The 72,089-nt window shown below is 35.1% G+C and overlaps 2 protein-coding genes across 3 annotated transcripts; both read left to right on the top strand.

Moving 5' to 3' along the window:
- Positions 1 to 44,790: 44,790 nt before the first annotated feature.
- NRT2.5 (nitrate transporter2.5) lies at positions 44,791 to 47,890 on the top strand. Its single transcript, XM_068606768.1, has 2 exons — positions 44,791 to 46,386; positions 47,259 to 47,890. Exons 1-2 carry the CDS (start codon positions 45,233 to 45,235, stop codon positions 47,629 to 47,631), a joined length of 1,527 nt encoding a protein of 508 aa, XP_068462869.1. The 5' UTR covers positions 44,791 to 45,232; the 3' UTR covers positions 47,632 to 47,890.
- A 16,264-nt stretch (positions 47,891 to 64,154) lies between these two features.
- Positions 64,155 to 68,209, top strand: LOC137806568 (cysteine-rich receptor-like protein kinase 3). 2 transcript variants are annotated; one of them, XM_068606767.2, is made up of 7 exons: positions 64,155 to 65,112; positions 65,834 to 65,947; positions 66,025 to 66,164; positions 66,256 to 66,466; positions 66,562 to 66,796; positions 67,274 to 67,418; positions 67,511 to 68,209. In XM_068606767.2, exons 1-7 carry the CDS (start codon positions 64,317 to 64,319, stop codon positions 67,835 to 67,837), a joined length of 1,968 nt encoding a protein of 655 aa, XP_068462868.1. In that variant the 5' UTR covers positions 64,155 to 64,316; the 3' UTR covers positions 67,838 to 68,209. The 2 variants fall into 2 exon arrangements, with proteins under 2 accessions (XP_068462868.1, XP_090156757.1); XM_090300631.1 differs by lacking the exons at positions 67,274 to 67,418; positions 67,511 to 68,209 and having other exon boundaries at positions 64,178 to 65,112; positions 66,562 to 66,800.
- Positions 68,210 to 72,089: the final 3,880 nt, after the last annotated feature.

The following is a 72,089-nucleotide window of genomic DNA, read 5'->3' as shown; positions in this document are numbered from 1 at the left end:
CGGGAAGTTCCTGTTTTATCCTGGGAGACTTGCGCAATACACTGCGGATAAGTCCTTACGGACAGTGATTATTCACGCCTCGGGAAACCAATTTTGTTCGTTTTAAAGCCTCAAATACTACAAATGTAAGGACATATGGCTGGAAATACAGACAAAAACAACAACACTGCTCTGGGAACGTCAAATGTTGTTTCTGCAACGCAAACCATTTTTGTGAAACTATTTCTGGATGTCTCGAAAATTGAAGTCTTCACCAGTCAGAATTTCCGACGTTGGTAAGAACGTGTGTCCACCCTATTGGACATGTACGGAGCTACTCTTGCACTTACAACTTCCAAGCCCGACTCAACAACGGTTGTGAAACAAGTTGATGATTGGATCTATGCAAATAAGGTATGTCGTCACACCTTACTCAGTGTGTTATCTAACGATTTGTTCGATGTCTATGCTTTTTATAAAAATGCAAAAGGTATTTGGGATTCTCTTATCCTCAAATATACTGTCGAAGACATCGTCAGACAAAGGGGTTCGTAATTGCAAAATACTACCGTTGGGAGATGATCGAAGGCAAAGACATCAAAATCCAGATAAATGAATATCACAAGCTGATTGAAGATATCATAATTGAAAGCATAACCTTGCCGGATGAATTCGTGTTCGAACTCTTGATCGAAAAGCTTCCGCAATCTTGGACGGATAACAAACAACAACTGAAGCACATACACAAATAGATGTCACTATCAGATCTGATCACCCACATCATCATCGAAGACACAAACATGAAGGAGTGCGCTGCTGCAAAGGCCAAAACTTTGTCTGCCAAAGCAAACGTGGTAGAAGACAAATTAGCTCCAAAAAGGCACGAGAAAAAATTTGATCATAAAAAGAAATATAATAAATTCTCTCGTCCCAGTGGAACTAACCCCATTTTCAAGAAAAAGACTAATTGCTTTGTCTGTGGAAAGTCAGGTCATCATGCACCTCAGTGTAGACATAGGGCAAAAAACGACTATCCTCATAAGGCAAATCTAGCCGAAGGGGAAGATACTATTGTGGCAGCGTTTCACAAGTAAATCTTGTGACAAATGTGAACAAAAGGGTGGTAGACTTTAGGGCTACCAAACACATTTGTACAAACAGAAATGTGTTTTCCTCCTACACAAGTGTGGGGGATGGAGAATAACAAGTATATCTCAGTGACTCCATGACAACTTCTGTCCTAGGAAAAGGAAAAGTTCTTCTGAAGCTCACATCTGGTAAAACTCTGGTTTTGAGTGATGTGTTACATGTGCCATCAATTAGAGTTAATTTGATCTTTGTGGCATTGCTAAGAAAAGTTGGAGTTAAAGTGTCATTTGAATCTGACAAGATTGTTATGACAAAAAATAATGTTTTTTTTTTGGGAAACGGATATTGTGATCAAGGCCTTTTTGTATTGAACATTTCTAAAGTTATGAAATTTCAACGACTAGGATTAATCAACATGCATGACAAATAAAATAGTAAATGTGATGTATGTGTAGAATCTAAAATAACGAAGAAAACATGTCACTATGTAGAACGTCAAACTGAAATTCTTGGTGTAATTCATATTGACCTTGTTAATTTAAAACAAACCATGTCTAGAGGTGGTAAAAATTATTTTGTAACTTTTATAGATGATTTTTCTAGATACACCAAAGTGTATTTAATTAAACATAAGGATGAAGTTTTTGACATGTTTTTAACTTATAAAGCGGAAGTAGAAAATCAACTGAATAAGAAAATTAAAAGAATTAGATTAGATAGAGGTGGTGAATATGTTTTATTTAATGATTATTGTGTAAAAGAAGGTATTATTCATGAAGTAACCCCACCGTATTCACCTGAGTCTAATGGAGTAGCTGAAAGGAAAAATATGACTCTTAAAGAAATGATGAATGTCATGCTTATTAGTTCTAATACTCTTGATAATTTATGGGGTGAATCTCTGCTTACTGCGTGTTTTTTGCAAAATAGGATACCACATAGGAAAACTGGTAAAACACCCTATGAGTTGTGGAAAGGTTATCTACCTAATTTGAAATACCTAAGAGTGTGGGGGTGTTTAGCTAAAGTGATGTTACCTGATCCCAAGAAAAGGAAAATAGGCTCTAAAATATCTGATTGTATGTTCTTAAGATATACAGAACATAGTGATGCCTATAGGTTTTTAGTTCTTAATAGTGATATAATCGAACGTAACACTATAGTAGAGACGAAAAACGATGAGTTCTTTGAACACATCTTTCCTCTAAAGAGTAGTGGTACATTTGAACAACCTATAGATAGTGTTAGTGATGCCATGAGTGAGGATGTTAGGAAAAGTAAAAGACAGAGAAAGGAAACCTCATTTGGAGATGACTTTTACACTTATCTAGTTGAAAATGATCCAATAAGTTTTTTAGAAGCTACTAGTGCTCCTGATGCTAAACATTGGGATAAGGCCATTAAAACTGAGCTTGATTCAATTAAGAAAAATAATATGTGGACCTTGGTAGATCTGCCTAAAGGAGCAAAACCCATTGGTTGTAAGTGGATCTTTAAGAAGAAGTATTATCCTGATGGATCCATAGAGAAATACAAGACAAGGTTAGTAGCTAAAGGTTTTACTAAAATACATAACATAGATTACTTTGATACTTTTGCACCTGTTACTAGGATTTCCTCTATCTGTGTGTTGCTAGCCTTAGCATCTATCCATAAGTTAGTAATTCATCAAATGGATGTTAAAACAGCTTTTTTGAATGGTGAATTAGAAAAGGAAATTTATAAGACTCAACCTGAAGGATGTGTAGTTCCAGGTCAAAAGGAAAAAGTATGCAAACTTTTAAAATCTTTGTATGGTTTGAAACAAGCACCAAAACAATGGCATGAAAAATTTGATAATGTTTTACTTTGTGAAGGTTTTTCTACCAATGATGTTGATAAATGTGTGTATTCTAGATTTGAAAATGGTGAATATGTCATTATATGTTTGTATGTGGTTGACATGCTAATTTTTGCTACATGCAATTATATAGTTTTTAAAACAAAATTGTTTCTTGGATCTGAGTTTGAGATGAAAGACATGGGTGAAACAAGTGTGATTCTAGGAGTTAAAATAAGGAAGGCAGATAGTATATTACTATCCCAAGAAAAATACACTGAGAAAATTCTTAAGAAGTTTGGTTACTATGACTTTAAGTCAGTGAGTACCCCTTATGATGCTAACTCTAAATTAAAGAAGAATAGAGGATAATCTATTTCTCAAACTCAGTATCCCAGATAATTGGGAGCTTATTACATTTAATGAGCTTTTCTAGACCAGATATTGCTTATGCAGTAGGTAGATTGAGTAGATACACTCAACGTCCTAGTCAGGATCATTGGGATGCACTTGCGAGACTCATGAAATATTTGAGAGGTTCAATGAATTATGCCATTGAAATATAGTGGATTTCCCGCTGTGTTAGAAGGGTACAGTTATGCTAACTGGATCTCTGATTCAGATGAGACAAAGTCCACTAGTGGTTATGTATTTACACTGTGGTGCAGTTACATGGAGATTAGCCAGGCAAACTATTATTGCAAGATCAACAATGGAATCTGAGTTTGTTACTCTAGAAATTGTTGGTAGTGAAGCTGAGTGGTTGAAAAACTTCTTAGCAAACATTCCTTTAAGAATGAAACCAACCCCATCTGTATCAATGCATTGGGATTGCCAATCGGCAATAGCTATAGCTAAAAATAAAAGCTACAATGAAAAGAATAGACATATACAATTGAGACATAATTTGGTGAAACAGCTGTTAAAGAGTGGAACGATTTCTATTGACTATGTCAAGTCAGAACAGAATTTGGCAAATCCTCTAACAAAACCCCTAGGAAGAAAAATGATTTTAGAAACATCGAGGGGAATGAGACTTAAGCCACTTTCAAACAAACAAGTGATGGAAACCCAACCTTTATGATTGGAGATCCCATGAATAAGGTTCATATGGGTAAAAACAACTCACTTGTTAGTTCTGCTAGCACTAATATTGATTCAAAATCAATTTTGTCCATTCCTATGGTGTGTGTGAAAGTGTTAGATACTGCATTATCGAGAGGATAAACTTTGTGGTTAAAATTCTGAGGTAAAAGAGTTTTAACTATTTACAAAGTTTTAATGATTTTCATATCCCTTATGGGTGGTATATGATTTGCAGCATATACTTGATTAAATCACCTATATGAGTGTCAAGTGGGGTCGCTTGCATGAGATCTTGGCAAGATCTTGGCAGGCGCATGGCCTAGTAGCGTAACACAACGATAACAACAAGTAATGTGGGGGTATATTGTGATTGATAAACATCTAACACATACTAAGTGTCTTGGTTCATATAGCTTGCTATACCAACTACACTATGTGTTAAATTCATCAATTTAAGATTGGTTCATATAGCTTGCTATACCAGCTCTGATGCATTACATCTTAGATGAACCCAAAATTATTTTCCTTTCTTTATCTCTATGTTTTATTTTTTGCAATATGTGGGGGATTGTTACAAAATAGATCTATGATATTGCAAAATAGAAAACATAAAAAACAAAGTATGTGTAGATTTTTCAAAGGTAGTGGAAGATATTACCGTTGCAGAGATTCTCGAAGGTAGTAGAAGGGAGGTTGTGGAAGAGGTTGCGAAAATGCAACAACTCTGCAAAATATCCACGAAATCCTTTACCGTTGCGAGATAGGGTTTCTCTTTGGTTTGTTTGCAAGATTGGGTCTTCCACGTTCGTTGCACGTCTTCCTCCTCTTTAGATTGACTCCCACCTTTACTGGCACGTCTCCGGCGTCACCTCCACCTGAACCACACTCTCCTCTTCTAGTGGGTTGTTGAGCTTCTCACCTTGCCTATAAATAAGAGGCACGAGAATGCTCCATAACACACCTTATCTGCCTCTCATATTCAACAACTCAACGCTGCAACCTTTCTTCTTCCTCCCACTTATTCACAATTTTCTCTTTCTCTCTCTACATTCATTATTTTAATTTATTATATTTATTTTTCTGAGTACATTGGGTTCTTACTCTATCAAGAGTAACTTGTTAGTTCTGGTTCTCGAAAATTACCGAGAAGCTCCTATTGTATCCTGGGGGACTTGCGCAATACACCGCGGATAAGTCCTTACGGACAGTGATTACTCACGCCTCGGGAAACCAATTTTGTTCATTTTAAAGCCTCAAATACTACAAAAGATTGGTGATGAATTATGCAACAAACTTATTTCCCGTACAAAAATTACGCTTAAAGACGAAGTCTTCTGGGTTTATGTTCACTATGTTATTTTTTTTTATGTTAATGAGATTATTATTACTAGAAACACATTTGTTACTATTTAAGATTTTATTACTCAGCTTTGATAAAAGTTCTCCTTAAAACATTTGGGATATCTTGATTATTTTTTGGGTATAGAGGTGTCTTCTCTTCTTTATGACAGTCTTCATTTGTCTCGAGCTACGTACGTCAAAGATATCCTTCAACGTCTTAATAGGACAACACCACTATAGTAGAAGATCACACACATTATTGGTCTATTAATGGGGCCTTGCAATATATTATCATTACTTGTCCTGAAATCTCTTTTTCGGTGAACAATTTTTTTCAATACATGCACAATCGTCAAGATCACCGTTGAAAAGTTGTTAAAAGAATCATTTGATATCTTGATGGAACCATGAACCATGGCCTCTTGCTTCGACCATGTAATGATCTCTCTGTAATTGGATTTAGTGATGTGGATTGGGGCTCCGAATTAAATGGTAGACTATCAACAATGGCATATTGCATCTATCTGGGTACAGACCTTGTTTCATGGATCTCTCAAAAATAGAAGGTTGTTTCTTAAAGTAGCATGGAAGCATAATATAGGAGCATCGTTGTTGTTCTTGCGATTCAATCTCTTCTCACTAAGCTTGGTATTACCTCGGTCATTCCAAAAATCTTCTTTGACAATCAAGCGACTATTCTTATGGTTGTTGACCCCATACTTCACTCATGCTCCCAGAATTTTGCGTTGGATCTACATTTGGTTCGTGAATGTGTTCAACAACGTCTTCTTTAAGTGTTCAACTTCCTTCTTATTTTTAAGTTGTTGATCTCTTAAAGCAAATCGGTTTCTAGAATATCTTTTGTTAGGTTAAAAAATAAACTTATGGTTTTTTTTAATATTACCATAAATTTAAAAGGGGATGTTACATTATGTGTGTTTTAGCATTAGACAGTCTTTATATTCTAGTGTTAGATGATCCGTGTTTTACAGAGTGTTGGATGGTTTATATATATTGTGGTAGATGGTCTATCTGGTGTGTATTCATCATACTTTGTTTTTGTGTTCCTAAAGAATTAAGTATTCTTCCTCTTGCTTCTCCTTTTTTTTTAAGGAAAGACAAAAGTAAAGACTAAAACATATGTTGTCGCATTTCTAAAGTAGACAACGAACAAAGTAAGGAAAGATTGGGTGTTGTTTGTGTACTGGTCAAGGTCGAATGGTTCTGAGATGTCTCGGTACCCGACCGACCGACCGACTAACATGTTTAAAATGCATTAAGATTAAAGGATGATTAACAAGGTTAAGCCATACGAAAAATTAGGTAATATGCCCCATGAATGGTGGACTGAAGTAATCTTAGAGTCCCCATGAACCACCGGTACTACATCTTGGATGCTCTGGTCTTCCTATGGTTATCGTAAAAATATCCTCTCAACAATAGGAAACAAAAGAGCCATGTGTTTATTGATCATCTATTGAATCTTCAACATATGAACAATAATAAATGATAATGATATTAAATGTGTTTATACTTACAATTTTTTGAGCAATGATCTAGACAAGTTATGAAGTCATTTACCCAACTAATTTCATGTGAGCACCCTTCCACGTCTCATAGCGTGGAGATGGAGATACAAGGTCAACATATTAGCCATGTTGCCTCTACTCAAGCCTTCATGAGGAGTTGTTGCAACAATGCGTAACACCCCACCCACCCCCTCCCCCCCCCACCCCGTGACAGTAGATGGGAGGCGATAACTTTTTACAGCAAGTGCACCTCGTTGTCAGAAGTAATAATGTGTCCCTAAGGACGGATATCAAACCCACAAGGAACAGTTGAATAATCAAGTAAAATATTCGCTAAATATAAAACAGAATAATAAAAGTGTGTTGGGATGGCAATGATTAATCATAAAACAAGTCAAATAATTTGTTGCTTCAAGTTGAAAAATAGGGATTGGGTTTCATCTTTCTCACTCTTTTGTATTTTGATTAGCATGATAGTATTATGTCCTTTGACTGATATTGATGCTCGTATAAAAATCATTTATATTGATTCCTCGCATATAAAATTATTAAGGTAATTCCTAAATATCGATTTCTCGCATATTTATAAAAACAACTTATCATTACGATTAGACTTTGATAACAATTAACATTTCAAGTGTATTCCTAACACTCAAATATGTTAAGTATTATTGATTAGGTCAAAACTCTAAAAATAATTTCCAGTCAAATTTAAGATTCTAGATCAAGAATTAGAAGCAAAACAATAATATCAATAATCAATCAAGAACATAATATTATGTTCAGATATCACCTCAATACATAAGAGTTTGAACATATTACTCTCAATCCCAAAAGGTAGAATTAGCCACTCATGATGAGTATTACACGCAAGGAAAGCATGAAAATAAGATCCAAGATGTTTCTCCTTGACGACTGCCTCCTCTAATGTTTCACACACCACCTATACTCCCAATTGGGTTACAAGTCATTCAATGGTCTTTCCCTTTCAATCTTGCACACTAGGGTTGTGCCTCAAGCCCCCCTATTTAACCTAATTTGCTTGGGCTTAAGTGGCTTCTCGCTTGGGCTTAAGTGACTTCTCGCTTGGGCGCTAATGGGCTCGCTTGGGCAAGTAAAACATAAAAAGGCCCAACGCTACTAGAGCAATATCGTTCAAGCGAGAATGAGCTTGCTTGACCGAGATCCACTGGTGGTATCTTGGCTTTTTGCGAGTTTGGGGCAGCTTTGGTGATGTTGATGCATTCCAACTTTCCTTTTTTAGCTTTGTATATTCTTCTTTTGCCCAGTTATCTCCATTCTTCCCTAGAATCCTAAAATTAACACAAATTTGGAAATAAATCGTTCTTATTTAAGTTAAAATCACAAAATATGTAAAAAGCTATAATTTCATAAATTATGGGTTATTTTATACTTATTTTATCAATTAATATCCATAAGTGACTATATTTTAATATGAAATATTACTAAAATTTGTCACTTATCAAGAGGAATCATTTAGCTTATGTCGCTCTTGGGTGGTATTCTTTTTTCCTGCAATGTAAATAAAAATATGAGACAACCACAAATTGTAAGTAAAATTTTTATAAGTATAAAAATTGTAAAATACTAACCTGCCAAGACACAACCAAACATAAATATGCCTTTAGTCCTCCTCAGTTATTTGGTACTTGACACAGGAACTGTCATCTTTATGCTTTTCAAACACATACTCACGTGTCAAAAAAGTCTTGTAGTCCCTCTAGTGGCAATGATTGATAAGACTTTCCTTCTGATCACCTCCGTTGATGGAAGAGGGCCAAGCACAACCTCATATAAAAAGACAAGAGCCAAGACATGAGCATCCAAAGCCAAACCAAGAGCGTCTAGGCCAAAGGAATGAGCGTCTAGGCCAAAGTGAAGAGCGTCTAGCACAAGGTGGAGAGCGTCTAAAGGGAGAGCGTCTAGAAGGAAGGGTAGAGTGTCTAGGACCTATTACTAGGTCCATGACCAAGCTACGGATGTGAGACTTGGGCCAAGCTATGGATGGGAGAGAAAACAACTTGTATATGCTACATGAAGGCCCATTAAGGATAGCTTAGTATTAGTTGTGGTGTAAATAGCATAAACTTGATTCCATGAGACTTGACCTAGATTTGCTAAAGATTTGGTCACTTTCTATAAGGATTCTCCACATGGCCATGTGCTCCATGTGATGTAAATTTGCATTTCATTTTGATTAGCATTAGGGTTGCATTATGGTCTTCCTTAGCCTATAAAAGGAGGAGCCTACACCTTGTATTTTAAAGATTGAATAGAGTATTGTTATGCTGCCAATTTAGTGTCATACATTACTCCTTGCCTAGCTTCTAGGTTTTAATCTTCATTTCAGCACCTTCAAAGGGGCTGGTCGAACCTCCCCATTTCCACACTCTTCATGCACCTTCAAGGTCACCACACCTCTTAGGAGGACCTTGTTCATCTCTTCCATTAAGCTTCTGCACCATCTTCCACAAACATCCAAGAAAAGCTCATAGGAAATCCATCATCCGTGTTTGGAATGTCATATTTTTGTTGTAAGAAAAAGCATATAAAACATTAATCAATTAAGAATCAGATAATAACAAAATTAAATAATAATGTGTTAACATAAAATGGTGTCATACTTCAATATCCTGCCACACGAGGTTTTTCTATGTCTCTTCAACCTCATGCCATGATGGAATGACAATAGATACATGTTGTCAAATTATCAGTCCCTAATAGTTCTTAAACCCAACAAGATTTGAAACTAACGACTTACCCGAAAGAGAATCCATGTCCACCTACAACCTCTCCTTATCAATCCATCCCACAGTGACCTGACTTAATTGGGTCATAGATCTCCCTAGTCCCATTTCCACTTCCAGATTTAGAGTCCAGCATAATCCTAAAAAATAGCAATCTTATTAAGTCATTTTACAAAATAATTAAAAAAACTATAAAAATAAAGATTTAATGCGACAAATATTTAAAAACACTATAAAATATTAATTAATTATTTGATAATCAATATCACATTTTTAACAAGTTTCAAATGTTAAACTTCAACTACCTAAAACATAATTTTCAAGTAAGTCATTTCTAGCAAGATCAAGTTCTTAATAAGTCTCAAATGTTAAATTTCCACTATCTAAAACAAAATTTTCAAGTTAGTAAGTTATTTCACAAAATTTTAATTGAAAAATATTTAAAAATACTAGAAACTTTCAATTAATAATTTTCTAGTCAAAATCAAATTCCTAACAAGTTTCATACATTAAACTTTGACTATCTAAAATATAATTTTCAAGTTCCCACCATTCTAACCAAAATTGATCAAAACTAACTCAAATATACAAATCTAAACCAAATATCAAGTATAATAATTCTTTAGGTTTAGATTGCTAACATTAATGGAGAACGAGAACTCAACCCAATTAAACATGAATGACCAATACAAAAAACCAGTTGTAAGAAACCAATAGAACCATTATTTGGGTCACCAATGAATTCTCCACGAAGTCATCACAATCGCTGCCAGAGAGAAAATGAAAATCGCAATGAAAATCACTATTCGCGAGAGAGAAAGTCAGGGAGAAGAAGAGACACATGATTTTAAAAGCTTTTTACATCGAACCACCTTAAATCAAATATAAAATTCAAAATTTAAATCGAATCTTGTAAGTGGTCTGACGTAAACAAGATAGATTTAATTATAAAAATGTCACTACATATTTTTCATTAATTATTTTATGGTTCAACGTAAATTAATTGATGTGGAAGCTCAAATTTACAATAATAAAAAGAAATTATATATTATTATTTATAAATATTTCAATGATCATTAACTTATTAATCATTAACTTATTAACTTGTTGATTATTAAATAGGTTAGAAAAAATTAACTTTTTGATAAAGTTTTATAACCCAATAGTTTTTGAAGAAAAATGGTTATAATGTGTTATTATAATCCAAAGTGGAAGACAAAGGACTATAACACTTAGAAGCAGAGAAGACTGTAAATTGAACGAGAAAAATTCACTCTTAAATAAATTTGACCTTATAAAATCATATAAAATTAATTTTAAAAGTTAATATAAAAAATTACTAAAAGTTAAAACCATATGAAAAATTACTAAAAGTTACACCAGTTAATTTAAAAAAATTTAATATTACTATCTCTTATTAAAAATTGTATAAATGAAAGTTATATTCAAATAAAGTATAGTGATAAGGGTAATTTTTTTTTGAAACACAACATTTTTTATAAATTAAAATGATACAATGTTTATGTGAATATAAAATTATTTATATTGTTATTTACAATTATATATTTAAACGAGTATAGAAATACATATTTACTAATAACTATTTTTATAACATTAAATTTATTATTACACTGTGAAATTTATAAAATAATCTTCGTGTTTTCTATATTTTATTGTAATTATATGGCGTTCTTACATATGTACATTCGTATTTTTTTTATTTTTATAATTATTACATATATATATATATAAATTAATTATAAATTTATGATAATAACATAATTTAATAATAAATTAAATATTATAAAATAGATAATTTACTGATTTTTTTCTTGAAATTAAAAAAAAAAATTGTTTTATCTATGACCCTCTATCAACTACTCTATAATTATTTTATTTAAATTTAAAAAATTGTTTAATAACTATTTATTAACTGTTTTTCTAATTATTTTATTTAAATTTAAAAAAATTGTTTAGTGTAACTATTTTATCAATATTTTTTATAATTATTTTATTTAAATCTAAAAAATTAATAACTACTTTATTAATTAAAAATAAAAAAATAATTAAATAAAAAAAAATATTAATAAAAAAAAATTATAATTAAAAAAATCTATTTATATATAGGTATAGATGATTTTATTATTATTATTATTTTTATCCATCGCATCAGATCACGTGTACAGACAGTATCATTTTCGTAGTTTGATTCACGTAACTAACCCATTTTGGTAATTCTAAAATTTGCTTTTTCTAGATTCTGGAATGATTCATGTATCAAAGATACACACCTCGCATCACCATATTTATCGTGTATGATTAACACATCAACGGTTTCCAATGACAGCACCACTTAAATATCTTATCCTTGGACGCGATATGTATAAACAACTTTTATTTAATATTTACTGATATCTTCATATATCATTCATTTTTTCACTTTTATATTAATTAACAGAATATCATATTCATTTTGTAATTTTTTTATCAATTATGTAAATCAATTAACTTTATTTTAATTTAAAAAATCAGAAAAAGAAAATAGTATATGAGCAGATCTCGTCAATTACTAACGCTCACGGACAATTTGTTCAAACAAATAGATTTAGGTGTTTGAAAGAGGAAAAAGTGTGCACAACTTTCACAATCAAAGGAGCTGTAAAACAAAGTAAAGTTAATTAAAGAAAATAAAAACGGAAAGCGCAAAAATCTTTACAAAACTCTTAAATGAAAGCTTTATTATTAATCAAACTTTATTAAAATTACAAAATTATAAATTTATTAAATTCTCAAATATATTTTTTATATTTTATCTTATTATGAAAATTTATTATACTTTTATATCCTTTAAAACATATTTTTCTTTCAGTTATAAATTTCAGTCAATGTTGCTATTTTGGAACTGTACCGGTCGGCACCGGACGATCGCAGGATACTCATAGTAAAATCATCACAAAACCCTGCGTCTTATACGACTCTTCGTCCTTACATGACCTCGAGCCTGGGGGGCAAGTGTACCGGTCGGCACCGGACGACCGCAGGATACTCATAGTAAAATCATCACAAAACCCTGCGTCTTATACGACTCTTCGTCCTTCCATGACCTCTAGCCGGACGACCGAATGGTTTATGTCGAATAAATCTAATTTAATCCAGAACGTGGTTACACGTGTAGAAAAGAGCAGTTATAACAACCATTGACGAAGTAAAAACACGTTCTCTAGACCACTCCCCTGGTTTTCAGGAAACCACCAGGCACGACCCAAAGACCACTAAGCACGTCTCTAACCATCAACTGATTGGCCCACATGGCCAAGGCCCAGGTCAACCTACTAAAGGGACTTCTGAAAAGGGGAAAAATGTACGTTTTCCATACTATCAGAGAATTCTCACTTGAGCACCATCACTGACTTGAGCGTCGGAGTGCAATCGCAGGTACCCCCGCCGGCCGACCGAAGCACGCGAAGAGAAAGAAGACTTGAAGAATAGGACAACCAAGAGTGAAGGAGACACCTTGTATCGACGTGGATCAACATTACTCAGTCCCCAATATCCATACAGGTACAATTGGCGCCCACCGTGGGGCCCGAGTAATCATTATTCCCAGACCCAAGGATCCCAACGCTTGAAGATGGGCTCAACGGCAAACAACAACAACAATGATATCTCTGAAGAGCATAGGACCATACTACAAACCCTCCAGATTCAGATGCAGGAGTTACTCCAAAAAGGAGTCATCGATCAACTTCGCCAGGATGAAGAAAGGAAAAGACGAGAAGAAGAGCGTCAACAACACGCAGAGGAGATAGCACAATTGAAAGAACAGAACAAGAGATTGTTGGATAGACTTGAGCAATCTGAACGCGAAGGGCATTCACGTGCACCTTCTCCATCACCGTTCCAATCAGGAACAAGAACAATAGCCCAGGCTATACCTCACACGTCACTCGTTCAACACACCCGTCAGAGTGTAAAGCCAGTAACCCCAACCGAGGTAGCGAACCCAAAAGGCCATCCGTTCACTGATGACATCATAGCCGCTCCTCTCCCTGACAAGTGGAGGGGCCTAACGATAAACCTTTATGACGGTTCCACAGACCCAGACGAACACCTGAATATATTTAGAACTCAAATGACCCTTTACACAACCGACCGAACGGTATGGTGTAAAGTCTTCCCCACCTCTCTCAGGGAAGGCCCCCTTGGATGGTTTTCGGACCTTCCACCCAATTCCATTGCAAGCTTCGACGCTTTGGAATTGAAGTTCACCACGCAATACGCCACAAGTAGACCTCATCGGACATCCTCCATGTCTCTTCTAAATGTCAAACAAGAAAGGGGAGAATCATTGAGAACATTCATGAACAGATTTAGCAAAGTGTGTATGAACATTCGTAATCTTAATCCGGAAATAGCCATGCATCATTTGGTCTCGGCCATACTACCAGGAAGGTTCACTGAAAGCCTTATCAAACGACCTCCGTGCAATATGGATGAATTAAGAACAAGAGCAACAAAGTTCATGCAGATAGAAGAACATATTGACTATCATCGAAAAACTTATGCTGAGAACACGGACAAGAGCAAAGGAATTCGTCCCCCCACAATACCAACCGACCGAGAACGACATCGCCCCAATAGGGGACCCCGTTTCCACAACTACACTCCCTTGATTGTACCAAGGGGTAAGGTTCTCGACGAAGCACTGCAGATTGAATTGATTCCGACATTGAGGCTACCCTAGAAACATTACTCCAACAGTATTTTCATTTCGTAAAAAATCTTCTAAACAGGTTCAAAGAAGTCTCCTTCCAACACGTACGGAGGGAAAATAATACTAGGGCGGACGCTCTATCGAGATTGGCTACCCTAAAAAAGAAAGGCGTCCACCGGTCGGCCATACACGTGACCCTGGCTAAACCAAGTGTTGGTACCGAAGAATGCATGGCGACTAACACCCAACCTAACTGGATGACTCCCATAAAACAATATCTTACCGATGGTGTATGCGATCCACATTTGGAGAAAACGATGAAGTTACAAGCCGCCCGATACATACTGATTGGCGAAGATCTTTACAGGAGAGGGTATTCCCGTCCCCTCCTAAAATGCCTTGGTCCAGAACAAGTCACTTATGTAATGACCGAGTTACACGAAGGGATATGCGGAACCCATTCAGGAGCGCGGACTATGTCCGCCAAAATTCTAAGAGCAGGATACTACTGGCTGACCTTACAGGGAGACTGCACTGAATACGTTCAAAAGTGCGTGAAATGTCAAGAGTTCGGCACCCTATTGCACCAAAAACCAGAGCACTTGCACTACATCCTATCCCCTTGGCCGTTCGTGAAATGGGGAATGGATATTATCGGCCCTTTCACACCCGGAAAAGGGCAATGCAAGTTCCTACTGGTGGGTATAGATTACTTTACCAAATGGATTGAAGCTGAACCACTAACAGCCATCACCGCCCGGAACGTACAAAGCTTTGTGTGGAAAAACATTGTCTGCAGGTTTGGCCTACCTCAGATCATTATCACAGACAACGGTCGACAGTTCACCGACCGTGGGCTAGCTGAATTCTATGAGAAACTTCACATCAAACATATAACGAGTTCGGTCGAACACCCTCAAATCAACGGTCAGGCGGAAGCCGCCAACAAAGTTATTCTCAATGAGTTAAAGAAGAGACTTGGCCCGTCCAAGGGAAATTGGACTGAAGAATTGTTAGAGGTTCTGTGGGCCCGTTGTACTCCCCAGTCAACAACTCAAGAAACACCTTATAGCCTGACGTACGGCACAGAAGCCATGATTCCGGTCGAAATCGGCGAGCCTTCACTACGCCGACAGACGTTAGACCTAGACTTAAACAAGGAAAGTCTACTAGTCGGCCTCGACCTCATCAATGAATTAAGGGACAAATGCAAGATAAGGGAAGAAGCATGCAAGATACGAGCAGCACGAAGGTACAACTCCAAAGTGAAGCCACGAAGCTATCAGAAAGGAGATCTAGTTTGGCGCATGCGCAGCGACGCCCGGAAGGACGGAGGAAAGTTTTTCAAGCAATTGGGAAGGTCCGTTCCGCATCTCCGACACAGCAACAGGAGGAGCTTATCACTTAGAATATTTGTCAGGAAAATCTGTACTGAGAACGTGGAATGCCACGCATCTCAAATTCTATTACAGTTGATGAATAAACTTAGTGCACTCTTTCCTCGCTCGGTAGTTTTATCCCTAAGGAGGGTTTTCTACCGAGAAGGTTTTAACGAGGCACTTCAAATCACCAATCTTGGTCAGAAATTCAATTAATTCACCGTTCATTCGGTCGGAATACATAACGAAAGTTATCCGAATTATAACTTAAACGTTATTCACCAATCTTGGTCAGAAATTCAAATAATTCACCGTTCATTCGGTCGGAATACATAACGAAAGTTATCCGAATTATAACTTAAACGTTATTCACCAATCTTGGTCAGAAATTCAAATAATTCACCGTTCATTCGGTCGGAATACATAACGAAAGTTATCCGAATTATAACTTAAACGTTATTCACCAATCTTGGTCAGAAATTCAATTAATTCACCGTTCATTCGGTCGGAATACATAACGAAAGTTATCCGAATTATAACTTAAACGTTATTCACCAATCTCGGTCAGAAATCCAATTAATTCACCGTTCATTCGGTCGGAATACATAACGAAAGTTATCCGAATCATAACTTAAACGTTATTCACCAATCTTGGTCAGAAATTCAATTAAATTAACTAACCGTTCATTCGGTCGGAAATTCATCAAATTCTTCATCAAAGCACCGTCGTCCGGTATTAAATTGCGTGGTAGTAGCAACATCAAATTCTTCATCAAAGCACCGTCGTCCGGTATTAAATTGCGTGGTAGTAGCAACATGAAAATAAATTCGATAGCAAAAAGTAAAATAGGTCAAAACACACCACAAAGCAATAAAATTGTCTTTAGCCCACACCCCGGGCCCAGGTAATGAAAATATTAAACAATATCAAGGTTGTCATCCGGTTGCATCGACTCCTCCGGCGGTACAGTATCATCTGCACGTGGCATATCTTCGGCCTCCTCGTCCCCAGAGGCATCAGACGGCCACCCACAACATCCATGTTCGAGTCGTATCGCTCATCGTCGTCCAGCACCCCATGGAAAAAGGCGACCCGCCGGACTCCCTGCCTGAATGACTCTTCGTTGATGCGCAACATGAACCCTTGCAGCTGTTCAACTTGAGCACTCAACAATTTCTGCACCACAAACACGAAGGTAAGGTACAAATACGCTATCAGCCGAACGACCGCAAGAAGAAGGTGCTCACCATTTAGGTCCACCCACTGCTTGGACGACCCGTAAAGGGCTATCAGTTCCCGCGTAGGGAGCCTACACGGTAGTTAATTCACGACCATCCATGCGTCACATCTCTGCCACATATTAATGATGCCAGCTATCACGCATTGTTTCAATAACCCCCTGAGCCTTATACGACTCTTCGTCCTTACATGACCTCGAGCCTGGGGGGCAAGTGTACCGGTCGGCACCGGACGACCGCAGGATACTCATAGTAAAATCATCACAAAACCCTGCGTCTTATACGACTCTTCGTCCTTACATGACCTCGAGCCTGGGGGGCAAGTGTACCGGTCGGCACCGGACGACCGCAGGATACTCATAGTAAAATCATCACAAAACCCTGCGTCTTATACGACTCTTCGTCCTTCCATGACCTCTAGCCGGACGACCGAATGGTTTATGTCGAATAAATCTAATTTAATCCAGAATGTGGTTACACGTGTAGAAAAGAGCAGTTATAACAACCATTGACGAAGTAAAAACACGTTCTCTAGACCACTCCCCTGGTTTTCAGGAAACCACCAGGCACGACCCAAAGACCACTAAGCACGTCTCTAACCATCAACTGATTGGCCCACATGGCCAAGGCCCAGGTCAACCTACTAAAGGGACTTCTGAAAAGGGGAAAAAGGTACGTTTTCCATACTATCAGAGAATTCTCACTTGAGCACCATCACTGACTTGAGCGTCGGAGTGCAATCGCAGGTACCCCCGCCGGCCGACCGAAGCACGCGAAGAGAAAGAAGACTTGAAGAATAGGACAACCAAGAGTGAAGGAGACACCTTGTATCGACGTGGATCAACATTACTCAGTCCCCAATATCCATACAGGTACAGGAACAAATGTATTATTTATTTATTTATTTTGGGAATACGTTAGAGTTAATTAGTTAGATTTACCTTATAAAACTCTATTGATATTCGAGTAAAATATCAAACATTATGAAGGTCATGCGAAGCCTGAATTTGATGAGCAATCAATACATCGAAATCGAATCTGTTTTTTTATGAGACTTTCATATATTTTTTATGTTTATGGATTTTTATGATTCAAATACTGGTTAAATTTTGTGATTTTTATGAGTGGATCTAAAGATATTTATGAAATTAATAAAAATAAAAGTATGCTTAAAATAAATAAATAAATGGACTCTATTTTAAAAGAATGACATCAACTCAAATTTAAACATTGATTAATCAAAATAGATTTTTGTAACGAAGAAAAGAACGATTTTTTTATAATAAAGAGAAACTCAAATTAAAATATATTTTTAGCTTGTATTATAAAACAAGTAGAAACTCAAATTTTTTTTTAATATCGGTTACATATCTCCAATTAGATCAATAACGGTTCATTTAATATAAAATTTAAGATACACAAATCAAAAATAATTGTTTATTTAATATTATATTTAAGATACATAAACTATACCATAAATTAGTTATAAATTACTAACGGTTATAGATTACTGTATTAAAATTTATTTATATTTTATGATAATCATTCAATAAATATTTTTCTTAATAGTCTGAGTCTAACAAGACTTATAAATAGGTGATGACTCTCTCAATAAGGGAACACTAAACTCTATCATATACTCCTCCTCTTAACTCTTAACTAAAAATTTGTCATCATCTTTATGTTTCTACTTAACCATCAGAGAGTCTAATGCTCCTATTTTTTTGGTTGGAAGAATATCTAATGAAATTTAAATTGAAGAAAAATGCTAAAAATGTGTTGTAATATTTGTGGAAAAGCAAAATGATTCTAAGATGATTTGGCATGAAAAGGAAAGGTAAATATGAAAGGCGAGAGACACTTGCCAAAACGCGCAAGCAAAGCCACACCTCATTTGCTTTACATTTGTCATGACATGGCTCACCTCATCATAATATCATATGGATCACTATGCTCAATAAGTCACCAAAGATATCATTGCCGCTTAGATTTACCCACTCACTCTAATGGCTCATCCCTTTCCATTTCAATACCATCTCCTCTAAAACAATCATATAGAAGGCTACAAGTACAAGGAACCCTTCAAAATTTTCATTCCTCATTTAGAGCAGTCAAGAAATTATTCTTATTGAATATTTTCATTGAATACTTTTAAATATCATTTCTTAGTTTTAATTATCTTTAAATTTAAAATTTTGCAATATCATCAAACCACTTTATTATTGGTAGATTTAGAAAAGGTAAATACGCCAATCCAAATAACTGAAATCAGTAGTGGATTAAAATAGAGACCATATAATCTTTTACCACCAGAAAATCCTAATCCAACTTATGTAGACACAATAATTGAATTATCGACAATAGCGATAGAGAATAATCTTTGCCATTCTTAGAAATAGTCATTACTTAGGAATTCTGAATTTAGCTTGGCCAAATCTGCAACTGAAAGGCGAAGCTTGTCTATTTTCGGAGGATTAGCTTTCAAAGGAATATGACAAGATAAAATTTTGGGCCAGTGGAAGGAGCCCAGGCTTTAAAAACTTATGGTGCATGTGTAAAAAGCGTGCTGCAAATGATAAAAGTGCTGGTGGTGGAAATAAGAACAAAGTTGTTTTTCCTGCACCTTAAAAAATGTTTTCTTGCACTTCATCATTTTCGAAGAAAACTGTTTTACCCCTTTTAAAAATGACTTCGGAATATTTTTGGAACATATTTTTTAAAACATATTTTATTAATTTTGGATTCACTAATCTGAAAATAAATAAAAAATATGTTCTGAAAAAGATATTCTGAAATAATTTTTTGTCTTCCAGATTTCTTATTCCAGAAACACCCTTTACTTATGAAACCCCTATTCTGAAAACAATTTTTGCTTATGGAATTCCTATTCCAGAATTATCCAAAACTGTAAAAGAGTAATTTCGGTATTCTAATGAATCTAGGAGTGCAGGGTGCAGGAAGAAAAATGTAGGGGTGTAGGAAGAAACTTCCTAAGAACAAAATAAAAGGGCCTAGAAACAAAGGGCCAAAATTTGGAGCAAACCTATGATTAAAAAAAAACAAAGAGGTACCCATTAGCATATAAACGTGGTAGGTAAATTGGTAGAGAAAACGTAAATTTAATCCATTATATTTAAAATTAATCAATTATTTAAAATTAATCCATAATTTTGTTCTATCTTATTTATGGGAACAATACAAGGACCATTTATTTGACTAATTGTTCGAGCTAAAACATGAAATAATCGATTATTTGAAGGATAGATAATTAATTATTCATGTTGTGATTGAAACAACTTTGAACTAATCACTCATTTTAAGTGATTATTTGATCGAAGTATTCTTACATATTTTAAAAAATTTCAAAAACATTTTAACAAAAATAAGGATATTGATGATTATGCTACTTATTGTAAGATAAAACATCTTTCTACCACCCGTGAGTCACACACATTTAGCCTTTGTTTGTTTCCGAGCACATAAAAGCGAATGTTGCCAATGAATAAAGAAGAAAGACACGTAATAAAAACAAAATAACACAGTAATCGAAAAAATGTTTCTGCGCAAAACTTTCTTCGCAATGGAAGAAAGTTATATTATATATATATATATATATATATATATATTAATTAATTTTCATTTACTTTTTTACCCTTTTATTTTAAACTTAAATTTTTATTATTTTTATTTAAAATATAATTAAAATATAAAAAATATAAACATTATAAAAAAATAATTAATCATATTATATATAATAAATTATAAATATAAATATAAATATAAATAATTATATTTTTAATAATTAAAAAATAAAATTATATAATAATTATATTAATTAAAAAAAGTAAAGATAAAAATAATAATTTTATTTAATATAAAAATATTTTTTTATCAAATATTTATAATTATAAATATTTAAATAATATTTTAATTAAAAATAATTATAATTTATTAATAAATATATAAAATTAATTTTTAATCATTTCTAAATATAAGGATAAATTTGTAAACTTACATTTTTATTAATTAAAAAATATATAATTTCAATCACATCCATCATATCATTCACAAACTTTTATAAACTTTCCCCACACTTTCCACTCTATTTACCTTAATCCAAACACCCTAACTTTCTTTACACTTTCCCTTAAAATCATCACAAATCCACTCCTTCATTTCCACTCCCTAATCCAAACAAAGCCTTAGGGTGTGTTTGGATTGGGGGGAGGATTTGAGGGAGTGGATTTGTGAGGAAAGTTTATTGAAGTTTGTGTGTGATAGGATGATTGTAAGGAGATTTTTATATTTTTAAAATGTATAAAATGTAAGTTTACAAATTTACCCTTTTCTTAAAAAATTATTTTTACAAAATTAAATCAAAATCAAAATTAACTTTTATTTTGTTAATATTATTATTTAATAAATTTATTTTAATTATTATTAAATATGTAATTTATATTTATTTATTTTTATTGTTTGTAATTTATTTTTATTTTAATATAAATATTTATAAATTTATTTCTTTTATTATTAAAAAATATATTTATTTTATTGTTATTTATATTTATAATTTATTATATATAATATGATTAATTATGTTATTTTATAATAATTATTTTTTCATAATTTTGATTATATTTTTAATATTTAAATTATAATTTTATTTAAAATACAAATAATAATAATTTAAGTTTAAGATAAAAAGGGTAAAAAAGTAAATTAAAACTAATTAATTAAATAAATATATATTTATTTAGTTAATTTTAACTTTCTTTGCTTTCCATCGAAGAAAGTTCGGAGAGAATTTTTTTTTTTCGAATTTCGTGTAATTTTAACTTTTAGTGTATTGGAAACAATGAATGCATTCTTTTCTTCGTCTTGAAACAAACATGACTTAAGGAAACAAACAGGGCTTAAAGATGAAAGTTATAAACACAATGTTGTGGTTACATCATCAAAACAAATCCAAAAAACAACCAAAATTTATCTTATCAACTTAGTCAACAAAACAAAGAAGCTAACAACTTACTTAAAAAACAATGAGATATTATGTAACATGGGGAAAAGTATAACATGATTTAGTAATTTAAAATCTGGTGGTAGGTTTTAAAGATATGGTAATAAGTGCTCGAATTGTTGTAGTATTTTCTTTACATTTAAAAAATATTATATTCAAGTATTTATGTAAACTAACTATTAAAAGTAGTATTTATTTAGTATATCATATGTACTATCGACATAAAAGCAAATTATCACCTCTATTCAATGTATAATATTTTCTTTATTTTTTAATCTTCAATCACTAAATGGATTAAAGAATTAGAAATTTGTGCATTATTCGTGTAGATTTTAGTTAATTAGAAATTTGTGCATTATTTTTATTATTGTTGAATAATTATTTCTAAACAAGTTATTTAACATCGTTGAAAGAAGTCATAAAAATATTTTTTTTCATTAAAATAAAATTTTAATATTGAAAATTGTAAAAAATGTTTGAAAAATAATTAGCAATCCATGTTTTATGGGATAGGGTTAGGTTGTAGACTTTATGCTTAGGATTATGATTACGGATATCGTTATAATTACGGTTACCATTATAACTAATTATAATACACAAAAACATATTCATATAAATATAATTATAATACACTAAAACATAATTATAAACACAACCAACTTCAAACCACAAAAACCAGCCCATCTAGTGACAAAATGGAATAACATAACAAATCAAAGTTAAAGATAGTCAATTACAAAATTCACAACTAACAAAATTGATTGTGGGATGAAAAATAAGTAATAATTGATTATGTACTTAAAAAAAAATTATTGATTAGGAGTTCAAAATTAGTTGATAATCGATTATGGATTCAAAATTAGTTGATAACCGATTATGCACTTAAAACCAAGTTCTTTATAGTTGATTATGGATTCAAAAATTAGTTAATAATCAATTATACATCTAAACACAAAGCTCTTCATCATTGATTATGCAACTAAAATCAGTATAATCAATGTTTCTTGTATTAGATAATCAATTATCTACGTGTTCATCTCCGAAACTGAATGAATTATGATTCAATCTCCTACTATTCATCACATGCAAATGGAAAAGAGAAAATATTGTGTGTGTAACGTGGTGCGAATGAAAGAGCGCAAATGAGTTGTGTTTGAAACAATCAAATATTTGTATGGAGTATTTAAACCACGTAAAAACAATGACATAACCTATTTAGAAGGAGACATGTTGTTTCTCAAGTATATCCTATACTTTTGGGAATGAAAAAGTTATCATGTATAGTAGAGGTAAGAATTATGGATTTAATATGCATATTTTAGTGTAGTAAGTACAAATAGTGTATATTGACGTCATTTATAATGAATAAAACTAATATAATGTGAGGAACTATCTAATGGACAAAATATATTTTAAATAAGCTATAATTGTAATAATTATCCCAATATAAGTAAAAAAAAAATAAGAGATAATTATTTTTCAAATTATTAAATCGAATATTAAGTAACTTTAAAGTGTTTTAGTAGCAGTTAATAATTATGATCATACGAACAGTGATATATCATTTTAATAACTAATTAATATTATAATAATTAAAAGATATTAAAAAAAGCATATATACAAAAAAACAAATTTATCAACGCTCAAGTGAATTTGTAAAATATATTTAATCATGATAAATAATTATTAAAACTAATTTTAACTATTTTATGTTATGTATATTTTTTTAATATTTATCATCGCATGCTGTTATTTTCTATTTGTTGTGTACTAAAGATTAATAGAATATATTTCATTTATTTTTAGTTTATTAAATGTTAAAATTTCAATGAATTTAAAATAATAAATATGTGATATTAAAATGCAACGGAAATTGTTCAACGTTTTTTAATTACATAAAAAGTCAGATACAGTATGTAAGATTGACGTAACAGTTTCAGGAAGTGCCAGCACAGTGCACATGAATCGAGGCTGCACCACCAGCACACGACTTGATGGACAGACTCAGTGTTTAATTTCTGAATATATAAAAGTTTGGTTCCCTATCTTTATGAATAAAGTTTGTTTTACATTTAAAAAATAATAATTATTCTATAATTATTTTTAGGATAAAATAATAATTATTCTATAATTATTTTTAGGATAAAATAATAATTTTTTTTAGTATCAGAACCATGTTAAATGTAAATTTGGAAATTAATAGGAGAAATTATTTGACAAAAATGGTGTGTCAAAAACTGTTTCTGGTTCAATTTTGATAAATGTGACAGCTGTTGCTTGTAATAGACACTGCCGGGTATTCTTGTTACTTTGCTTGTTATATTTTTTGTTTGAATCTTCATTTTTTTTAGAGAAAATGGTCTTGCGTGTTTTGGTGTTTGTGAACTAGGATTAATAGTACACTGTTTTTTTCATGCACTTTCATTTTCATACGTTCTCCTGATATCACATATAAAACACCGGAAAGTACATTTTTATCTTTTTTTACTACTTGGATTATATAATTCGGACACGTATTTGAAAAAGGCTTTTGGATTAGATAATTTGGAAGTTAAAAAAAACTTATGGATTATGTAATCTGAAAACTAATCATGTATCTGAAAAATGCTTTTGGATTATGTAATTCGGAAGCTAATTTTGAGTTTAAAAAAAACTTCTCAATTACGTAATTTGGAATATTACAGAGGAATATTTTTGGAAATATGAAAATTTATAGAGGTGAAATAAGAACATATGGAGGTGCAGGAAGAACATGTGGAGGTGCAGGAAGAAACAGTCCTAGTAGTCTCCTACTTGAGGCTGATTCTCCCTGCATCCGATCATTTCAAACCGGCACCCGATTGTAAATAGAAAAAGACTAAATTGCCCTTAATGAATTTGACATTAGGTTAAGTGAGTTATGTGCACCCAATGCAATGAGAGATCTGCACCCAACCCACAACCACAATGAAAGCTATGCACCCAACCCGCAGTCGTAGTGAGTGATCTGCAACCAACCTTCATCTTCGTTTTCGTAGTGAATCTCAGTGCTGCCGTCAACCACCTTCGTCCCATTCGATTTCGGCGGCAGAGCAGCAACCTCCACGACCAAGGACTTCACACTTTTCCTATGAAGGAGCCCTTGATCAGAGAGGAACCTCAGAGCGAACGTCGGAGAAGAAACCATCGTTGGAGAAGACAAGGTAAGTGGCTTCTGGATAATTTTATTCAAAATTATAGTTTGTGTGTTCCGGATAAATTTATGCGTAATGATAGTTTGTGGCTTCCGAATATTTTTGTGCGGAAGTCATATTTGACTTGCGGATATTTTTATCTGGTATTTGTTATTGTTGTGCGGATGGCTTCGTCCGGAAGTTGTGTGAATTAATTCCGGATATTAATATCCCTATTTGTGTTAGGTAGTTAGCGCAGTTCGCAATATGTTATTTTTGGTTTGTTCTTTTATACTATCTGTGTTCCATTGTAATTTTGGATTGAATGTTATTTTTATGAAAAGTAAGATGGTGAGGACTAGAGGTGGAGGAAGTTCTAATTTGGACCATGTGCGACCAACTGCATCAGTGAGAAGAAGACGGGGAAGTCCTAGTACTTCGGTTCCAAATGAACACTTTGAAGATTATATTGAAGAAGGAGAACTTGAAATTGATGATGAAGGCTATCCAGGAGGGCCAGTGGATAAGTCGTTACTAATTAATTATGAACATCATGTAGCCAGACAGTTATGGGATGGTTTGGTAAGTAATGAAAATTAGTTTATTGTATTTGTTATGTATGTATTTATTGATGATATATGTTGATTATTGTAGGATCGTGGTAAGCTGAAGGTCGTTTCACATTTGAGGAAAATAAATAAGTTAGGAGCACCTCATGGGCGCATAGAGGCTGCTGTAGAAATGTGTGGCTTAGGGGGTCTGCTTCATGCTAATTATGAGGTTTTAGACCAAGGACTGTTGTGTGGTTTTGTAGAGAGGTGACATGCAGAGACTAACAACTTTCATTTACCGGTTGAGGAGATGACCATCACTCTTGATGATGTGTCAAATTTGTTGCATTTACCCATTGTCGGTCAATTTTACACACATGAAACCTTAGATGCAGATTCAACGATTGATTTATTGGTACAAGCTCTCCGTGTTGACCGTGGAAATGCATATGAAGAAACAACATATTGTCGGGGAGCTCATGTGCGCCTGAGTTGGTTAAGAGATGTGTACAAAGACGCATGCTCAAGGAGGCAGTGGACTGTGGCTGCCAGAGCTTACTTACTTCACCTTGTCGGTTGCACTATATTCGCCAACAAGAATGCTCCACCAGTTATTGTGTTTTATCTTGGATTTTTTGTTGATTTGAGGTTGACAGGGGGATATTCTTGGGTGTGAGCTGCATTAACTCACATGTATGAGAAACTAGGAGATTGTAGTTATGCAAACACTAAGCAACTAGCTGGTTATGCAACATTGTTGCAGGGGTGGATTTATGAGCACTTCCCGTCTACAGGGATGAGATGTATGCAACCACTGTATTCTGAAGACCAACCTCGATGTAGGATGTATGATGTATGATGCAGGAAAAGGTACTTCTGATGGAGGAGGGCCCAAGCTCACCACACTATGAAAGCCAAGCTTCCAAGACTAAGACCGTCTAGCCATGATGAGGAGCGTCTAGCCTATGATGAGGAGCGTCTAGGCCATGATGAGGAGCAGCTACATAAGGAGCATCTAGGAGGAATCCTACACCGTCTAGCTTCACATACATATGGGTCAAGCTACGGTTTTGGGAAGAGAAGACCTTGTAATTGTTACATGGAGGCCCATTAAGGGTGCCTTAGTAATTAGAGTAGTGTAGAAAGCATAAATGGGTGAACATTCTAGAATCTAGCTTGCTTGGCCGGTCATGAGCACATGTACCATGTGCTTTGTGAATTACATTTCATTTGGCTTCCATTTCATTAGGAGTTAGCTTATAAATAGGAAGGCCTACACCTTGTATTTGCAAGTTTATTGTGAGTAAAGTTATGTTGCCATTTTGTGCCAAACTTTGCTTCTCCCTAGAACTCTAGGCTCTAAACTTCACATCCTTCACCTCTCCTTGGGCTGGCCGAACCTACCAATATTCATACATACCATGCACCTTCAAGATCAACATCACTCTTAGGAGGGTCTTGCACACACACATCCATAGCTTCCGCACCATCTCTTACATGATTCAAGAAGAACTTCATGAATTTTTGCCATCATTTGGTATCATGAGCTTAGGTTCTTCAAGATGAGTTGCTTTTGGTCTTTTCATTATTAGTTCTTCTTTATTTCATGTTGTTCATCTTATTTCCATAATTGTCTTGCTGTTTTTTACATTTTAAATTGTTTTGGTGTGCTATTTGGAAGATCCAACCGGAGCACTTTGTTCAATTGATCTTGAACAATTCTTGTGCAAATTGTGATAGGATTCCATACACCTTTGAGTTGTTGTTTTCTTTTAGGCTTTTGAGTCTTTATTGCACTTTTAATTTGGTTCATATTATGCTTTTGAGTCTTTAATTTTTGAATCCGTATATGTTTTGTCAAGTCATGTTCATCCACAATGTCAACAATTCTTAGTAGTCCTTTATTTGGCTTGATTGTTTCTTGATTTTGGGTATCTTTAATTGCTTTGAATCTGCTGTTCTTTGATCTTTTGGTGCCTTTTTAATCTTAGTTTGAGTTCCTATTTGTGTTTAGATCTACACAAATTCTATTTTACAAATTCCATTGTGTTTAAATTTTGGTATCTTGCTGTTTTTTGTTTCCAGTTTCCAGAATCCCTTGTTTCACATTTTCTGTGCTGGCTGTTTTGTTCCAGAAAAATATTTTCACTCATAGGAAAATTTTGATTCTCTGGAATATGCAAGTTTGAAGTGTTATAGAAAGGACAAAAAAAATTAGTTCAAAAGAATCAACAGAAAAAAAAATGATAAATCTTTTAAAATCAGTGTGCAAATCTGAGGCGCTACAGCTGGCGTAACTGAACACCAAAATTGCAAAATTTATTAAAAAAAATGGTGCATGCGTTTTGAGTGATTCCAAAGCCATATCTTAGCTAAGATCTTGAATATCTTGCATATCAAATTTCAGAATCATATCTTAAAAACACAGCTCAACATAAATTGGGGAAAAACACGTTTCTGGCCCACAACAAATTTTTCCAGTGGTGCTGTTTTTTATTTTGTAATCTAATTCTAGTGCCATTCTTAGGAATTCTTTTTGTGTGCCTACCTTTAATTGAGTACCTTTTATTTGCTTGCTTAACATTTCTTGGACCTCTTTCTAGTTGTCATAATCTAACTCCTTTTGGTGGTACTGTTTTATTCAATTAAATTGTTTCTTACCTTTGTTCTTTGACCTCTAATTTGGTGCTGGAATTTATTTCTCCTTTGGTGCTTAATTGAATGGAAACTTGACTTGGGTAAGGTCTAGTCTTTTGATAGGTGCTGGAATTGGAGAATTAAAACCTTCATTCTAAGGGGAAACAAAGCCAAGGCCGAAACAAGCTTTCTTGAAAAAACACTACAAACACTTGGAGGGCCAACAAGCAAAGACAACAAGGAAGTGCATTTAGCAAAAAGAGGATCAACAAAGGGAGTTTTCTTAATTTCCTTGCAACTTAATTTGTGTTAATTACTTCTTAATTACGTATTAGACGGTGAATGTGTCTTCAAGGGCTCCAAGTGTCCAAGAAGCCTCACCTAGGGCCGACTAGTATAGAACTCTTTAATTAGCAATTGTTAATTGTTTTTTTTAGTTGTTTCTATATTGCTTAATTAGTAACGTTTTGTATGTGTGGTTGTTTTAAGCTTTGTTAAAAAAAAACCTTCTAGCTTTGTTAATTAGTTAGCATACATTGTTTTTCTTGCATTGAAAAAAAAAAAGTTTTGATTTCTCAACTTAATTGTGTTCTGAGTAGTTTACTAAGAGGAAGTTTTGTGTGAAGACATTGAGGGATAGTTTTTGGCTAAGGCAAAGGCTTGGTACTTAAGTAGTCCTTTGTGACTCACCTCCCTTACCTGGAAAACTACCTTCTTTGACTTTCCTAAATTTCCTCAAGGTAAAACACTTATATACACAAAAACTTTAGCCATGTCTTCTCCTCCTCACTCTCCAAAGTCTATTGAAAGTGAAGTCAAATCTATAAAATCTCTTTTAAAAGAAGTTTCACAAGCTGTACAAATGATTTCTTTTAGACAATAGGAGAATGAGAATAAAATTAATGAATTGGCTAAAGCCCAAGAAGAGAAATCCCAAAAATAAAAAAAAACTCATACTCATGCATCCCATTCTAAAAGTAATGAGTTTCTAGGGGAGGGAAGCCTTAGAATCAATGACTATTACCAACCACCCCCTAGAAGAACTAGACAAAGGGAGCAAGAGAGCCCAAGGGAAGTAAGGGTAGACCTCCCCCATTTCTATGGCAAGGAAGATGTAGAGACCTACCTAGATTGGGAGATGAAAGTTGAGCAACTCTTTGCTTGCCATGGGGTGAGTGAAGATAGGAAGGTACCCTTAGCAACCCTTAGTTTCCAAAGCAATGCCATGTATTGGTGGACCTCTCTAGAGAGAGACCGACGTCTTCATAGGGAGCCTCCCATAGAATATTGGAATGACCTTAGGGGAGCCCTAAGACGTCGCCACATACCTTCCTACTACCATAGGGAGTTGATGGACAAGCTCCAAAGACTCCAACAAAAGAACTTGAGTGTGGAAGAGTATAGGCAGAAAATGGAGCTCTACATGATGAGAGCATCCATTAGAGAGGAAGAAACCACCACCATATCTAGGTTTCTAAGTGGGCTCAACCTTGAGATAAGGGATAGAGTAGAACTATTACCCTACCAAGACTTGAATGATTTGGTTCAACTTTGCATTAAAGTTGAACAACAAAATTTGCGCAAAACTTCAAGTCAAAGGGTGGGTTCTTACTCCAACTCTTATCCCAAAAAAGACTTTAAAAGGGAGGGTAGTACACCTAGAGACGAACCCAAAGAAACTACCAAACCCTTAGTGAAATATGCCTCCACCCCATACATCCGTGCTAGGGACACCAAGTGTTTTAAATGTTTTGGAAGAGGACATGTGCAAGCACAATGTCCAAACCAAAGGATTTTGTTCTTAAAAGGAAAAGATGAGTACACAAGTGGTGAGGATGAACCTAGTACACAAGAAAAGGGGGAAGGAGAGAGGATAAATCCTTTGGAGGGGGACTTATTGATGATTCAAAGAATCCTCCACAATCAACCTAGTGCATCCATTGAGACACAACGAGAGAACATTTTTCATACTAGATGCAATGTTTTAGAAAATATATGCTCTCTTATTGTGGATGGTGGATCATGCTGCAATTGTTGTAGCACTAGATTGATTGAAAAACTAAAACTACAAGTAGTTCCTCATCCAAAACCGTACAATTTACAATGGATCAATGAGGATGGAGAACTACGTGTAGACAAACAAGTGGAAATCGAGTTTTCTATAGGTAACTACAAAGACAATGTTTTATGTGATGTAGTACCTATGGCAATTTGATAAGAAAACCTCGCATAATGGTCTAACTAACGAGATTTCTTTCATCCACAAGCACAAAAAGTTTTACTTAGCCCTTTACCACATTCCCAAGTGGTAAAAGACCAAATACAAATGAAACACAAAAGGGATGAAGAAAAAATAGAAAAAGAGAAAAAATTTGGGAAACAAAAGGCCTGGGAGAATAGTGTTCCTTCCCACAAGGTCATTCAACAAGTCAAACACATTGAAAATACCTTTACAAACATGCTTCTTGTTGAACAACCTAGCCTTTCCTATTGTAAAGGAACACTTGCAAGCATAAGCACAAAAGAAGAGTCTTTAAAAGAAGCTTGCATAGATCAAGACTATTTCTCAAATGTGTTAAGATATCCCCAAAAGAATGACAAGTTATCTATAAGCACCTACCAATTTTTGTATGAAGTAGTGCCTAGAACAACTTGCCATGTCTTATTGAGACAACCATTGCAAAATGTACAAATTTGAAACGTGACAAGCCTCCATGATTTATTTTCAAATGATAGAGCTTCAAAATTTGAAAACATAACTCTTCCTTCTATGCTTCACGAAATCATGAAGGACACTCACAAATCTTGGGATAAGAATCCTTTTCCTTATAAGCATGCATACCATGGAGTAGTCCACAAGATTACTCATATTTCTCCATTTGAAGTTGTATGTGCCCAATGTCCTCTTGCCTTTTTAAAGTTGTTACCATTTCTTAAAGGGATTATGCCTAAGGGAAAAGTAACTACTTTTGGAAATTTTAGAAAACATAAGAGGATTAGAGGGCACCTACAACCCTCAAAAGGGAGGTATTGTGAGAAGTTGGCCAAAACAAGATTCACATAGATTGATATTTGATCCGGGAGGACACATCTTGACGAAGCAAGAGGCTGCTATCCGAGATCAAGAATGCAAATCTGAGGATAGATCTTCTCAAGAAGGAGGAGATGATGGACACCATCCAGCCACAACCATCCCCTTAGCAAAAGCCTTGGATTTGAGGACAAATCCTTTTTAAGAGGGAGGGGATGATGGAGGAGGGCCCAAGCTCACCATACTATGAAAGCCAAGCTTCCAAGACTAAGATCGTCTAGCCATGATGAGGAGCGTCTAGTCTCAAAATGAGCGTCTAGCCTATGATGAGGAGCGTCTAGGCCATGATGAGGAGCGACTACATAAGGAGCATCTAGGAGGAATCCTAGACCGTCTAGCTTCACATACATATGGGTCAAGCTATGGTTTTGGGAAGAGAAAACCTTGTAATTGTTACATGGAGGCCCATTAAGGGTGCCTTAGTAATTAGAGTAGTGTAGAAAGCATAAATGGGTGAACATTCTAGAATCTAGCTTGCTTGGCCGGTCATGAGCACATGCACCATGTGCTTTGTGAATTACATTTCATTTGGCTTCCATTTCATTAGGAGTTAGCTTAGTTTCTACGGCCATTTAGCTTATAAATAGGAAGGCCTACACCTTGTATTTGCAAGTTTATTGTGAGTAAAGTTATGCTGCCATTTTGTGCCAAGCTTTGCTTCTCCCTAGAACTCTAGGCTCTAAACTTCACATCCTTCACCTCTCCTTGGGCTGGCCGAACCTACCAATATTCATACATACCATGCACCTTCAAGATCAACATCACTCTTAGGAGGGTCTTGCACACACACATCCATAGTTTCCGCACCATCTCTTACATGATTCAAGAAGAAATTCATGAATTTTTGCCATGTATGATGTATGATGTATGATGCAGGAAAAGGTACTTCAATTGTTGTTGCTCGATCGCAGTTAGATACATTGACACCAGCTTCGATTTGGTTTTGTCCATATGACGAGCATAGGGAAGAACGTCCATTCGAGTGAATTTCCTTATTCTCTGATTATTTGAGGCTTGGAAATTGGACACAATTGCACATGCCAGAACATGTTCTGCGTCAGTATGGATATACACAAATCATCCCTCGCAACCCATCTGTACTTAGACATGGTGATCCGGATACAAATGAAATGGACCGTCGATGGTTACATTATGTTGATTATGTCATAAATGATGTGGCTAGATCACCTTATCCTGGCACTTGCGTTGAAGAGTACATGTCTTGATTTAGATCTGTATCACATCCATATGTGATTCATGTGGAGGATGATGAGCGTCCTCTACTGGTACCCTCCGATGCACATGGCCACGGAGCACATCCTGAACATCCTGCTCTGGTATGCTTGTAACTTTATTAACGTATTACTTTGTGTTATCTTTTTCTAATACTATGACATTCATGCTTGTAGGGTATTTGTGGTAGAATTACACAGACATTGCAACCATTACTTAATCATGGTGATGTCGTGGAGGGCAGCCCTGTTTGGAAAGGCATACAAACAACCATTATGTTAGCAAGATGAGCGACTGATGATAGAGTTGTATATGTTAGGAGATATTCACGTTGGAATGATTGAACATGTATTAAGGATAATGTATTAGGATTCCTTTTTATGTAATATTTTTATCCATGATGATGTATTTGAACCTTATCTATATTATTGAATGTGGATTTTAGTATTGTTATTTACAGTGGTTTGGAATATTAAGTTATGAGCATTTAAAAAAAATCATGCATTGCTTTTATCTATAACACTTATATGTTCTGGATATTGTCATCCATAGACTTCTGGATTTTTTCATCCATAGAGACGTGTATGACTTCCGGATTTCTCCATCCATAAGCAGTTCTATGACTTTCGGATTTTTTTATCCATCAAGTATAAAGTTTAATGTTTATAACATATAGAAGTCATTTTACTCCTTTCAAATATATTTGATACACCACTTTTCGATATGTATCAATTATAATTAAAAAAAAAAAACAGATGAATAATGTGTGTTCTTAACAAAAAGAAGAATATATTTTTCGAAGCGAAAATGATGATTTGTCCAAGTTTTTGAGTTTTAATTTTTAAAACATTCTCCAACCTATACTACTAAATAATTATTAAATAAAAATCATTTTTAAAGATAAAAAAATAATTAGTTGTTATATTAATTAAATTAAAATTATTTTAGATATTAAAAAATTATTGGTATCTAAATTAGTTTCTATTATTGATAAATAATTTTTAAATTGGTATCTAATTAGCTATCAGGTTTTAGTTACCAATTATTTAAATTCTAAAATTGGCAGCTAAAGCCTTGATAGTTAATTATATACCAATTTAAAAACTATTTATCAATAATATTAACTAATTTAAATACCAATAATTTTGTTAGTATCTAAAAATCATCAATATAACAACTAACTATTTTTTTTTGTCTCTAGAATTATTTTTTATTTAATAATTTTCTTGTAGTGATATAAGAGAAAAATAAATTATAATTGTATATATAAATGAGTATGAGAATTAAGTTCATGTAAAACTAATTCGTATTTATAGTTTTTTTTTGCACGGCTTAGGTATTCAAAAGATATTTAAAATAAACAAGACATAAGATTAATTATCGATTATTAAACATTCAAGTTATAGGATTGCATTTGATTTGCTTGGATGACTTCCGATTTTATTTGATTACTTTTGATTTTATTGGATTTTACATTATTATAACATCTTTGTATATCTTTGACATGAACAGGTAAATAAGTCTCAAACTCAAAATCCATAAATGAGGTAAGTGGACTAATAAAATGGGTGGATGAGATTTAGTTTTGAACTCAAATAATTAATTTTGAGTTTATATTTTAAGAAAAAATTAGATTAGCCTCTTGCGACCTCTTGTGGGTCAAATTTCTTCAGTTTGTTTAATATGACTTTACTTATCACTAACTAACTCCTAATATACATTATGAGGAGGGAATTCTAGCATTAATGATGAGTTTTATTTTTACTTCTTTAAGACATTATATCATTTTAACAGCTAACATTTCGTTGTTCGTGCCATGTTCTCTTCAAACCTGCCATTTGAATTTTCCTCATTTCGTGCTCGAGTGAAATGGTATTAAGTCATTTACCTTTCTTTATAAGACTTTGTAAAGCCTTTGCATTTGTCTTCCATACCTTATCGAAGTCTTCATGCAAGCATTCTCTTTACCTTTTTTTCCTTTCATCTTCTTCTTAGAGGTACGCTTTTGATGGCTTCCTCTTCTTTTTTGTATTCCTTTAATGAGGATAGTCATTTGGTTAACAAAGAGATCTTAGTAGAAGAACCTTCTTCAAGTCACACCAACTTGCTTTTTGTGGAAGAAATTTCTCCTTCACTCCTTGTACTGGTAGGCACCGGACGAACGCACGTGGCCGACCGGCCTTATACACTAAATGGAAACGAACGCACGTGGCCGACCGGCCGTATACACAATAAATGTAAGGGCATTTATGTGACAAGCTAAGGTGGTTAAGATACACCTCCGAAGAATAAGGAATATGCGTTTAGAGAAGATATGTTCCCCGGGTATTCCGGAGCACGACTGACAAGACATATCCATAACCACCCTGAGCCCAAGGGATAGAAAGCCCATTAGGCAATCCTATAAATACTGTGCTCAAGCCAGAGAAAGGTACGTTTTCATTCACTTACGAAACTGCGCTTAGAATCTCATACTTACTTGAGCGTCGGAGTGCCTTCGCAGGTACCCTCCCCCGCCCGACCGAAGTTGATAGCACGAAGGGACGACCGACCAAAGGAGACAGCAAGAAAGGACAATCGACCAGAGGAGAAGAAGATCAACACGTCAGCAATTACACCACGTCAACCGACCGTGCCTGGGCCCCATCTCTCCACTCAGGTACAATTGGCGCCCACCGTGGGGCCGAGGCAAATCTTCAATTTTTGAAGCTATAATGGTTGCGACAAGAAACAACAACGACGCTATGGCAGAACAGATGACTATGATTCAAATCCTCCAAGCTCAGATGGAGGAACTGCGACAAAAGGGGATGGAAGACCATCGTCAACATGAAGAAGATAGACGCCTCCAAGAAGAAGATAGACGCCGCCAAGAAGAAGAAATCGCCTTATTAAGAGAGCAGAATGCACGACTCCAACAACAGGTCGATAATCCCGAACGAGAAGGCCAATCCCATATGGCCGACCGAACCACCTCTCGCATACCTACACCTGCCAATACCAATCTTGCTTCCAGAGCTGAAACAGTCGAAAGAAAGTCAAGGAAAAGGGGTCATCCTTTTACAGACGAAATTATCACCACTCCACTTCCTGACAAATGGAGAGGCCTCGTCATTAAACTCTATGACGGCTCGACCGACCCGGACGAACACTTAAATGTCTACAAGACGCAAATGACTTTGTATACCACAGATAACAATGTGTGGTGTAAAGTATTTCCCACGTCGCTCCAGGGAGAACCTCTTACCTGGTTCACAGAGCTGCCTCCAAACTCCATTAACGATTTTGACACCCTAGCCGCAAAATTCTCCACTCAATATGCCACTAGCCGACCGCATCACATGTCCTCCATGTCTCTCCTAGCGGTACAACAAGAAAAAGGTGAATCTCTTAGAACCTTTCTAGATAGGTTCAACAAAGCATGCATGAACATCCGAGGGCTCAAACAAGAGGTTGCATTGCACCATTTGGTCTCGGCCATCATAGAGGTTGCATTACATCCGAGGGCTCAAACAACATCCGAGGAGTTGTTTTGGAAGGCCCCGGCGAGATTGTCATCGAGCAAGCCCTCAAATTCGACTTCAAAGCTTCAAACAATCAGGCCGAATATGAAGCCATATTAGCCGGTCTACGTCTCGCTCAAGAATTAGAAATCACTAAGTTAATTTGCAAAAGTGATTCCCGACTTGTCATCGGTCAGCTTAACGACGAATATGAAGTCCGAGAAAGCTTTTTACAGCGATACTATCACTTAGTCAAACAGTCGATGAGCACCTTTTCTGAAATTTCTATGCAGCACGTTCGACGCGATCACAATACCCGCGCGGACGCCTTGTCCCGGTTAGCAACCACGAAGTGTAAAGGAATGCATCGGTCGGTCATCCATGTTACGCTTGCACGCCCAAGCATCGACCTACAGGAATGCCTGACGACCGACACGGAATCTACTTGGATTACCCCAATCAAGCAATATTTACTCGACGGCACATGTAGTCCTCTCGGCGAAAAAACCATGAAGCTGCAGGCCGCCCGTTTTGTCTTAATCGGCGACGACCTTTATCGCCGAGGTTATACCCAACCACTCCTTAAATGTTTGACACCAGACCAAGCTTCCTATGTCATCCAAGAGTTGCACGAAGGAATTTGCGGAACTCACTCCGGCGCACGGACAATGGCTGCCAAAGTATTCCGGGCTGGATACTACTGGCCGACCGTCCAGGGTGATTGCACCAATTTCGTACAAAAATGTCTTAAATGCCAAGAGTTTGGCACTTTGTCCCATCAAAAGCCTGAGGAACTCCATTTTATGTTATCACCTTGGCCGTTCGTCCAATGGGGTATGGACATCATTGGTCCTTTCGCCCCCGGTAAAGGCCAGTGTAAATTCTTACTAGTCGGCATTGATTACTTCACCAAGTGGATCGAAGCCGAGCCCCTGACTGCAATCACCGCCCGCAATGTTCAAAATTTCGTATGGAAAAATATCGTTTGCCGCTTCGGGCTTCCACAAATCATCATCACCGATAACGGTCGGCAATTCACCGACCGAAAGTTAGCTGAATTTTACGAGAAGCTCCACATCAAACACATCGCTAGTTCAGTCGAACATCCGCAAACAAACGGACAGGCAGAAGCTGGAAACAAAGTTATTTTGAACGAACTGAAGAAACGTCTCGGCCCAGCAAAGGGCAACTGGACTGAAGAACTCTTAGAAGTATTATGGGCATATCGCTGTACTCCTCAGACGACTACACAAGAAACGCCGTACAGCCTAACGTATGGCACCGAAGCTATGATCCCCGTCGAGATTGGCGAACCCTCTCTCCGCCGGCAAACCCTTGATCTTGATCTAAACAAGGAAAGCCTCTCGGTCGGTCTCGATCTCATCAATGAACTCCGGGACAAGTGTAGAATTAGAGAAGAAGCATGCAAAATTCGGGCGGCCAGACGATACAACTCCAAAGTTAAACCAAGATTGTTCCACAAAGGCGACTTAGTATGGCGAATGCGGAGCAGCGCACGGAAGGAAGGAGGCAAGTTCTCCAACAATTGGGAAGGACCTTTCCGCATAGCTGATACGGCAGCCGGTGGAGCCTATTATTTAGAATATTTATCTGAGAAGGAAATACCGAGAACGTGGAATGCCACACATCTCAAATTTTATTACAGTTGAACTCTTTCCTCGCTCAGTCGGTTTTTCCCTAAGGAGGGTTTACGACCGGGAAGGTTTTAACGAGGCACTAAATTAAAATCCAAATCTCCTAGTCCTTTACTCAATTCATATCTCGTTCGGTTTCATAGGTATTTAACGAAATCAGAATTATTCACTTATTTATGCCTCGTTCGGCATCAGAATTATTCACTTATTTATGCCTCGTTCGGCATCTGAATTATTACCTCAACGTAATCAGAATTATTTATGCCACGTTCGGCATCAGAATTATTTACTCAATCTTATGCCTCGTTCGACATCTGAATTATTACCTTAACGTAATCAGAATTATTATGCCACGTTCGGCATCCAAATTATTTACTCAATCTTATGCCTCGTTCGGCATCTGAATTATTACCTTAACGTAATCAGACTTTTTTATGCCACGTTCGGCATCAGAATTATTCACTTATTTATGCCTCGTTCGGCATCAGAATTATTCACTTATTTATGCCTCGTTCGGCATCAGAATTATTCACTTATTTATGCCTCGTTCGGCATCAGAATTATATTATTACCTCAACGTAATCATAATTATTATGCCACGTTCGACATCCGAATTATTTACTCAATCTTATGCCTCGTTCGGCATCTGAATTATTACCTTAACGTAATCAGACTTTTTTATGCCACGTTCGGCATCAGAATTATTCACTTATTTATGCCTCGTTCGGCATCAGAATTATATTATTACCTCAACGTAATCATAATTATTATGCCACGTTCGGCAGCCGAATTATTTACTCAATCTTATGCCTCGTTCGGCATCTGAATTATTACCTTAACGTAATCAGACTTTTTTATGCCACGTTCGGCATCAGAATTATTCACTTATTTATGCCTCGTTCGGCATCAGAATTATTCACTTATTTATGCCTCGTTCGGCATCAGAATTATCTTATTACTAATGTAATCAGAATTATTTATGCCTCGTCCGGCATTAGAATTATCTTATTACTTTAATGTAATCAGAATTATTTATGCAAGTGTGCATTGCCCACATGTCGGGTCCAGCAATTTTCTATGCCACATTGTTCATTAACTCTTCAAAAGAGGCGTCAGGCTGTGGGCCAGGGGTCTCCCCCTCGGCCTCCTCATTTAAATTATCATCGGGGTTGATCGGCACCAGCTTTCCATCAACTATTATTTTTTCTGTCGTACTGGTCGTCCTCCAGGGGTGCTCCATGCAGGCAGGCCGCTTGTCCGATGCCTAACCGAAAATATTCTTCGCTAATGCGAACGTCCCGTCATTCCGTTAAATTTAATGTCTGACAACTCGAAAGGCACAACAATTATTACGACTCTTCGGCTTTTATTCACCTCGAGCCTGGGGGGCAAGTGTACTGGTAGGCACCGGACGAACGCACGTGGCCGACCGGCCTTATACACTAAATGGAAACGAACGCACGTGGCCGACCGGCCGTATACACAATAAATGTAAGGGCATTTATGTGACAAGCTAAGGTGGTTAAGATACACCTCCGAAGAATAAGGAATATGCGTTTAGAGAAGATATGTTCCCCGGGTATTCCGGAGCACGACTGACAAGACATATCCATAACCACCCTGAGCCCAAGGGATAGAAAGCCCATTAGGCAATCCTATAAATACTGTGCTCAAGCCAGAGAAAGGTACGTTTTCATTCACTTACGAAACTGCGCTTAGAATCTCATACTTACTTGAGCGTCGGAGTGCCTTCGCAGGTACGCTCCCCCGCCTGACCGAAGTTGATAGCACGAAGGGACGACCGACCAAAGGAGACAGCAAGAAAGGACAATCGACCAGAGGAGAAGAAGATCAACACGTCAGCAATTACACCACGTCAACCGACCGTGCCTGGGCCCCATCTCTCCACTCAGGTACACTCCTCTTTACCGATACCATAACAATCATCATTGTACCACTAACAAAAAAAGTCAATGCTGGTATCTCCAAAGACAAACCTAATGTTCCTTCTTAGACTTTCCTGTAAATAGAGCTAAGTTTAGCTAAGAGGAAGAAGAAAGATAATTTTCCAACAATTTTGTTTTTGAGTATATTTTGTACAATTGACCTGTATTTACAGATATTTTTAAGTTTAGACTGAGATTTTCAAAAAAAGATACAATTGATTATTGCTATATGTGTGAGTAAATATCATGTTGTATGATTGGATTGCATCTTATTTGATTGGAGTTTATATCAGTATGCACATCTATATATATCTTGGATACGACTATCTACACTTTGTAATAGTATAATACAATCCATAATTATAATATTTAAATATATATATATATATATATATATATATATTAATTAAACTTAAATTTAACTTGGTTTAATTATTAGTACAATTAGACTGTATATGTTTTCACCCCATTTAACCATAAATGAAGGAAGAAAAAAAATGATATCCAATTGGGTGGTTCTTAATTAAGTGAAGACTAAGTTCATGGAAAAAAGTAAACACTTTATTTTGTCCCATCATATCCATGTGACATGAAATGAAAATGTAGAAGCAAAGTCAAATAAGAGATTCAAAGTTACGAGTTTTCACCAAATGATTGTGATACACTGAAATGAATTCTCTCTTCCCACAAAATATCATTCATAAGATTATACCTTTGAATATTTTAATTTCCACATTAGATTCGAGAATGATAATATATAAAAAAATTGTCAACCTAAATGAAGTGACCCACTTGTTAACAATGGCTCCCACTCAAAGTCTTGAAACGTGCCTTCGTTTAAAATAGCTCGAAATCCCCTTAAAAAAAGCACACTGCTAAATTTAATCATTCTTAAATAATTATCATCTCTGCACGCTACATTGATGTAAATAAAATTGAGCTTAAACCTAAAAAGTCATGAATTACTTATATGTCTGTATAAAACGAAGTAAAACACTTAGAACTTGAAATTTACTTTGAATTCGTTTTAATGTCTTTAGAATTCCACTCCAAATATGGTTTAATCATCACTTTGATTTGACCAGAAAACATGGTATGAAAATAGGGAAATTTATAAATCTCACGTAATTTTTTTCCGTTTTTAAAAAATGAATCAATTTTTAAAAAATTATAACATTGGATAAGTCATGTAAGCGAGTACGATTTTAGTTTAAAAAAAGTTGTGCTCTGTTCCAATAATTGTTTTTTCAAAATCACAAGTCATGCTCTAAAAAATGGGTTACAATTTGTATTGTGCTCGCACAATTTCTGATTTTTTTGTATCTTTTTTCCATTTTTTTAAATTATTTTCATTTTTTTTTGGTTTTTTAATTTTATTATGTTATTATTAAATATTTGTATAAATTAAAAAAAATAAGTTAATTAATTATTTAAAATAACTAAATATTTATTTAAATTATCTAAATTATATTCAATTATAAATGATTAAATTAAAAATTTAAAAAATAAACAAATTAATTACTTAAATTAACTAAATATTTATTTAAAATATAATAACAAATTTTCTTTAATAAAAAATCTCATTGAGTATATAAATTAAATTCAAGAAGCAAATATATGTTGAATTTCTTTATGTTATTTATTTTAAAAACTTTATATTTAATTATTTGTAATTGAATATAATTTACATAGTTTATTATTATAATTTAAACAAATATTTAATTAATTAATTAATTAATTAAATTTTAAAATTATATATTTAATTATTTTTAATTAAATATAATATAAATAATTTATTCTTGTAATTTTAAAAAATATTTAATTAGAGTTTAAGTATTATTATTATTGTTGTCTTTAGTATTTGTTTTCTCGTTCCTCAAAAGTGGATCGAGTTACTATGTTACTTAAGAGCCATATATTTTGACCATTTCCACGAATGCCTTAAATTAAATTATATATATATATATATATATATATATATATATGTATGTATATATATAGAAGTTGGTGAATGTCACATTCATGACTTGAAGCATGCCATCAATGTGGTGTGAAACGAGGGCATCACAAAGTCAAAGAAGAGATTCAATAATGAACATGTTATGGAGTGAATATCCCATTTCCACTTAGCAAGATTCATTTGATTCTCAAGATTCTTTTTCTGCAGTTTTCATTTTCTATCACTTCGCATATATGCAATTTTAAATTTCATAAAATCTTAATTATAAATTTAGTCTTTTAATTTTAAGATTAATTAATCTTAATCTAGTTTTAATATACTATTAAATTATTAACATATTTATCACAATAACATATATTAAATTAATTGTTAAATCTATTAACGTAGATGAATATAAATATGTAATATTTTTTAAAATAATTAAATTATATATTAATATTAAAATAAATTTTTGTAATTTTAAAATATGATAATACTAAATTTATGATTTGCATATTTTAAAGACTAAATTTATGACTTTATAAAAAATATAGGATCAAAAGGATGGAAGTCCAAATTTTTTTTAATATTTTTAATTTTTTCCTGGTGGTCCGTTCCTCCTAGATTTCACTAATTATTAGCTAAAGAAAGGTCAACATATTTGAAATTACCTGTTTACCCCTGTCGACCTACTATACAATTAGCAACATCACAACTTTTCTACCTCGAAACATAGACCAATAACTTTTTGCATCCGAACAATCAGTTTAATGATCCATATCTTATCAAATTATTTTTAAAAAAACAATTAAATAAATTTGATTGAATTTTACATTTTTAGAACTAGTTTTAGGTGGAGTACATATTCCTTAAAAAAAATTCAATTTTATTAAAGGGTCATAATTCAATCATTTTTTAATAGTTGATAAAAACATTATTTTATTGTTAAATATTTTAAAGTAATTCATCATAATCTAATGAAAGATTATCCAACTTTTTTAATTAACCTTTGTTTAACTAATCTTAAAAAATGACATTGGAATAAGAGTTTATGTGTGTCAGGCGTAGTATAAAATGTAACTAAATGAAGTGTAATCCAATAAATTAGACATAATCCAATTAAATCAAATATAAATTTATAACTTAGATATTTATATAATAATTAATTCAATGATATATATTTGATAATTAAATATATATTTTTATTTATTTTAAATATTTTTTAGCATTTCAGTATATATATATATATATTATAGGGATTAATTTTTACATTCATTTGATGAATATTCTATAGGTAAATCTTTCATCGTTATTTTCGATAGGTGAATCTTTCATCATTATTTTCTATAAAGTTAGTGATCTTCTTTTGGAATCATAAGTTAACTAACAAGGCACACTATCTTCATCCACCTCGGGAGACTAACACTATTTTCTGATAAGAACATTTGACGTCTACTGTGTGGTAGGGTAAAACTTTTCTTGGACCACATGTCTTATGGTATTAACTAGAGGCAAAATTGTTGCCTATATCTCCAAGATGAATCCACTAGCGAACACAACTCTAACAACATAGATAGAGGTTCTTCGGTAAACTCAGTGATCTCGTCTTGGAGTCATAACTCAACTTGCAAGACAAATAATCTTCATCCGCTTCGAGAGACTAGTGCTCTTTTTTTATAAGAACATTTGACGTCTATCATAGGAAATGATAAAAAATTTCTTGGATCACATGTTTTATGGTATTAACTAGAGGTAAAACTATCGTCTCTTCATCAATGATCCCAAGATGAATCCACTAGTGGACATAACTTTGACAACACAGATCGAGATTATTTTTCGAAACACAAAATAATATATCAATTAATATATTTTAGTAAAAATTATATATAAATAGATATAAAAATAGCATGTGAGTTTTCTAAACAAGAAGATCATTGAGTTGGATTTGGTTAATAACTTTTGTGTAGTTTTTTTTTTGAGAAAAACATAAGAGTTGGAAAAAGGAAACATATAATAAAAATATAAAATATAGTTTTTTTGTTAATTTCTGCACTAAATCAAATAAAAGTAACAAGTGATCACCCATGAAAGATATATCCTGTTAAATCATATCTTGTTGTATTTTTAATTAATATTTATTCAAACAAATAAAGATACTGTTTATTTATCTATGCATACTAGTTTCATATAAAAACGTTTTACACTAAAGTATCGTTACTTTCTAATGTTTTTTATCATATCATAAACCTATTATTATGCTGAATAAAGTTCAGTTTTATTATCATGTTAGTTTTACGATAAAAAATACAATTTCAAAATTGATATAAAACTAATTTATAAATATGTAAACTGTTTTTTTAATATTCTTAAAAAAATATGAATTTGAATTTAATTTCAATATAAATTATTTAGATTGGTTGATAATGAACTAGATCCAATTTCATGGTTTGTGTGTTGAAGCATAGCTGAAAGACTCTCTGATATTTTTGAGTATGTTATGTGGGCAATCTTTTTCGTTTCAAAATTGATGTTCTCTTTTGGCATATTTTTGTCGTTTATACTTAAAAGCTTGTTAACTTGTTCAAGCACTCTCTCCTTAACCTTATTCAACAGCCAGGTAACTTTTTTACACGCGTTGCTATTTAACTGCAATTCTTACTTAGATCTTATAATCATCACATTTAAAACACAATTTATAGACTACTATAAGATTTCCCTTTCAAGGAAAACTGAGAGCTACCTATAATGCTACTGCTCCATCACAGCACAGAGCCTACAATTGTCATTTTACATCACTTCAATTTTCTTCCCTTGAAATGCTTTGTTTTCCAACCTGGTTCATTACTATTCCCACAAGGTAAAACAAAAATGAGCCGGCGTGAGGAGGAGTTTTTCAGCTCCTAACTACACCTCTCTTAACCATGAAAAGTCATTTGTTAGAGATACATTTCTCCAAGTCTCAGTTTCTGAACCAATCCTTTTGTGGAATTTTCGAAACTGCCAGCCTTCAAAAGACAACCAAGTCTCAGTTTTTGATTTTTATATCCTTTACTTAGCTATCTTCGTACCTCTATTTCTCTTCCTCATATGCCTCAAGAATATGCCACATTTTTAGTAGACAATGACATCAAAATTAACTTCAGACGATTACGAAACTTTAGCTATTAGCACCTTTTAAATCCCTTCTCAATCAACACTAACAATTCATATTCACTTTTCTACTAAGAGACACAAAAAGTGGTTGGTTTGGTTACCTTGGTGCGCAGAACAGTGTTAAAAACGTGGTTTGAATGTAACAACACATACATAAAGGTCTTTATTTTTCAAACCGATAGTTCTACACTGACCCTTGTAGCATAGGCCGGTTCAATCCAAGGAACTGTCAGTAATTACTACTCGTTAATATAAATATCTATTGTTTCATATATATAGCCTAATTTAGGACTGTTATTATATAAATTGTAGAGAACATGAACATGTGAATCTATGCTTTGTGTGGCCTATTCTTAGGGAAAACAGATTAATATAGTTGAGAGAAAAGAATTCCTGATTCACAGTGAGAAACATGGAAGTGGAACTCCCAGCTGCAGCTGAGAATGAATCTGAACAAAAAAAATTTGCTCTACCAGTGGATTCTGAACACAAGGCCACTGAGTTCAGATTATTTTCCATAGCTAAACCCCATATGAGGTCTTTTCACCTATCATGGGTCTCTTTCTTCTCGTGCTTTGTGTCTAGCTTTGCTGCTCCACCCCTCCTTCCCATAATTCGAGACAACCTTAACCTCACAGCCACTGACATTGGAAATGCTGGTGTTGCGTCAGTTTCCGGTGCAGTTTTCGCAAGAGTTGCAATGGGAACAGCTTGTGACTTAGTTGGACCGCGCCTGGCCTCTGCATCACTCATCCTTCTAACAGCACCGTTTGTGTACTTCACTTCCATCATCAACTCACCCACCTCTTACCTCCTTGTCCGTTTCTTCACTGGTTTCTCCCTAGCCACCTTTGTCTCCACACAGTTCTGGATGAGCTCTATGTTCTCTGCTCCGGTCGTCGGTTCGGCAAACGGGTTTGCCGGCGGATGGGGCAACCTTGGAGGAGGAGCCACCCAACTCATCATGCCCCTTGTGTTCTCCCTCATCCGTGACATTGGTGCTACCAAATTCACAGCATGGAGGATTGCCTTCTTTGTCCCTGCCATGTTCCAAATGCTCACGGCATTTTCAATCCTGATATTTGGCCAGGACATGCCTGATGGGAACTTCCGCCGCTTGAAGAAGTCAGGGGACAAGGCAAAAGACGATTTTTCAAGAGTGGTGTACCATGGGATTACTAACTACAGAGGTTGGATTCTGGCGTTGACTTATGGCTACTGCTTTGGGGTGGAGTTGACCATAGACAACATCATAGCTGAATACTTCTATGACAGGTTTAATCTAACACTCCACACTGCTGGAATCATTGCTGCAAGCTTTGGCTTGGCTAACTTATTTTCTAGACCTGGTGGGGGTTATATATCAGATGTTATGGGCAAGAGGTTTGGCATGAGAGGGAGGTTGTGGGCTTTATGGCTATGCCAAACCTTGGCTGGTGTCTTCTGCGTCATCCTTGGCCTTGTGGGATCTTTAAGTGTATCCGTCCTTGTTATGATCATATTCTCTGTCTTTGTCCAAGCCGCATGTGGAATGACCTTTGGGATTGTTCCCTTTGTCTCAAGAAGGTGCGTTTTCTAGTCCTTGTTTCAATCAAAAGGGCCTTGGATGTGTTTGATTGCTATTTTAAAAAGAAGATAACCACTTCCATCATCTTCATATCTCACCACATGCAGCACCACTCTACAAAATTTACCCTTGAATTAGAACCACAACATAAAAGAAGAGGATCACAACAATATATTACTCCATTGTTTTAATTTTTTTAGTTTTTAAACACTTGTGTTCAAACAGTTTTCAGAAGTTATTAGATTTTGGACGGGAAATTTACTGTTGAGAAGTATGAGATTCTCTTGAAAACAGTTTTTAAAGCCAAAAAGTGTGAAGGAAATCAAAGATAACCTTATTAAACAGCTTTTTCTTTTCTTCCGTTTTCTGTAGATTTTTATGAACTAGAGGGTTTTCAAGAGTGGTGTCAAATTATCCATAATCCTGGAACTCTTGTCTACCAATAGCATTATTTAGCAAATTCTTCAAATGGTCAATAGTTAAGAGTCAGACTCAAATTAAACGTACAGAAAGAGAAAACAAAGTGAGAACAAAGAAATGTTAATTTAGTTATTCAATTTATCAGAAGCCAACGGATCATGAGACGCAGCAGGCAAAGTAACACATGTAACATGTTAAATCATATGGATATGATTATCTAACATCTTCCTGAGACTAGCTGTATAGATAACACTTAACAGCTCTGTTTTTAGCCAAGGAATGATGCCAAAGCCGGCAATAAATAAGAGCACGAGTATGTGAAATCACAGACACGTGCACACTTAACACAAACTTGAAAGCTGGTCAAGTATGTTAACACAAAGTGCATAGCTCTATGCCAATAACTCTGTAATCAATTCTAATATTGTGCAAATATATACATCGATTTCAGGTCATTAGGGGTCATATCTGGAATGACTGGAGGTGGAGGCAATGTGGGTGCAGTTGTGACCCAGCTAATTTTCTTCAAAGGATCCAAGTTTTCAAAAGAAAGAGGAATAACTCTAATGGGAATCATGATTATAATATGCACCCTGCCAATATGTTTAATCTATTTTCCACAATGGGGTGGAATGTTTTCTGGTCCCTCGTCCAAAAAGGTCACAGAAGAAGATTACTACTTAGCTGAGTGGAACTCAAAGGAGAAGGAGAAAGGGTCCCATCATGCAAGCTTGAAATTTGCTGAAAACAGCACAAGTGAAAGAGGCAAAAAACTGAATACATCAACCAAGCCTTCTGAGGAGATCACACCCCCACATGTTTGATGCCTCCTCTGCTCTCCTGAACTTGTTACCCCTTGTATCTTCACTCAAGCCTCACCATAAAGTTTGTGATATCAAATCAATGTATGTTCGTATGTTTGCTGCATAGTGAAGTTTTCATTAGTAAGGTGAAATGGTTTCAAGCCTACTTAAAATTTTCTGTTTCAGTTTCGCTATTACTTACTCTAGATTCCCAAGATTTGCTTTTATAACTTTGCACATCAGTAACATCCCACCTATGCTAAATCAACAACTTCTCAGTTTTAAATGTCTCGTGGTGAGTTTGTTGATTGTTGATTGTATGTTTTATTTCCATAAACTTCACATTTACTTCTATACTTATAGAATATTAATGTCTCAAATACAAGTGTCTTCTACATTGTATATTCTTCCAAAAATATTTTACCCACAATTATTTAACACTAACCTTTAGAGCTTAATCATAGTTGTCACTAGAGCTTAGGTATGCATAAGGATACTCCGTTTAATTCCTACCTCCATAAATCTGCACCATAAAACAATCATCCTTATAGTCTACATTTTACATTGACTTTTAATTTGTACAAACTGCATCTCTCATGTAAAATCTGCTAGTTAAGCAGGTCGCCCACACCCACCCACAAAGATCTATTAACATTTTTTAACATCTATTTTCATAATAATATACTCAATCCTTTAAACAATGAATAATCATTAAAAATAAGAAAAATTGAATTTTGAGTTGAATTACCAAAAAATTCAAATCCATACCTACACTTAGTGCGTATGAGTTACGTAAGTGATCTTTCGAACTTTTGTGTCATTGTGCTCTCAAATTAGACCTTTAAACTTAGTCGGTATCATGCATTACTACTCCACCTTAGAGTGTGTTTGTTTCAAGGAGTGGATTTGAGGTTTATGAAAATGATGAATTTGAAAGGAAAAAAAGTGGAAAGTGAAAATAAATTCAGGGAAAATTTATGAAAATTTGTTAACAATATGATGAGTTTGATTGTTAAAAAAAAAAACTTAACTTATGAAATGGTAATATGATTAGTTATTTTTACATGAAACTTGTGTGATTAAAACATTAGTTCTGCTAGAGTTCGTGAACTCAGTAGAAAAAACATACGAATTATTTATATTGTGGATACATGCAAAATTGTTGAAAATGAAATAAAATTTGAATAGAAATAATTGTAGAAGATTTAACCAAATTTTTAAATTTTATAAAACTTAATAAAATAAACAAAATTTGGTAAAAAAAATCAGCATCTAATAAATATTAAACATAGAACGATACAATACAATATGATGGAAAAAGAGAGTTAAATTACAGTAATTAACCAAAAAAAAATCATATCATGACAACTATCATTTGAGAGAGTCCTAAAAGTAATCAAATCTTTGGTTGGAGCTGGTTAATTCTTTGATGAACCCTCTCATTGATGTCCAAAATATTTAATCCTTTCTACAACAACTAAGTACCATCCCAAATTTGTTCGTTCGTGGGATAACATATTATGGGTGGTCCGATAACGACCTGATAGTGGGTGGCCTGATAAGCCCAACAAACATTCGCTAGGATAGGCTCGAAAATGGCTTTGATACCATATTACAAAGTGGACTTTAAGCCTGACACAACCCCATAAAATTGGCTCATGAGGTGAGGTTTTGCACCCATTTATATACAATGAATTGTCCTCTTCTCTAGTTGATGTGGGATTTCCAACATGGTTCACCATACCATGTTGTCAGACACCATTGACTTGAATGACATTCAATTTGTTCAAGATTTTTCTATCAAAATAGTATGATCAACGTAGTTGCACAAATGCATTGATGGATAAGTCCAGGTTGTAGTGAGCCATGATTCATGTAATCAAAATTTCTTAATGCAATAATTGAGAAAAATTGTTAGCTCGTGAACTCAAAATGTGCAGGAAAACGTAATGCAACAGTGTGTCATTAATATTCAAACTACTTATATTTATGACATTTCAACCTTGCATTTACGGTCTAATCATGAAACTCAATGTCACATCATAGTCTAGTTTAAAACACACCTAGAAGTATCACATCTCAACCTCTGATAAAGATGATATATTATTCTCTAAATATTTGCAACAAGATATTAAAACGGCTTTTGTTACGCTGGAACAAGATTACAAAACTTTCTATTTCAAAATTTGAAAGACTCAGTTTTAATCTGACTGCATCTAATGAGAAAATACCATATCATGAACAAACAAATTATCCATCTGGTGTTTAAATATGGAAAAGTAGAGAGTTTACAAACTCTAAATCTCTTCTCTAAATTATAGATAGGTTTCAGAAAAATCTAACCTAGTTTGACTTAAGAATCATATTGCATGATTATTAGCATGCTAAAGTTGTTTGTCCCACTACAAGTAAAAGAAATTTTAACGGATGTTTATTTTTACATTACCAAGGGTAAACACCTTTGTTAAGTCATTTATCCGAGGTTGCAGTTTTTCCAGCTAAACCATTCGTTTGGAACGTGCTCTCCTGATTTTTATCAAACCCCAGGAAAAGTCAGTATTTAACGAAAGTTTCAAACCCCTTGTTAACTACCATGGGTTTCAGAGCCTCCATAAAATGTTATTGGTTTCAAAGCCTTTATAAAATTTCATGGGTTTCAAAGCCTTTGTAAAATATCATAGGTTTCAGAGTCTCCGTAAAACACCACGTGTTTCAAAGCCTCCGTAAAAAATTATAGGTTCAGAACTTTCATAAAATATCATGGGTTTCAACGCCTCCGTAAAATACCATAGGTTTCATAACTATGAACATTTGTTTTTTTACTCATTTATCATTTAAGCACTCATGTACTTTTTCAACCACAGTTATTTACATTTATTGTACCTATTTATCTATGTTTGATAAAGCACTTTTTCAATAAATAAAACAAATAAATAACACTCATCAATTTATAAGTTATACATATATAACTACATTTAAATTTATACGAAAATATAAGTATACACATTGAAATTCAAACTTAAGCATAACATATGAGTTAAAAAAATTAGGAGGAACAAATAAAAGAAGAATATTAGTATAAAATACTACAAATAAAACTCTAACATATTGTTCACAAATAAAAAAATAGGAAAAAACATTTCCACATTATATTATATTTTCAACTATCACATATGCTATCTTTATGTCCATAATTTTTCTATTAGTTTGCACACTTTCTTGATCAAAAATCTACAAAATAAACATGCACCATAATTAGAAATGTAAATTTGAAAAATAAAACAATGTGTTTATATTTTTTAAACATTACCGATGAAGAATTGAACATAGTCAACTCATGAGATAATTGACCTTGTCTCAAGTCTTTTGTCACATTCTTCAAATATTTTATTTTGTTCGATTATTGTTCTATTTTGTTCAAATTATTTCAATTTCTATGATTAAATTCCATATTGAATTTCACGCCTCTTTCCTTTAGCTTAATAGAAGTACTATCAAATTTAAACTTCAATCTAGTTCAACACATGTAGTTAAAACCATAAATAAACTAACAATTGTAAAATATTGAGTAAAATAAGTTTCAAAATTCATACTAACAAATTTCACACGATCAAGTTTCAATCAATCCCATTCCCATAAGAAATCATCCAATAATTCTCTCAAACAATTCACATTGGCTTTTGCATAAGAAACCAAACAAGATCTATAGATGAAACTAGGAAAAACAAATCAAAACTAGAACATTATGGTCGGAAGGGAGTTTTGTGTCATGTTTTAGAATACTCATGCAACCCACATTGAACCCTAGACAAGTAAATTATATGTAAGTATACTTAACATGTGTGTATGCTTGTTCTGTTATTGGAATCTAAAAAATTGGCTTCTGATGCAGAATCTTTCCCATTGGCACCAAAGATACCACTTCCATTCATTTATTTAATTTTATACCCTAATCATGGTTTGTTGAGAGTGGCAAATGGAAGCACATGTTCAACAAAAAATTATTTTTAATTAGCACAAACGAAAAATCACCTACCCTTGAATAGATTAAACATAAAATAAAAAGTAGACCCTGAAGAAATAGATATTGCATCACACATGTATATCAAAACCAGTTTTTACTAAGATTCTATTGGAATACTTTTTTTTTCATAATCACTTTAGGGACAAGAAAGAAAAAAAAAATTGTTAAGCTTGGCAGCATATGAGCTTAAATCAACTTATAAACTTAACTCTTATGAAAGTTTTTCAACTAACTTCTCTAAAAAGATAGCATGCGTTAATTTTAGTTTACGAAGAGAAGTATAATACATTTTACCATTGTTCCTCTTACATGTGTCTATCACAAAATTTATCCAAACAAAGCCAAATTAATTGCTAATTAACGTAATAAATCATGAATAAATGTAGGCTAACAACAAAAATCCAAAACCACTAATAAGATTTACACAGTTAACTAATCAAGCTTACCACAGAAAAGTAATCCCTAGCGCAAAAATGCTAATCAAATGCGGCTATTTTACATTTATAAATGCGGCTATAGAGCCGCATTTGATCAGCACGCAGTTGTAAATCAGAGAAATACAAATGTGGCTATAGAGCCGCATTTGTAAATGCGATTTACGAATGCGGTTATTTGAAATAGCCGCATTTGTATATTCTTCTGAATGAGCTGGGGTTTTAGGGGCACGTTGTTGGTGAAGAGTGGAAGGGGAGAAGAGGAAACACGGTAGCGGCGGCGAAAGCAGTGGCGGAGCGGCGAGAGCGAAATGCGACAGCGGCGGAAGCAATGGAACCTTCAAAATGCAGAGCAAAACCCATTAAAAACGAAAGCAATATGGAAAGCGAAAGCCATTGGAGTTCAATGCAGTTGTTAGGGGCAATGGAAATAAGAGAATGAGGGGTAATGCAGTTACGTACCTTCGAAAATGCAGAACTTCGCAACCAGAGAAAACGAAGAACAGATATGAGCGCAAACAGAGAATGAACGAAACTGTTGAGCGCGTAAAATTTTTAGGGTAAAAACCATTTACAAATGCGGCTAAACGTAAAAACCGCATTTGTAAATCAAAATAATTTTAAAAATGACACCGCGTTTTTTACGAATGCGTTTAAGCGCTGAACCGCATTAAATAAGGAGCAGTGAATATTCCATTTCAAGTTGGAGCAGTGGTTAACATCCAAAAGGAAATAAGTCAATTAAAACGTGTAAGATACTACACATCACATTGTTCTCAAGCAATAATATTACCAATCAGAAGAAGCAACATAAACTAAAGAGTTTACCATAATTACAAATTAACAAACAGATGGACGAAAACAAGTTTTAAAGCAGATCGAAGAAATGGAGAAAAAAACCTAGAAGATCTTATCTGAGTTGTGAATCTAATAGAGAGAGTAAGAAACGAAAGTTGTCATGTTGTATCTCTAGGCTAGCGTCTGAGCTTCTTCTTCAGTGACTTGGCCGCCATGGAGAACCTTGTTGATTCTATCTGAAGGTTGGGATGTGAATGCAGTGAGAGAGAATGTGAGTGTGAGAAAGAGATAGATAGATATAGAGAGCATGTCGCTCTGCATTCTTCTGTTAGTTATGAATCTGAATGTTGAAGTGAGTAGGGGAGTGAAAAAGATCTATACACTTTGCGTTGTGGGGGTTGTGGGGGAAATATGGAATCACATAAATTCTTTTATTTTCAACAGGGGTGTGACTGACGCGTTTGAAGTTTGTACCCTGATGCAAGCAAAGGTTTGGTCTTGGATTTCTGCAAAATCTCGCACTACTTCGGTTTCCTTTTCCAGTTGGTGTTTGGAACCTTTGGAATGTATGCGTTTGGTTATTTGATGTTTTTTAGGTTTTTAGGTTCTTAGAGTGGACTGTGTTTTTGCCTGTTTGGTTTGGAGAGTATTGTTAAACGTTGGATTATGTAATTATTGTATAAGGGTTGATCCACCTCTGAAGTGATTCACATTTATATATATGTTATTGCTGATAAAAAAAACAAAAAAAAAACACTTTGCGTTGCTCTTAGTTCCATAATATCAAATTCCAAAGTCTCTTTCCTTTAGCTTAATAGAAGCACCACCAAATTTAAACTTCAATAACTCACGTAATCTTTAATCAACTAAGCTAGACTCCCTTGGTTAATTAGGAAACGTATGATTAAGAAACATCTAATAATTTCTCCACACACTCGGACAAGATTTTCTTCACTGAATTCATTAGTACTTAACGAAAACATTACAATTTACCCTGAAACCCTTATACATTACCAATTCGGAAAAGTCTAAGTTGCTTTTTGCATCATATAAATCAAAGGCTATGAATAATCATAGATTAGGAATCAAACACTACAACATTTTTCACTTTAGGTTTAAGTCGTACTCACATGTCAACGGTTCAAAAAATCGTTGTCTAAAATAGACATAAATAATGATTTTTAATTGTTATACAGTAAGATTTATTTATCTGACTCAATGTTTATGTAAAAAGATATTGTCTATTTCTTTCAAGCTGACATTTTATAAAATGTGGACAATTATGAACAACTATTATTAAAATGTGGATACTTTAGACAACACTTTTTAAATTATGGACAACTTAAACAATATTTTAGGCCACAATTTTTAAACGGTTGGTAACTTAGACAATATTCTTTTACCTGTTGCCTTTAATATTTCATATAAGGTGGGTATGTGGTCAGAAAAACCTCACTCCAATTAGCTTTATTCCAAAACCTCAATCACCCAATTCCAAAACCACACCCTCATTCCAAAAACCAAGAAATAGAAGAACAGCTTCTTCCAAGTCAAATTCCTTTGTTTGCTCACACTCCACCCCTCATACTTCTGGTTTGTACAATTTGTTCCTGCAATCCATTTCCAACAATGACGTTAACAATATTTTAACATATTATTCCACATTAAAAATAAAAAAACTGACTAGAACTTATTCTAATAATTTCTTTATTATTAGTTTTAGAGTTCTAAAGTTTGGATTAAGGACGAAAACCAGTTTATTTAACATTTTATTAGGAGACAAGCTAAAAGAAACATATCATATCATGTGCATTTGTTTGAAAGCTTCTACCAACATATATGCATGATTCTAGGAATAATATTCGAACTTCCATTCTTCACCGTATATTTTCAAAGCAATTCTCTTTCAAAGAAACATCTGACCTCTACGGAACCAATTATGTTATCAAGTCAATAAAAAACAAATTAGATAGGTTGCCATGTTGTTGACCTAAATTTACTTTATATTTATTATACATCAATCATATGAAAGAAAAAGTCAAATAGTAAAAAGGAAAAAAAGTAAAAGTGAGAAAGTTACACAAAGAGAAGAAAAAGCAACAAAAAATATCTGTAAAAGCTTTTCTAAAGAATGCTACAAAACATCCAGAGCTTATTTGATTAAGGATGCAAAACATTTTTTTTTCTGGTTTTGCTATTAGTTGGTAACGTGAGTCAAAATTGAAGTTTGTTAATAAACGTGTTTTATGAATTCACGCATTACTTATAAAACACTTAATTTATTCTCAACTGTGAATAATACAGACACAGTTATAGTATTTGTCGAAATGTACTAATAGAAAATAAATACCGTTTACATAAATTATTGTACAAGTTTATTATAAATTAGAGAAACAATTTGAATTGGTTATTACAAATTAGAGAAACAATTTGAATTGTTTATTACAAATTAGAGAAACAATATTGAATTTAAGTGTATGTTTGATTTATTTTAAAAGATTTATTTTATTATTATAAAAGTTAAAAAAAATCACTATGATATGTTTGATTTAAGAAAAATAAAATAGATTAAGTAAATTAATATATAATTAATAAAAACAATTATCCCCTTTCGTGTAGATTTTTTTTTAAATTACTCTCCATAATAATTATTTATTTTTTTCTCATAGGAATGCAATATTATCTATAAAAATCAAATTATATTTATTAACTTGTAACTTATGAAACAGTCTTAATTAAACTTATATAAAAAAATTATATTTCAACTGCCATTCACAAACAAATATATCTCTCACTCAGTATGTATTTTGTTTTCAATTTATACTCGGAGACAAATTAATAATGTAAAACTAAATAAATGCAAATATTAATTTTTAATTTAATAAAATAAGATAACATAGTTAAAATAGGTATTTTTGTAATATAAAACAATATTAATGTTCTAAATGTTGGTTATTCATATTTTATTATTATTAATTATGATTTTATTACCCTTAAACTATTTTACCGTGTTATATTGCATTAATGATTATTTTACAGTCATATAGTATTCCTATATTATAGCTTCCAGGTAATTGTATATGATTGAGTAAATCAAAATTAATAAGATCAGTTTTGCAATTTTGTGCAATTACGTTCTATCAGTTGCTACAACCTTTTGTCTTCTCTTATTTCCTTCAATTAGTTCCTACAACTGGTATCAAGAGCTAGTCTGTTATCATGAACTCTACCCAATTATCAGTCCCTATCTTTGATGGAAAAAATTACAATCGGTGGTGTGTGCAAATGAGAGTTTTGTTTGATTATCATGAGTTAATTATGGGATGTCGTTGAGAGTGGAGTGTCTGCATTAGCTGCTAATGCAACTGAGGCGCAACGAGTAGCACATCGTGATCAGAAGAAGAAGGACAATAAGGCTTTGTATGTCATCCATCAAGGGATGAATGACGAGACGTTTGAGCAGATAGAAGGAGCAACAACTGCCAGTGAGGCTTGGACAATTTTGTCAACCAATTATAAAGGTAATGATAAGATCAAAAGGGTGCGTCTTCAAACCCTAAGACGCCAATATGAATTGCTGCAGATGGAAACCACAAAGACTATTGATGTCTATATAAATCAAGTTCTTGCCTTGACAAATCAGATGAAGACCATGGTTAAACACATTCGGAGCAGACAAAGGTGGAAAAGATTTTGAGATCTTTAACTCCCAGATTTGAACATGTTGTTGCCGCAATTGAAGAGGCCAATGACATTTCAAAAATGACAGTAATGTTATTGTCTAGTTCTTTACGAGCGCATGAGCAACGGATGAATGACAATAAGATTGAAAAACCAATTGAACAGGCTTTAGAAGCACAAGCCTCAATTGGTAACTCCTATCATAAACATTGGTAGCTATTTCAGCAAAGGTCGTGGTGGCCAGAATAATGGAGGCGCTTGGTGCGGGGAACGCGGTCGCAGAGGAAGAAGAGACATTTATAATAAATCAAATGTTGAGTGTTATAATTGCCATAAATGTGACCATTATGCAAATGAGTGCAGATCAAAAGGTGATAATCATGCTTTCAATTATGCTCAAGAAGATAGTAATCACGAACAAGATGAATAGGATCATGAAGTATTAATGACAACCACATCAAATGAAACTCCAAACAACCAGACTTGGTATTTGGATACAGGTTGCACGAATCATATGTGTGGTCAGAAGGAGCTGTTTGCAGATTTGGATGACTCATTTCGCACAAAAGTGAAATTCGGTGATGGCAGGTTCGTTCCGGTGATTGAAAAAGGGTGAATTCTTATTACATTGAAGAATGGTGATCACAGGTATGTACCTGACATGAAAAGTAATCTGCTGAGTGTGGGACAACTGGTCGAAAAGGGTTACGTGATGCACATAGTTGAAAATAAATTCTCAATTTTTGATAAAAAAGGTAATTTGATTCTTAAAACCTTTTTATCAAAAAACCGCATGTTTCCAGTAGATATTCATATGGGTAATTTCAAGTGCTTGAATGCAATAGTGAATAATGAATCGTGGTTATGGCATTTATGCTTTGGACACTTAAATTTTCAGAGTTTGGAAAATCTTTCCAAAAGAAATTTAGTGAATGGTTTACCCCATATTCATCACCCTGATCAATTGTGTGAGGCTTGCATTTTTGGAAAGAATCACAGGATACCATTTGTTAAGGAGCCTTGGCGTGCAAAATTTCCTTTGGAGCTTGTTCATACAAATGTTTGTGGTCCGATGAACATATCATCAGTTGGAGGTAATAAATATTTTTTAACTTTTATTGATAATTTTTCAAGGAAAACCTGGATTTATGTATTGAAAAGCAAGGATGAGGTATTCCACTGCTTTAAAATATTTAAAGCATTTGTTGAAAGAGAGAGTGGTAAACAAATTAAGATGGTGTGTAATGATGGAGGAGGTGAGTACAAGTCTAATGAGTTCAAGAAGCACTGTGAAGAACTTGCAACATAACATAACTTGTTCCTACACACCTCAACACAATGGAGTTGCCAAGAGAAAGAATAGAACAATCATGGATATGGCGAGGAGCATGCTTAAAGCAAAAGGTATGCCAAATTATTTTTGGGTTGAGGCCGTTACATGTGCGGTATATTTGATAAACAGATCACCCACTGGGAATGTTCCTAACACAATTCCGATTGAAGCATGGAGCGGAATCAAACCCAATGTGCAACACTTGAAAGTATTTGGGTCCATTACTTATGCTCATGTCCCTAAGACAGCAAGATCGAAGTTGGATGATAAGGCAGTGAAGACCATTTTCATTGGTTATAAAAATGGAAGATACAAACTGTACAATCCAATGACAAAGAAGGTGATTATTAGTCATGATGTTACATTTTCCGAAGATAAGGAATGGCAATGGAATGCAACAACTGAAATGGATTCGAAAAAACGATATATTTACGTTTTGAACGATGTGGAAGATGGAGTCACTCTTGAAGCACCTACAGTTCAACCTGAAGCTGTAATTCAACCTGAAGTTGCAACTCCAATTGCAACTATGATGGAGCGACCAAGAAGGCAGCAACGACAACCTGTACGCCTTCAAGATTGCGAAGTAAATCTTGATGATGAAGTTGATGACAATGGAGATTTGGTTCACTTGGTTTTTCTTGCAGAATCAGAACCTGTGAGACTTGCCAATGCCATTGAACACCCCAAATGGCAAAAGACTATGAATGAAGAATTGATGGCGATTGAGAATGTTGGTTATTCATATTTTATTATTATTAATTCTGATTTTATTACCCTTAAACCTATTTTACCGTTATATTGCATTAATGATCATATGTTAGTATTCCAGTAATTGTAATTTTATTATATATATGATTGAATAAATCAAAATTAATAAAATCAGTTTTACAATTTTGTGTAATTACGTTCTATCAGTTGTTACAATCTTTTATCTTCTCTTATTTCTTTCAATGAGTTCCTACACTAAATACTATGCGTGTAAAATAAATAAAAAAACATTCTTGATGAGTCCATTAATATTTTGGGTATAAGCTGTGTTGAGCAACTCAATAAGAGTCAACCTTTTGTGTTGACTCCATTAGCATTTGCCCCTTTCAAACTTCCACACGGTAATTATTATCTCTCTCAACAGTCACACAACTTAAATTTTTCCGCATACTTCCAAAATTACCCACTCATTGCCTGACACGTGTCCCAGCAACCCCAACACTTTCCCACGACGTACTTTCATGTCTGCACCACCCGTTGACCTTAGTTATCTGCTGAAAAGAATAACACAACTTCTTCTCACTTTCCACTTTTGTTGTTGTTAATTATTATATGCAATTTTAAATCACAAGTTGAGGCTTGTTAAGAGTGTAAAGAATATTATAATTACAATTCTATTGCAGGTTTTCCAACAAATTAATAAAAAAAAACTTGTAAAAGGATTACATTTTTACACAGTTCATATTTTTATGTAATAATATCATTTTAGTCTTTTTATTATTGATTTTGATTGACTTAAAATATTTTTATTTTTTATTCTTTTAAAATTGAAAATAATTATTTCCAGTACCTGGTATCATATTTCGTTGCCCGTATATTAAACAAATAGTCAAAAAATATTTCAAATGATGTTAAGTATGAAAATAAAAAGTTATTTTTTAAAAAGACCAATATAAAAAGTTACTCGGACTAATTAGGTATTTTCAGATTTTTATAATCTAAACTTTCTATTTTACAAACACTTAAAACCATATTTAAATACATTCGTATTATATGAAACATAAATTAACTACTCAATTCAAAAATTAAAAAAAAATGATGCTATTTTTTTAAAATATCTAAGTAAATCTTAATATTTTATATATACAAGGAACTCAAAATAAATTATTATTTGTGAAAGTAAAATCAAAATTAAACTAATTATTACTTTTTGTGAATGATACTTACATTTAAATTCTTTATTAAAGAAAGTATTAAAGATGTGGACTAATCTTATTTATTTTGTTTTGTCTCATATTTGATATTAAAAAATCAAGTGCCAAGTGATCCAACCTATTGATTCATTTTATATTTGGTTTCTAAAAAACAAATTAGGGAAGGTAAGATCACATTAGAAATGTAGGTTAGCTTTATTTGTCCGTTTTATATAATGATTAATCTGCATAAGTAAAATCTTCTTAAAAAAAAAACATGTAAATTGTTTTTACAAATTGGATATCCCTTACACAAGATTTTCTAGATTGTTGTCTTTCGTTCTTCATATCTTCAGTTTTCTTGAAATCTCAGTCTTCAGGTTCTCAACATGGTACCTACAATTATACTATGACACTCAAGTTATGTGTTGTTTTATATTGAGAGTACATGTTTAAAGCAAAATGTTTATTACCTTTTATCCTAAGGGTTTTTATCTATTTATATCATTTAATTTGAGCCCCTACTTATAGGGAGGATTAAGTTAGAGCCATGTAGGCTCACATGCCACTAATCATGACTTAAGGGGGTGATTACGCTAAATTAATCGTTAATCATCTTTAAGGTGTTAATATGTTGGACTAGAAGGCCAAGAGTTTGAGATGCTGAGTAGTCTAGTGTGGATTCAGCTTCTCAAATTGTCGGCAGTACACTTGCCCCCTAGGTTGAACCTAGGCGAAAAGTCTCATTCAGGATCGAGAAGAGGTACACACTTTTAGTTGGTAAAAAAGAAAATTTCATTTTCCTTTCAGTGTTGTGCCATCGTCCTGGTAATCCAACATATGATCAGGGTCGAGTTGGAAAGTATTGACAAGGGCTTAAAAGGTGATTCTTATTGCATGTGACATGTGTAAGAATGAGAACAATCACACGATATAGGTCGTAGATGTCAAGATGATCTAACAACTGATATAAAAGTGATTGTTCGTATTTTATCAATTTATGCCCCTATAAATAGTGTGGGGTAGGGGATCTATGATTTGCTTGATTTTCTTGTCATTTTGTCCGAGTGTATATTGGTCAAAGATTGATCTGAGAGGTAACCATGTCTTCCTCTTCTTCTGATAATTTGTTTTCGGATACGTTTGGGGGTGTCGACATGGGGTGTCGAAATATGTCGTTAACCTGTCTAGTTCTGTTCCTAGTTATTTCGAGAACACAACTATGTCTTTTTGGCTTAGTTGTAGGGTAGACAAGGGAAAAATCATCGTCAAGGACATAAGTCCTCATGCAAAACTTCGTTGCCAAAGGCACAAAGTGGTGTGATAAGCGTACCCATGATGTCGACTATAAGTGGGTGGATGTTTGTGTCCAAGAATACTTTTCTAAGTACCGGTGGACATCCATGTCACAATCTTTCGTTGCTAGTATGGACATTCTAATGGATAATGTGACAAACGATGTTGTGATTTTGTGTAAGATTAACATCCATGTTACAATCTTTCGTTGCTAGTATGGACATTCTAATGGATAATGTGACAAACGATGTTGTGATTTTGTGTAAGTGTAAATCTTCTGATATTGTGTGTCAGAGACTAGATCCCTCAATTGGGGATTTTTTTTTTTTTATTCTTGTTAATAACGAACGTTCATGTCTGATTTCCCTTAGACAACTTTTCCATGGGCGTGTTAAGAGTCTTGGACATGACCCAAACACAATTGCATCCGAATAGTTAGGCATATATTCAAGCTTTTCGGCTATTGTGTTCGGTTCTAAGAGTAAAGACCCATGCCCCAAGTTTTCAATTCGTTCGAAGTTGTGCCTACTCACCCCTTTCTCTTCTTCATTCAAGAATTTTAAAAGTGAAAATTTTTAAATTCGTTGTCGAGAAGGAGGTTCACCAATATTTTTATGACGATGATACTTCTTGTTTCCCCTTCTAATGGACTCGTAAACTAGCACGTTACTGTGTATAGGCGATGTCATTGTTGATTGGGGAGGAGTTGGAGATGTTGTTTGTGTTGGATAAACTCCCCCAAAATATCCCTACTCAACAACATCTGTGGGCATATTTATCCCAACACCGACTACTTGATATTGATGGTATATCTCTTGTTATACTCGACATCTATTTATATTTGGATGTTTGTTGAATTATTCTTTGTGTAGAGACCATGGCATCTGCAAACTCAAAAGATGGAAAGGCGTACTTCGAAAGAACTATGACTTAGGCATCTGGTTGAGTTCACGAGGAAAGGGAAGGCGATTGTCAAAGTGGCGCAATCGTTACAAGAGATGCCAGGAAACGAGCTACTTCCCCCTATCAAACTGAATCCAAAAAAGGTTCGAAAGGAAAAGGAAGGGTGAAGCCATCTCGACGCCACTTGGACCGGTCTTTGTTTAGCCGATCTCAGAAGAGGCCACATAGAGATACAAATGCCAGTTTGAGCTCTTCTACAAATGACTTCCTCATGCGGGATATGCATTTGGGCGACAAGGTGTCGATCACCCTTAACTCGTTGGAGTAGGAGAGGTATCTCTCGACCACTTCTACCAAGCTCCATGATGCCTTTATGGAGTTATGTGCTAGAATCCTTATTTTTGGTAAGCATATCGGATATGACCGTAAAAGGAACAAAGGTTTGGTCGAGGTGGAGAACTTAAAGGGCCAGTCACCTCACTCCAAGCCACTTTGGAGGCAAACAATACTCTTGCTGAGAAGAATATAAAACTCGCCTTAGAGCTCACCCAAGTGAAGGTTGATGAGGACTATGAGCGTACACATTGTCTTATCTTCGAGAGTAAGACATGTCGCAAAGATGATTGTCGAGATACGCCGAGCAGGATAAGAACGAGTGTTTGCAAAAGGACTTGCACAATGCGTAAAATTTTGTTTTAGAACAACATGAGCTCGTTTTCTCCAAGGCTTTACAACAAGTTGTGCACTTTTAGAACGTCCCCCTTGGCGAAGGGAATTTTGATGTCGAAAAAGACTTCTATAAAGGGAAGTTAACTCAAGTGGAAGACTTCCCGGACACTGAGAAGAAGTCAAAGCAATTTGCAACTTCAGGGACAGAAGATGTGGCAAACAAGGAGACCGGAGTTTAAGGGTTTTAAATCTTTTTGAAGTTTTTGGGTGATCCATTCCCTATCTTTTTGTTGTGTGACCTTTTGGTGTCGAGTCATTGTCGACTTTTATATTGTGATTTTTTGCAACTACTTTTCAAACTTCTTGTGTACTTGCCTCTTCTCTTATTTCTTTCATTGTTGTGTTGTTTTGGTTTTTTTATTTTTGGACTTTAAATTTACTATGAGAAGAGTATTATTACTGCGAGTGCCTCGTTAAAACTTCCCCAGCCAAAACTCCCTTGGGGAAAAATGTCAATGGTAGGAAAAAGTACACTTAACATTTATGCTAATTGAAATAAAACTTAAGGTGACTGAAGTTACAGGTCCTTGGGATTTCTCGGTTGTCGAGGCATTGTATTTGGTAAGCTCTGTTTTGTAGGTTCTCGACAATTCAAAAGGCTCATTCCCAATTTGATACAAATTTGCCTTTCGCTAGGTCTTTTTTAGCGTCTCCTTTCATTCTTCATACTAGGTTGTCGTCTTTCGTTCTTCATGTCTTCAGTCTTCTTAGCTTCATGGTCTTCAGATCCTCGCCATGGTACCTGCAACTACACTCCAACGTTTAAGTCAAGTACAATTTTATATCGGAAGTATATATTTAAAACAAAATGTTCATTACCTTTTGCTCTAAGGATATTTACCTATTTATAGTGTTTAATGTAGACCCTTACATGTAGAGAGGATTAAGGTAAGCCCATGTAAGTCTACATACCTCTAATCATGACTTCAAGAGGTGATCACGCTTCAATAATCATTAATCATCTTTAAGATGTTAATATGTTAGACTGGAGAGTCAAGAGGTCAAGATACCAAATAGTCTAGTATCAACTCGCCTTCTTCAATTATCAATAGTACACAAATATTATAATAATAATTTAATTTTAATATTTTTTATTTTTATTACATTGAGAGTAAAATTTAAATAAAATATAAATTTCATGTCAAATGTGTCAAACACTTAAATCTTTCTTAACAATAAAATATCAAAATTATTATCGTCTGAATTACCAAAAAAACTATAATAATTAATTATTATTTTTATTTTATTGTTATTCAATTTTAATAATATTAAAGTATTGTGTAAGTTAAAATATTCAACTCACAGTGACTTTGTCTAGGAGACCAGTGAAACTCCTTGCTGACCCATATGAAAGTTTGATTTTATTTACTAATAAGAAGAATCAGTAATGAAAAAAAGAACTAATAATAAGATGGATAAATCATAGTACACAGAATTTATACATTGTACCCACCCTTATTATCATAGCAAGTATATTTACATCTTCCTTTCCGACCACTCTGTTCTTTGCCACCCAATATTTTATTTATTTTCTCAACAAAACACCATCTCAATTCTCATAGCATCAACAAAATCTAGAGAAAAACCAGAAAAAACTTTCCTCAATGATTCCTTCTTCTGTTTCCTTCCTGCTCCTCTTCCTTTCCGTGTTCGCACCTTTAACTCTTTCCGATCCAAGAGCGCAGAGAGCCGCTCTGCTATGCACCAACCGCTCAGTTTCGTCCCTTTCACGGCGCCAAGTTTTCATCTCAAACTTTCTGGAAGCGATGGACGCCTTGACCCCTCTGACGACGACTCGGCAGCGCGGCGCCGTGGTGAAGGGGTCAGGAAACGTCACCGTTTACGCCATGGGTGAGTGCATGAAGGACCTCTCGCAGTCGGACTGCAATGTGTGCCTGGCGCAGTGCAAGACGCAGCTCCTCGCGTGCCTCCCGTTCCAGAAAGGAACACAGGGTGGTAGGTTGTTCTTCGACGGCTGCTACCTCCGCTACGACGACTATAACTTCTTCGCCGAGAGCTTCGGCGACCAAGACACCACTGTGTGCGGCACCAATGTAAGTAGTAAAAATAGTAATAATATTAGTGATGGTGCTCACAGTAGCGGTATTTATAAGGCCAACGCTTTGGAGTTGGTTAGGAACCTGAGCGAGGTGGCGCCCAAAAACGATGGGTTTTGGGTGGGGTCGGTGGAGAAAAAGAACGTGAGTGTTTATGGGTTGGCTCAGTGCTGGGAGTTTGTGAACGGTAGTGCCTGCAAGAAATGTTTGGCGGATGCTGCTACGAGGATTGCTTCGTGTGCAACACAAGAAGGAAGGGCGTTGAATGCTGGTTGTTATTTGAGGTTCTCTGCGCACAAGTTTTATAACAATTCAACGGATGTTGCAATTTCTGGAAATCATGGTCAGTTATACTCTCTCTCTCTCTATGTCTTTACCACGTCGTTTTTGTTTGATTTTATTGATGGTGTTGGATGTTAGTTAGTTTATTATGATTGATTCTCCCGTCCTAGGAATTGTTCCTCGGATTTTGATGTGGATTAGAATGCATTTTTGGTGCCATATGTTGACAATATATATAAGGTTTTAAATGCAACCGTGATAATTTAGCTCAAGGTTTTAAATTGAGGTTGTGGCGGTCACACTTTTGTCACTGTCCTTGATATTGCGACGAATCTGGTCATGTTTTAGTCCTGGGGACCTTAAAACCTTGATGTTGCTAAAATTGCGGTTACAGACCATTTGGTAAACCTTGATTGCGAAAAATTGAAGAACATGTTGTTTTGAATGGATCACAACTGTATGTGGCAGAGACCCCAAAATCCCAACATTGATCACGGACCATTTGTGGAAACCTGGAAGACTCAAGCATACCATAAATGCAGAATTTTATGTAGATTTGTATTACTTTTGTTCCATTGAGTGATTTTCAGAGGAAGGATTTATTGTTAAGAGTAATTTAGGGTGGATCTTTTGTCCTTGATGTGTGTTTTGTTTTGGAATTTAACTATCTTGTTAAATTGAAAATAGGCATTATTGTGAAGAAATAAAATACCCACAAAGATCACCTTTCTGATAAAATATGTCACTAAAGCTGTGTTGCTGTGTATGGCATGTAATGTTAGGACAACGGAGTCTAGCTAAAATTCTGGCTGCGACCACTGCTGCCCTGGCTCTTCTGCTGGTTGTTGCTACAGTTGTTTTCTTTATAAGGAAGAACATGGTGACAAGGAGAAGAGGTATCGATATTTGATATTTAGGACTGAGATTATAAGAACTGTAAATACTGAAGGTTGTTCTTTTGTTCTTACCACAGAAAGAAGACAGTTTGGTGCTCTTCTTGACCAAGTGAACAAGTCCAGGCTAAATATATCATATGAGATTCTTGAAAAGGCAACAGATTACTTCAATGATTCCAACAAGCTAGGACAAGGGGGGTCAGGTTCTGTTTATAAAGTATGTATTTTTTGAGCTTACTTGTTATTATCATTTTGGACAACTTAATTGTTGCTAATATTTTGCCTGACTATTTTTTGTTGCAATTTAGGGAGTTATGCCAGATGGAATTACTGTTGCCATAAAAAGACTAAGATTTAACACAACACAATGGGTGGATCATTTCTTCAATGAGGTCAATTTGATAAGTGACATCCAACACAAAAATCTGGTAAAACTATTAGGATGCAGTATTACAGGACCTGAAAGCCTTCTTGTTTATGAATATGTGCCTAACCAGAGCCTCTATGATCACCTTTCTGGTTGCAACTTTATCTCTGATATCCAGTCTTAAACAAAGTTCCTTTCTTTAAAAGAAAATTTTCTTATTATATCTCTCTCCTATGAATTTCTCCAGTCAGAAGGATCTCTCAACCGCTGAGTTGGGAATTCAGGCATAAGATTATCTTAGGAATTGCAGAGGGCTTGGCCTACCTTCACGAGGAATCACATCTGCGAATCATTCATAGAGACATAAAATTGAGCAATATTCTACTTGAGGAGGACTTCACACCAAAGATTGCAGATTTTGGACTTGCTAGATTATTTCCAGAAGATAGGTCTCACATTAGCACAGTCATTGCTGGTACTCTGTAAGTGTATGACTGTTCTGCATCTTATGTTATGAAGGAAATATCTTGCATAGACCTTAGATGCCTAGAAGGTGAATTTTCGTTAATCAAAATACTGGATACCTTCTGTTAATTACTATTTTATATTGTATATTACTTACTAGCTTTGAGAAAGATGAACTGATTGCTATGTTGCATTCTATAATGACATTTTTTTTAATCTATTCCGCATTGTATTATGATAATTGCTCTGTCTACACAAATGGTTGTCTCTTTTCTATGCACTCCTAATAGTCTTTGCAATGCTGAGTGAGGCTTGTATTAACAATCATATTTTACACACCAAAAATTTATGGTTGACGAGCACTTCTACATCGTATGTTACAAGGAAATATAAATGAACCCTTTAGCAAGATTTCTTGATCCAATAGATTTGAAACATGATTCATATATTATTCCTGCATGATTCACTTACATTTTATCATGTGTTCGTGTTAGGGGGTATATGGCTCCAGAGTATGTCATTCGTGGGAAGTTGTCTGAGAAAGCAGATGTTTACAGTTTTGGAGTTCTGGTTATCGAAATTGTATCTGGCAAAAGAAACAGTTCCTTTATTATGAATTCATCCTCTCTCCTACAAACGGTAACTGTTTTCATCTGGAATTCATATAATGTTTTTTAACAAGACAAACATTCTCATAAGTAGCGTCCCTTGGTTGATGGTCAATATGCAAGGTTTGGAGACTGTATGGATCAAATAGGCTATCTGAAATTGTTGATCCGACCCTAGAGTGTCCTTTTCCTGCAGAGGAAGCATGCCAACTACTTCAGATAGGGCTGCTTTGTGCACAAGCTACTGCAGAGTTGAGACCATCAATGTCAGTAGTAGTTAAAATGGTTAATCACAATCATGAAATTCCTCAGCCAACCCAACCGCCATTTATTAATTCTGGTAGTTCAGAACTCAGCAGATCTGGTTTACCTGGACATAATTTTCAGCCTGAATCCAACACTCAGTCTTCAGCAAACACCATGACTGAAAGTCAGATTGAACCTAGATGAGTTACATTATACAACCTTTCTCCTGGATTATGCTGCTCACAGTCACAATCCCCAAATACAGCCTTATAGAAGCTATGCTTGCTTTCTTGAAAAAGTATGGTACCAGTTATCAGCATGACAATGCTCCAGTGCATGTCTAAATGAATTAAAAGGGGAGTGACATAACCCCACATATAAATCATATGCCAACAACAGTTAGGACCGATTGCTATGTATACAGATAACAGTTTCACAAATAGCTGCAAGGTAAAATGCTAAATTTTGCCGAAACTTGTACATTACATATCAGACATGTCACCTACAAAAGAATCAATAAGTAGGCTGGTCTCTGCAAAATTTATACTACATGCTTTTTAACCTTTTGAGTTCTCTATTAACACCTGATTGGAGTTATCTACTACCAAGAATTTTACATGTAGCCACTAGCAAGAATTATTTGGAGAACAAATGAAACTAAAGTTGACTTCTGATTCACATAATTTGAAATCACGGGGAGATATCTTGTTTGGTCAACGGTTGTGAAATCCAACAAGTATTAAAAATTAAAAAGTGGGTTTTTTTTTAGTTAACAATTTCAACTCTCTACAGGGTAAGTTATGGGCCGACATAAAAAAAGAGAGGACATACCAATTTATTTTGTCTAGATACACCGCACGATCTGCGGCTACATTATATTTTAGAAGAATATCAAAATTTATAGCTTACATTAATTTAATCTTTCTATTTACTACCTTTTTAAAATTAATGTAGTTTTATCTGTTTTATAAATATTAAAAATAGGTTTAGTAAATTATTCTCTTATCATATATTAACTTTTTTTTTAATTTCAATCTATTATTTACTTAAAAAACGATTTAGTAGTGTATTCCATAAATTTTTTATTATTCATACTATTTTATTGATGAGTTGTCTTTAAGTGATTTTTTGAAGATTTAAATAGAAGTGTCACATGTATTTATTTTTAAATTATTTTATTTAGAAAAATTTAATCAATGTTACGCAAATGGTATTGTGTTTCCTTCCATTAGTGTTTCATTCCTTTGTTCTTTCAACATTTTCTATTTCATTATGAATAGAAAGAGGAAAAATGTACGAAAAAAATAATATATTTATTAATCTTACTCCTCTTTGATTGTCTATCAAAATAAATATATTTTATAAATGAAATTTAAATTTAATTTAATTTATAAGGTAAGATTTGCATCCAGTTATACCTTATAAATTGATTTTTATATCTAGTTGATATATTTTTAACACATCCTCTTACATCAAGATGGACTCTAAATAATTCTAATGTAATCTTAATTCTAACTCAATATTTAACTTGTAAGATGATGATATTTACATATACTATAATTTAAACTTATTTACATTCCAACCATGTTGAATCACTAAATGTTATTTCATATATAAATCATCACTTAACAAACATCAATAATTGTACGGCCCTGGTAGTCGGAAGTGATGACGTGGCATCAAGCTACAATATAGGCGTGTTGGCAAGGCGCCAGGTTTGCAGAAGGGGAGGAAGTCGGGGGGCTCATGTAGTCGTCAGTTATTAAGTTGGCGATCGCCCAGTTGAAGATGAAGTCGCCAGATGTAAAACTCGGACGACCAAGTGTTTGGAGATCGCCAGAGCAAGCACATCGCCGAAGATGAAGGTGGTGCAGATTATGAAGGCGGCCGGCGAGACCACAGGGAAGGTGTACGAAGGTACCTTAACTCGCCAATTCCAGTAGAGATCGCACTCCCAAGTTAGCTATGCACTGGGCAGTACCATGCATAAGTAACTTAGCCAAATGAGAGTAGAAGCAGCGCCCAAGTCAAGGAGGCTCCAGATGATGGCACGTGTACGACTGGATGCGAGCCACGTGTCCAGGTCTGTAACTGCCAGGAGAGAGAAAGTGTCCAGGTATTTAAGGGCTTCTCAACGAACTTTTGAGGTACGCACGTTCAGATTATACTCTTTACGCTTGCGAGTTCTTGAGCATACTATGAGAGAGAACATTGCACGGCTCCTTGAGAGTTCTTGAGTGTTTTCGCTCTTAGTATTTGGTGGTTCGGTCACTGACTTGGGCATTGGAGTGCGATCGGCCGCAGCGGCGCCGCTCTGTTCTTTTGCAGGTTCTTGAGGTGGATCTCGAAGAAGGACGGAGGTTGAAGCGGTGCACACGTCGATCCAAGTTTGACGAGGCAAGTTCCAACGTTCTGGTCAACAGGCAGGATCATCAGGCGCCCACCGTGGGGCCGTGTAAAACCTGTTCCCATCCACAGCGTGAGTTCTTGGAGGTTTTCGTAGTTTTCTGCGTGGTTGCGTGCTGGTGCAACCATCGTTCGCTGTTCGTTTGAGATTTGTTCGGTGATTTCGCGTTTTCCACCGTTCGTTTGGATTTTTGTTCGGTAAAGTGAGGTTTTCTGCTGTTTACGCGTGATTTGTTCAGTGGGGTTTGAGTTCTTTCGCTCGTTTGGTTATCCGTGGGAGAAGTGGTGGTTTCTGGTGGAATCGCAGGTTTTTGTGGTGGTTTTCTGTGTTCTTGAGTTTTCTTGTGGAGTTTCGTGCAGTTGTGACCGATTGATCGCTGAGTTGATCATCGCTGAAGGAAGTGTTGTTCGTTGCATTCTGTGGTTCGTCAAATTTCATGAGAAAAATGAGAAGCAATCGTTCAAGTCCAGTTGCGCCCGTCGCTGCTGAAGGCGCCGCCGCCATGACCATGGCGCAGATGGTAGAGATTATGCGCTCGTTGCAGGCAACTGTGGAAGCCTCGCGCATAGAACAGGCGAGAATGCATGAGGACCTGGCTGCCTCTCGGGCCAGGAACGATGAGCTTAGCAAGGTGACTGAGGAGCTGCGTCAAGCTCTTCAGGAGCAGCAAGGGCGTCCTGTAGCTGAAGAGATCGCGCCGTCGACGCCGCCTCGTGTGTTCCCTATGCCTTTTGTCCAGGCGATTACTGACACGCCTATTCCCACGAGTGTGGTACCTGTTAAGGCTGTTTTTACCGGCGTGGAGGATCCTGAGGCTCATCTCACCACATTCCATACGCAGATGATGCTGTCAGGGGGATCAGACGCCGTGTATTGCAAGATGTTCGTGAGTACGCTCCAGGGAACGGCGCTGGAATGGTTTGTGAGCCTGCCCAACGGTCACATAACCAGTTTTCAACAGTTCTCGAAAATTTTCGTCGAGCAGTACATCGTGAATAAGGCACCGCTCAGGGTGTCTTACGACCTGTTTGATATAAGGCAATATCAGGGAGAGTCCCTCAGGGACTATCTAAATCGCTTTGGGGCGCAGATGGTCAGATCGCCGGCCAAAGATGAAGAAATGCTGGTCTATGCATTTAAGAAGGGCGTGCTGCCGGGACCATTCTGCGAGGCGTTGATCAGGGCACACCCCGCCACGTTTGCTGAGGTTAGGCGACTTGCGGTGGCCCACATCGCCGACGAGAGCGAAGTCGCCGAGAAGAGAGGAAGTGTGGCCCCCACTAGGCCACGCGCCCAGACCAGGGTCCAGCCACAGAGGGTGCTGGAGACAGCGGCGGCCAGAAGGGATCAGAGGACTCGCCATCCTTATGATCCAAGGAAGAACAAGGGCAGGGGCCAAGGACGCCAGCAACCAGCACGCCGGGAGTACAATCGCCCGCCTAAGCACAAGTTTGTTATGGGATTGGCGGACCTGATCGTCATTCCCAATATATCTGCCAGGTTGAAAGCGCCAGAGAAGGTGGGCGACAAGGTGCTGGGACCAAAGCCAGACGCCTGGTGTGAGTTTCACCAGGGCTTTGGCCATACAGTTGATTCGTGCTTAGCTTTAGGATACCAGCTCGACGATCTGGTTAAGAGCGGGTTCCTAAATGACTATCTGCTGGATAGGAGGACGGGGGGAGCGTCGAGCTCCCAGCCTGCAGGTGCTGAGGCTCAGCAGCACGAGATGCCCACGCACGGAGAAATCCACACTATTGTAGGGGGTTTCTCAGGAGGTGGATGCACCGCATCACAGAGGAAGAGGTACGCGAGGTCTGTGATGATGGTGGATATGTTTGAAGACCACTCGCCGGAAGTGGATATCACATTCACCAAGCAAGATCTCCGGGATGTTGTGCCTCATGACAACGATCCCATAGTAATTTCGCTGATAACAGCAGGAAGAAAGGTCCACAGGGTGCTGGTGGACCAAGGAAGCTCGGCAGACGTGATGTTTTGGCCGACTTTCACGCAGTTGGAGCTGCCCCTTGACCAGCTAAGACCCTATGG

Source organism: Phaseolus vulgaris, chromosome 3 (assembly GCF_051622355.1).
Source record: "Phaseolus vulgaris cultivar YP4 chromosome 3, ASM5162235v1, whole genome shotgun sequence".
Taxonomy (NCBI): Eukaryota; Viridiplantae; Streptophyta; class Magnoliopsida; order Fabales; family Fabaceae; genus Phaseolus; species Phaseolus vulgaris.
The sequence above is the reverse complement of the archived record's forward strand: the minus strand, read 5'-3'. Positions and strand labels throughout refer to the sequence as shown.

Excerpts from the sequence above, each read along its gene's own strand:
- NRT2.5 (XM_068606768.1), top strand. The coding sequence starts at position 45,233 with ATGGAAGTGGAACTCCCAGCTGCAGCTGAGAATGAATCTGAACAAAAA. Across the intron at positions 46,387-47,258 it reads GTTCCCTTTGTCTCAAGAAG|GTCATTAGGGGTCATATCTG; the intron begins GTGCGTTTTCTA and ends CATCGATTTCAG.
- LOC137806568 (XM_068606767.2), top strand. The coding sequence starts at position 64,317 with ATGATTCCTTCTTCTGTTTCCTTCCTGCTCCTCTTCCTTTCCGTGTTC. Across the intron at positions 65,113-65,833 it reads TGCAATTTCTGGAAATCATG|GACAACGGAGTCTAGCTAAA; the intron begins GTCAGTTATACT and ends ATGTAATGTTAG. Across the intron at positions 65,948-66,024 it reads CATGGTGACAAGGAGAAGAG|AAAGAAGACAGTTTGGTGCT; the intron begins GTATCGATATTT and ends TTCTTACCACAG.